Raw genomic sequence first — 71898 nt, forward strand, 5'->3', positions numbered from 1 at the left:
GACCTTTAGTAGATTTATCATGCTCTTGTTGTTTATCATCTACGAATATCATGTTATCTCTGTGTGATCATGTATTAATCTTACGCTAATTCTCGTTGCATAGAGTTAGTCGCGTAGAGATAACACCCTGCTTCTTTTCTATCTAGTAGATCTAATCTATTATGGTTTGTTCTTATGCTTAAGAATCGGCTTAATATCTGCTAGGTTACGCCTTGCAAACAGGTTGGATGATCCGCGACGTATTAGATGCTTTGCCTTGATCTTAATAGGGATTGATCCGGGAATCGGCTTTCGCTTATTCTTATGCCTCTATTCTGGTTAAGGTTTGGTTATCTATTACGCTCGTTAGGCCTAACTACGTGTAGGATGTTCCGATCTAGCGGTGAAGCTTTTACCGTCGTGGATTGGATTAGCTAGATCTAATTGAAACAGTTTTTGCAGTTATTTGCTTTATCTATTAATATCCGGATATGCAGATCTGATCTGACACCGGGACTCGATCGGCTCTTTAAAGCCGATGCAAGAGTCGTCCCGGGGAGCCGACCACGGCTCGGACTAATGTTTACACGTGTTTGTGCATGCAGGCAAATCGTCGAAAGCACGTTCGCACCTTCCTGATCGGGTACAGGTCAGGTGGCACGCCCTGCATCTCCGGAAGCGTCGGCGTGTGCCAGGATCTGGGCCGTTGACCGAGGGACCGGTGCCAGCCAGCGCCCCGGCAGCCTCCCGGCTCTTCGTGTTGCCTGTCGCTACTCGCCGATGGGTTTTGACCGACAACAGCGACTTGATGGTCATGTTGTGTCCAGGTTTCTCTTTTATCACCTCTATAAGAGATAGCCTCCTCTCATTCCAACCCTCTCTTACACTTCTGTATTTCTGTCTCGGCGACCTCTCCTCCTCTCATTCCAACCCTCTCTTACACTTCGGTATTTTTGTCTAGGCGACCTCTCCATCGCTAGCGCTGTGCACACAGTTTTCTTGTCATCTCTATAAGAGATAGCCTCCTCTCATTCCAACCCTCTCTTACACTTTGGTATTTCTGTCTAGGCAACCTCTCAGTCGCTAACCTTGCACACTAAAGATCATGCACGGGATAGCGGGGCAATCAGATTTTTGGTGAGTGTTTTCACACGATTGCTCACATCCAACTACTTTGTAGTGGTCACAACTACTTCGACTACATCCACGTGGCCTGAATGACTACTTCGACCTCAAAACGTATGACTACTTCCTAGTGACCATAGTTGTGTTTATCAAGATCGTCTAAACTACTTCCCGATAGTCGTCTGCACTGCATCGACTCAGCCACATCGAATAGCCCTGACCGACACATTGTCCAGTCATGGGAATGGCACAACCCGTGTCTTCGGCACTGGTCCCGCCTTATGGTACATTCTAAACCATCTGTGGTTTATCCTCTTGTTCATGTTATTTAATGAGATTAACATGAACCCGAACACCTACTTTGTCATCACAAGATCACTCTTTAACCTCATGAAATTAGTAGTAATATTTGGAATTAAAATATGCCAAAATTCTCCTATATATCGAACAATCCAAAAATCAGATTATGTTTATAGGCTTTTGGTAGCTAACTTTGTTGTGCAATTAAAACAAATACTTTTGATGGTTCCAATTACAAACGTTGGCATGAGCAGCTTATATTGTGGTTGACGTCGATGAACCTAATGCATATAACAATGGGGAAGCCTGAACTTTTCACTCCAGAGAAAGGGTGTGTGTTCGATACCGCGCCAATAACTTTTTCCTAGGCTGCATCATAAGCGTTCTTGCTAAAAACCTAGTGGATATAAATATACAACTCATGAATGATAAGGATGTGTGGGATGTTCTTGAGTCTCACTATGAAGTTTCTGATGCTAGAAGTGAATTGTATATCATGGAACTTGTTGGGTAACACACTAGAAGTTGAGAGGGTCCCTAAACAACTTATAAGGTGGAATCAGTCTACACCTGGTAAGAAGGTGAAGAACAGATGCACGGGAATAATGCTAGCTTGTTGAGTGTCGGCAGAGTCTAAGCTCAAACACTGATGCTACTCTGTGTTCATACTCATGTGTGTTGGATTAATTGCGCTTGGACATTAATCAGATAATTCAAAGATCCATAGAAAATGGTGGTAGTTACACTAGTGGTTAAACCATGTTACAAGTTGAGAGGGTCTAACCAACTTATAAGGTGGAGTCAATCTACACCTGGTAAGAAGGTGAAGAATATAAGGGTGCCATGCGCGCATGCACGAATAAGCCTCAGCTCGACGAGGCACATGGGCCGGCCTGAGCACGAGAGGCCTGCTAAGACCCATGATCCTGATTAACTTCGTGTATATGTATATTTGAATGTGTATGTGTGAATAAAGTTGTTTGAATTTGAGAATATGTTAATATTTTGGAAAATTTTTTATCAAATTTGAAATTTTGAGACAATTCTGAATTAAAGAAGGGGTTAAATGGCTACATGGTCTCACGGCCTGCCCTGGCACGCAGAGCCCATATGATATCCAGCCGGCCCGACATGGATAACAGATCTTCGGGCCACACCTGGGCCGAGACCTCGGCATGTGGGCCGGCCCAGCCCGGCAAGAATAAATAACCGGGCCAAACGAGATGGGCCTAATTGTGCCGGGCTGAGTCGAGACCTGGCCGTGCAGCGACGGGCTGCTTGAATGGCCAACTATAGTATCGGGTCTCACCTCCAGATAAAATAATATTGTACCAAGCTACTCCTCCCGTCCCAAAATACAAATCTAGAAATTTTTTGATAGATTAATAGGAAAGTAAAATAATTATATTTACTGTTATTTATTACTCATATTTAGCAATAATTGATTCTTACATGTTCACATATGCACATCGTAAATAGGATAATTACTTGTTTTCTTGGATAAATTTTGAATCCTAAAATAACTTATTTTTTGGATTGAGGAAGTAGTTCTGAATTAACAAGTACTCCCTTGGTTTCAAAGTATAGATGGTTTTAATAATTTTTATGTATGTAATTTTATATCTAGATGCATAGCAAAAACAGTGCATCCCTATTTCAAAAATACTATGCATCTATAAATACCAAAATGATCTATAATTTTGAATGATGGGAGTATAAGCTTTTGAACCAAGTTAGCTTTATCCATCAAAAAAATGACTAATAACGCGGAGGGAGACACCGTTGATGTATAGTACTCCCTCCATTCTAAATTATAAGTCATTCCAAGAATCTTGGAGAGTCAACCATCTCAAAGTTTGACTAAAATTAGAGAGAGACACACAAAGATTTATGACATCAAATAAGTATACTATGAAAATATAACTAATAAAGAATCTAATGATATTTAATTGTTATCATAAATGTTATTATTTTGTTATACAAATTTGGTCAAATTTGAAAACTTTTGACTCTCCAAGATTTTTGGAATGACTTATAATTTAGAACGGAGGGAGTAGTAGTCAACAGGCGACTGCCAAAATTAGGGAGACCTATCGCAGAAAGTTTCCGTCAAACCCGCGCCGTTCTGTTAATTAGGCGAACCGACGCTTGAATTGGAGATCGCGGCGGGCGCGCTTTGATTTCATGGGCTGTTATTTTATTGGGCCGAAGCTTTATTTCATTTGTTGGATTGGTGTTTCTAGAATTCGTGAAGTTCTGCGCTGTTGCTTGGATTCCGTTTGTAACAGTTCGGAATTGGAGTGAGTACAAGATTCGTGAAGTTTTGACTTGCAATTCATGAAGTTCTGCATGTTTCCCAATGTTCCAAAAAAACGTGAAGAAATGGTCTATGACACTTTTAAATGTTCAAGATTGAAAAAAAAATGTTCTGAGAACTTGTTAGGATATTAAAAGGTGAACATGTGCAGGACTCTTCAAAAAATATTGAAGAACTATTCAAAATAATTGAACTGTTCTGAATAGTTCTGCACGTTCCGAAATATTTGTAATCTCGAAAACTTGTAAAAAAGTTCTAGGACACTTGATGATGTTAAATGAAAATGTTCTTGAACTTTTGAAACAATAAAAATGTTCCTAAAATATAATTCAATTAGTTCCGAACTTTCTTTGTTGTTTGAATGATTAAAAATGTCCCAAGACTAATGCATAGAAGTCCCATGCATTTTGTAATGTTCAAACATTTCACAATGTTTTAAGAAAATATTCAGGAACTTTTGAAATAATAAAAAATGTTTTGCATGTCCTGAAATGTTTGTAATCAGGAAAACTTGTAAAAAAGTTCTAGGACACTTGACGATGTTAAAAGAAAACATTCTGAAACTTTGAAACAATAAAAAATATTCCTAAAATAAAATTAAATTTTCAAAACTTTCTTCATTGTTCGAATAATAAAAAAGCTCCAACATTAATGCATAAAAGTTCCATGCAAATATTCAAACATTTACTGATGTTTTTAAGAAAATGTTTCGGAACTTTTGAAACATTTATCGATGATTTTAAAAAAATGTTCTAGAACTTTCAGTTTGTTTTCGAAACATTCAGATTTGCTTGGAAACATTCCAGATTATTCTGAAAAACTTTTAAATTTCTCCAAAACATTCCAAAGTGTTCCGGAACATTCATATATTTTGAATACATTTCAAAAGTGTTTCGGATCATTCAAATGTTTTGGAAACATTCCAAAATATTCCGAAACATATGATTTTTTCGGAAACATTTCAAAAGTGTTCTGAAACATTCTGACTTGTTTAATAGATTGTCCTGTTTTTAGAATGTTCCGAAACTTTCAGTTTGACCACCGGCCGCAGCAAAGTTCACTGCATGGCACGCTCCAACGGAAGAAGAAAAAATAAAGAAAAAGCTTAAAATGGAGTTTCACGGTTCACGGAAACAAAACAAGAGAAAGGGGTTGTGCGTGTGCGTTAGCTGCAACATAAGAAGATTAAAAAAACACAGAAAAGTTTAATGGGCCTTCACAGTTTACGAAAACAAAACAAGAGAACCTTTCAAAAAAAAACAAAACAAGAGAAAAGCAGATGGCGTACGTTAGCTTCTGGTCCCATGCGACACGATGGCGCGCAGCGGCTTGCGCGACAAATAAATCCGAGTCTTTTACCTCGATACCATTATAAAAATGGTCTTTATCCATTATAAAAAATGGTCTTTATCGATGTGCCACTAAATAATTCTCTTCCATCCAATTTTCACCGTTAGATGCCCTGACAAGTGGGCCCGGCCAGTGAATATGTGCAAAATACTCCCTCTTTATCCCAATCCCTTGTCACTGTTGTGCTGGTGCCGCTGAGCGCCGATGCAGCCCGGCCTCGACGACCCCGCGCTCCTACCCACCGAGGCAACCCTGCTGCCGTGCGCCTGCGCTGCACATCGGCACAGCCTGTCGCCGCGCGGTGTTGCTCCTCTGGCCGCCTCCTCACTGTAACACCCTTGTGTTAATTGTGCTCGCTAATTACGAGTTAACTCGCTAATCGTGGACTCAGGTTCGTCGTTAGCGCTAATCGCGTTCGCATAGTAAACATTTACTTAGCTGTTTTCGATCTCGTTTTTCTCACCGATCCGAGCCTCAAATCAACTTTCGCCAAAAACAAAAGTTGTAGCTCTTCTTTTGCTCTACAATTTCTATATTGGCCAAATTTCAAGTTGCTGTATGAAAATTTGAGTTTTGGCAGGTCAAACTCGAGTAAAAATCGTTCAAATGTGTCACTGTGCCGCTCCAGTGTTTCTCTTGTGCGCGCCCATGCCGGCATCTGGCCGTCGGCGAGCGACACCACGCGTCGCGACCGCCGGCGATCCTCGTCGTCCGCGCGCCGCGCTTATCCTCGCGGACGCCCTGGAAGCTTCCCGTTCTCGTCCATTCCTTCCCTTTCCTCGAGCTCGCGTGGCCCGAGTCGAGCAGAGCGCGTCGCTCGCCCTCCGGCCGTTCCTCGCCACCCTCTCGTTGCCCCGCCTCGATCCTTCGCGCCCAGAGCCGCGCGACCTCGCCCCGAACCTCCTCCGCCCTCCATGAGTTCAGCCGAACCCCATCCCGGCCGAATCGAGCGTTTCCACCGCGGCCGCCATTGCCGTTCTTCCCCGAGCTCCGCCCCTCTCCGTCGAGCCACTCTTCCGGCCGTCCTCCGATCGATTCGAGCCCTCGGTGAGCTCCCCCGCAAGCCCCTCCTGCTCCCCGACCCTTTTTCCCCTTGATTCCGCGGCCGCCGGCGTTGCAACGACACCTCGCCGCCGTGGCCGCCGCGCGCCACCGCTAGTGCATGCCGCGGGGCCCCTCCTGCGCATGCCCGCACACCCCGCCGTGCGCCTCGGGACCCCGGGCTTCCCTGGCCACGGGCCCGCCCCGTCCGTCGCCGGCAGGGAACACCCGCGCCGCCCCGCCCCTGCCTCGGCGCCGCCGCGGGCCGCCCTACGCGCGCCCTTGCCCCACCGCCCCGCCCTGGCCGCGACCGGGCCGCGCCGCTCCGCCGGCGGGAGCGCCGCCGCCGCCGCCGTGGCTGCCCGTGGCCACGGCCATGGCCACGGCGCGAGCAGAGAAGGGGAGGTGGGGGACTGGAGCTGGGCCAGCGCCCACTTACAAGTGGGGCCCGGCTGTCAGCTTCCCCCCTTTTAGTGTTTTCTTTTATTTAGTTATTTCGGCTGTAATTTCTTAATTGCATAGAAATTCACAGAAAAATGCAAAAAATGCCGAACAAATTTTTTTAGGTTTATGAAATCAAGATCTTCAGAAGAAAAATACTTGTGAATCGGAATTTTCACTTTTGCCCCTGCTAAAAATTCGGGGTGTGTTTTAAGCTAGTTTAATTGTTGCCGGTTGTTCTGTTGCTCAAAAATTTATGAATTCTATCCAGTAGATTACTCTTTGTATGTGTAGTCCACTGGAAAATTTTCAGGTGCATAGCCTATGTGCTTGATTGTGGATCTATTCTTATTTAATTTCTTTTCTAGGGTTAAAATAAATGCTTTCGATCATCAATCAATGTTGGGAAAATTTATATGGCATGCTTTATCAAAATCATGTTATTTTGGATAAATTCTTGTTTCTAGATCATCTGCAAGTCAAATCTTTACTTTTATTTGGCTTCTAGCAGCACTTTTCATTTATAATTGTGGTTATTTGATTATTGTTTCATGCATGTGTAACCTTAACAAAGCAAGCCTCTGTCTTAATCCATGCTTTTCTAAGCAAGTTTAGGAGTTGTTGTTTTGAAGGAAACACTTCAGGCTAAAATATTTTGAAGTCTTGAAACCAATCATCAGCACCCACACCCTTTCGGTTTTAGCCTTGTTGTTGTGATTACTCAATTATTGTTGGTCGGTCTTGATTGTGGCTCTTTTTGCATTATATCGCATTGCATCGCATCTTGAGCACTCATGCGTCACACTGTGTCCTAACTGTTGCATGGCATATTTTTATTCGTGTAGACGCCGCAAACGAAGTCGCCTACGAGCTGATCGCCGAGCCGATCCAGGAGCCGCAAGCAGGAGAGCAGCAGGAGGACGCAGTCGAGCCCACTTCCGAAGTATTTGCTAACCCCACTGACCTGCAAGGTAAGCCCCGGAGCATAACCCATAAATTTCAGTATATCAATGTTTATTTAAGTATTTGTGCATTAAAGTTTTAGGAGTTGTATGAAACCCTAGTATGCATGTTCTCCCTAGGTACCTGTGAGTCCATACTAGTGTGCAGGTATCGTTAGCAATGCTTTGCTAAGTAGGATCTCGGTAAAAATCGAGTGATTACTGTCACTCGCGAGTTTTAGGATCTTGATTCCTTAGCTATGGCTTTGAAATGAGTTGTTGAGTAAAAAGAAATGGAGACCGGGCGGAAATGAGTTGGATTTGGTATGGAATGGATGAAAAGAAATCTCCGCCTGTGTCGGTTGAGGACCGTACTGTTGTTGGCAGTGTTGATCGAGGATTGAACAATACTAACCACATACCGGAAGTAGGAGGTAGTCGAAACCGGTAAGCTGTGTACCACTTTACAACGGTAATTTGAATTCTGTCCTGCTACGCTGGGTGTGGGAGTTGGCGGGTGTTGGATAGGATGCCGCCTCCGGGTTCTCCGGGAGTTCACCGCGATGGGCCCATCACCTGGGTTTTAGCAGGCATGGTTCAGATGTCGTGGTAATGATGGAAACAGTTGACGCGTGTGGCCCGACGGGGCTTACATGTGTCGTGTTGGTTGGGTCCACCTTGCAAGGTTAAATCGGATCGATTCGCCGTGACTCGCGGATATGAGAGCCTTGGTCACTTTGTCACATCGTAGTAAAGATTTGAGTTGAGAATGGAAAATGAGCATACGAGTTATGGTGGTGGTGCTCTGAAAAGATAATATGGTTAACCATGTTTGCTTAGCTGTGTAGGCAAACCTAGTTGTTACTTAATAAATGAAGCGGGGCTAAAATTTGGAAAGTAAGGACACAACATTAGTAGCCCTTTTCGGCAAGATAAACCTCCAGACCCAAAAAGCTTGCATGTCTAGGTATTGGGCTAAGTATACCCAGAGTCGGGTAAGCCTTGCTGAGTATTAGTATACTCAGGGTTGTTGTTGTAACCCTTCTGAGCAGGTTGTGTTCCCGCTGACTTCGAGGAGGTATGTGCGTCCTGGATTGGACAACGCTTCCTCCAGTTTGGACCGTCGAGTGGGCCCGTCTTCCCCGTGAAGATTGGGCAGGTTGGCATCACATCGGTAGGCAGGATGTGGAGCTCGCCTTGTATCGTCGTCGTGGTTATCGTATTGTATTCGAACTCAGTTTTAAACTTCCACTGTGTTTTGAACTCTGTCGTTTGTACTTAAGGCTTTTATGTAAAACCTATGTTGTAAATTAATTTGAAGATTTCTGTATGCTGGTATCACCTATACTCGTCTTCGTACGGGTCTACTGGTGCAATTGTGATCCTAGAGTACAGTAGTTTAATCGGGATTTTACCCAACAACCTGTCAGGTTACACCGTTTTAAGTGCACAGTAACTTGATTAAGTATTAAGATGATGGTTAGTGCATTTAAGCCGGTTTAATTTGGATGGTGCTGCTACAGCTGGCATCAGAGCTCTAAATTGCACTAGGGTGATTACTGGTGTGCTTAATTACGTTAAGTAACTCTTACCTTGCAACGATTTCGGGTTTTTCGAAAAGTTGACGCTAGATGCGCTAAGGAATAGAATAGATAGTTCGTATGCCCGAATGTATGTTACATAAGTTAGGTGGCATCTAAATATCTATTTTATTCCAGCACTTCCAGCTTTTACTTTTTGTTAAACCTTACTTCGGTAACGACGCACCTACGCTAAGGTAAGCATTCTTGGTAGTCCTTTAGAATAGCCCACGTGTTTCATACGTGCGCGGGTCCCGTATGATGAGCATACGAGGAGGTGATAAGTCTCAATTCAAACGAGCCTGTCGCTATCTGCCGCCTGATATGGAGTGCGGATTTCCTACCGTGTGATTGTGATCACGGCCATTTCGTAAGGCAATGTTACGAGATGTAAACCTGTCATGTGGTTGGCCATGACCGTGACCCTTGGGACATGTCTACCCTTGGATGTCCCGTAAGGCGAGTGTACGGGAAGTGAATATGTTGTTATGATGTATGCAGCACTGCCCATTCAGCGTCGAACGTCTGGGTGACATCTCTATAGTGGATGGTAATGTATGTGTGAATATGTGGGAAACTGCATATGCGTTACCCGTGTGGCGTAGGACACATGGGGGCCGTTCGTGAGTGCTGGCACGAGGGGTCCAGAAGTGGTTATATACTCTGTATTCTTCTGCAGGAAACTAACCACGTTAAGCGCGTTATGAAATCCTTGATCGTAGAAACGACTAGTATATATAGGGAGAGTACGTAATTGTGCCACCGATTGTCCTCGTATACCATATTTTGGTATTTGTTTGGGTGAGAAAACGCTAGAACGTGCATGCATCTTGCATCTTGCATAACCAAGTTGTTGATCGTTTTGTTGCTTATGGTTGCGCTTCATAAAAATTTATTTGGATCGCCATGTTTTTACTATGTGTTCTTCAAAAATTTATTTATGTTGCGTTGCCAAGTTTAAATCTGTTCTTTTAAAAATCTGTGGCTTACGTTAGCGCTATGTGTTCCTACAGATGGCTAGCTTCACGCACGTGATCTTGGACGCTGAGGGATGGGCGCACTCCAATGCCCTCCACACTGGCCACTTTCCTCATCTGCTGTGGCAGATGCTCAGGGTGTTTGACTACACTGAGCCCCCACAGTACTCAGGACACGAGTCTAGCGTGCTGGGCACCGAGCGCTGTCAGATGATCGTGAAGATTCCTGCTTGCACCGCTCGCTTGGAATGGGACTCGTGGCAGCTCACTGTCTATGGTAGGAAGCTGGCAGACTCCTGGGAGATTGCAGCTAGGAAGGCCATTGAGGAGTTCTCAGAGAAGCATAGTGCTGAGATCATAGATACTCCCTACAGTGTGTTTCCTCTGAGGGATGAGACCACTCAGGCCTATGCAGATCGGGTGAACCGCAACATGAACTACATGATGCCCAATTACAACGTCAGGACAGCCCTCTCGTTCAGCTACTCCTCAGCTTTGGTCAACATGTATGAGCAGCTTCACGAGGAAAATGCGATATGCAGGAGCAAGGCTCACCTCCATGAGTAGCACATGATGGGTACCCAAGATAGGATCAAGACCCTGAAGGCAAAGTCCAGAGCGAGAAAGATAAGGATTAAGGAGTTGCAGGAGGAATTGGAGAACAGGACTCAGATGGTGCAGCATCTTGAGGGGCAGCTTCAGCAGGCCCATGAGTTGATTGAGGACGTCCAGGCTCAGGTGCAGGCAGTAGCAGATATGGAGGCTAAGGCAGCCGAGGAGGAGCCAGAAGAAGAGGAAGAAGAAGAAGAGGACCCTGAGGAGATCGAGGGAGTGTCTGGAGTCGAGTCGGGACCTGAGACTCCGTGAGGACGTAACTGGATAGTGTTGATTCTCCCCTTGCAGTGTAGCCTAACTGTAGGATAGTTGGGTAGGATGACCAACATAGTGCTCTAGGCTAACCTTGGGTTGAGAATTCTTTTGTGGCTCAGTAGTTCGAGTCATGTAGGATAACCCCTCGCTAGTGTGGTGTGTAACCGGGTCGTGTAAGACCCCTACTTTCGTAGTGGTGTGTTGTTCGGGTCGTTTGTGAACCTTCTCTAATGTTAGTTTGTTGTCCGTAGGACGACTTGGTAATGTAATGAACCTTGTTTCAAATCAAACAGCGTGGCTGCATAATGTAAATTGCTTCTATTAATGATCTTCCTGGTTGCTGCTTTAGTTCGTTAATGTCGGTAGTGTGAAACTTATTCATGAGCTGTGCTTTGGATGTCTTTGAATCCGAAATCTTGGTGACCGATGTTTAGTATTGCATACGTTAGAGCTACTCTGGGCGGAAATTGTTGAGTTGAGGCGGTTTCAACCGAAGCAAGCCATTTTATCTTCCCTTGGTGAACCATATCGCGAGGGGAAGAATTCATGCCGTGTGTTCATATTATATATGCACATTCTTTATTTGCATGAATTAGTCCTGATAGCGAAATGGCTAACCAGGGGAATGGTTATTTTGCAGATGGGCGATAATCATGACAATGAGAATCACGAAGCACTACCTCAACCACCTCCCTCTTTGGCTCAAGCTGTTGCGGCTCTTATCGCGGACCGCAATGAGCAGACGGAATTGATAAGGCAATTGGTGCAAGCCCAAGCCAATGTCGGCAGGGGTCGACACGCTCCCCCGCCACCACCAGTAGAAACTGACTATGTCGGTTTTCTGGCCACCCAGCCTCCTCTATTCCATAAGGCTGATGATCCCCTTGAGGCTGATGCTTGGATTCGCACCATTGAGGATAAGTTCAGCATTCTCAATTGCGCAGAAATGGACAAAGCCGCCTTTGCAGCGCAACAGCTGAGAGGACCTGCAAAAATATGGTGGGTCATTCACAAGGCTCTACTTCCCGCCAATACACGTCTCACCTGGGATGAGTTTGTGGCAGCTTTTAGAGCCCACCACATCCCTACAAGTTTGATGAGGAGGAAGATGGCAGAGTTCCTAGCCCTGAAGCAAGGGAACAACACTGTTCTCCAGTATGCTCAAACCTTCAATCAGTTATCCCAGTATCGCGGTTTTCATGTGGATACTGATGAGAAGAAACAGGATTGCTTCAGGAGGGGACTTAGCACAAAGCTTCAGGACAAGCTAGCTCTCACCACATGCAACAACTTTACTGAGCTAGTTAATAAAGCTATTTCTCAGGAAGATGCCACACTGGCGCGCAAAGCTGACAAGAAGAGAAAGGCACCTGCTGGATCCTCCAGCAATGCCCCCAGAGGTACAGGCTGGTTAAGACAGGGAATCAGCAGGCTTCAAACTGTCCTCCACAGCAGGGCCGTTGGGTTGCTAGACCACCACAGCAATAGCAGCATTGGGCACCCCATTTCCCGACATAGCAGTAGAGGCCTTTAATGCTACAAGGTCCTCAACCCAACAACTACCCATGTTATAATTGTGGTAACCTGGGGCACTTTGCACGTGACTGCCGTCTGCCACCTCGGCAGAATAACTACAAGACTCCTGCGCTGAGTCAAGGTTCCGGCTAGAAGGATCAGAAAAAGAAGATTGTACCTGCCAAGACTTGTTGCGTGAACTACACCGCTTTGGAGGAAGTCCCGGAGGGCACCCAAGTGATGGCGGGTATGTTCTCCGTTAATCACTGCCCTGTTACTGTGTTATTTGATTCGGGAGCATCCCATACCTTTATCAGTGAAGCATGTGTGGCACGACTTCACTTACAAGTAACATGCCTAGAGAGACCCTACGTTATTCAGACACCTGGCACTCGGTTAAATGCTGGCCAAGTAGATCGAAATGTTCCCCTTAACTTGGGTGGGAAAATTTTTCCGATCACTCCCATTGTCTTTCCAAGTCAAGGGATAGATGTCATACTTGGAATGAATTGGATGAAGAAGCATGGCGTTATCATCAATACCTCTTGTCGTATCATTCAGTTCAACTCTTCCACGTATGGTTCTATGGATATTCATTTTTTCCAGCATGAAATTCCAGCCACTGTCATATACCATCTTGAGGGAAAAATTCTAGAAGTAATTCCGGTGGTTTGTGAATACCCCGATGTGTTTCCGGAGGACTTGCCAGGCATGCCTCCCGATCGGGATATTGAGTTTCTCATTGAGTTACAGCCTGGCACAGCGCCCATATCTCGAAGGCCATATAGAATGACTCCGAGTGAGTTAGCTGAATTAAAAATCCAGTTACAAGAGTTGCTGGATAAAGGCTTTATTCGACCGAGCACCTCACCTTGGGGTTGCCCGGCTTTGTTCGTAAAGAAGAAAGATTACGGGCTGAGGCTATGTGTGGATTACCGACCTCTGAATGCAGTCACCATCAAAAATAAATATCCACTTCCTCGTATTGATATTCTTTTTGATCAACTAGCCGGAGCTAAGGTATTCTCAAAAATAGATCTATGATTTGGTTATCATCAAATCAAAATCAGACCGGCGGATATACCAAAAACAACTTTCTCTACTCGTTATGGTCTCTACGAGTATTTGGTGATGTCTTTCGGATTAACCAATGCTCCAGCTTACTTCATGTACCTCATGAACTCAGTATTCATGCCAGAGTTAGATAAGTTCGTCGTGGTCTTCATTGATGATATCTTGATCTACTCCAAGAATGAGGAAGAACATGCTCGTCATCTTCATATAGTTCTTCAACGTCTTAGAGAGCACCAGCTATATGCCAAATTCAGCAAGTGTGACTTCTGGCTGAAGGAAGTGCCATTCCTCGGTCATGTCATATCTGCTGAGGGCATCTCTGTGGATCCCAGTAAAGTACAGGATGTACAAGATTGGGAAGCCCCAACTTCAGCCCCTGAAATCCACAGTTTCTTGGGTTTAGCTGGGTATTATCGACGATTCATCCCAGAATTCTCCAGAATTGCGAAGCCGATGACTGAACTTCTTAAGAAGGGTGTCAAATTCTATTGGAGTACCCAATGCGAGGAAGCTTTCCAGAAATTGAAAACACTTCTCACTTCAGCTCCAATCTTGGCCCAACCCGACACTACAAAACCATTTGATGTCTACTGTGATGCCTCGGGCACAGGACTCGGCTGTGTCTTGATGCAGAAGAACCAAGTGATTGCTTATGCTTCTCGATCACTCAAGCGGCATGAAGAAAACTATCCCACTCATGATCTTGAATTAGCAGCTGTGGTCCATGCGCTGAAGATCTGGCGACACTATCTTTTAGGTTCATTGTGCAACATCTATACTGATCACAAGAGTCTCAAATATCTTTTCACTCAAGCTGATTTGAACATGTGTCAAAGGAGATGGCTTGAGTTGATTAAAGATTATGAGCTCGAAGTGCATTATCATCCGGGAAAGGCAAATGTGGTTGCCGATGCGCTAAGTCGCAAAGCTCACTGTCATTGCATTTCAGCTATACCATTAAGCAAGTCTCTTTGCTATGAAATGGTAAAGCTGAACTTAAGTATTGTACCACATGGCACCTTGGCTCATCTAGAGCTTACTCCTACTCTTCGTGATCTCATCATCACGGCACAAAAGCAAGATAAAGGGGTGAAGGAAATTCAGAGAAGACTACCAGAAGGAGACCCTAAAATGAATTTCTTCCACCAAGATACTGAGAATGTGTTATGATTCAAGAACCGATTAGTGGTGCCTAAGAATTTTGAGCTCAGAAAACAAATTCTTGACGAAGCCCATACTTCACGGTTATCAATCCATCCGGGTAGCAACAAGATGTACCAAGACCTAAAACAACGATTTTGGTGGACTCGGATGAAAAGAGAAATAGCCAAATATGTGTCAGAGTGTGATATCTATAGAAGAGTTAAGGCTAGTCATCTCAGACTAGCTGGAACTCTCCAGCCCTTGAATATTCCAGAATGGAAATGGGAAGATATAAGTATGGATTTCATCGTCGGCTTACCTCGAACTCAAAAGGGTTACGACTCTATTTGGGTTGTAGTGGATAGACTGACAAAGTCGGCACATTTCCTCCTGGTTAAGACGACATACTTGACCAAGCATTATGCGGAATTGTACATTAATCGCATACTTTGTTTGCATGGTGTGCCAAAGACCATCATTTCTGATCGTGGAACTCAATTCATTGCTCGTTTTTGGGAGCAATTACATGCTTGCTTGGGAACCCATCTTATTCGTAGCTCTGCATATCACCCTCAGACAGATGGCCAAACCGAGAGGATAAATCAAATTTTGGAGGATATGCTCCGTGCCTGCGTCTTAACCTATCCACAGAAATGGGATCAATGTTTGCCATTAGCTGAATTCTCTTATAACAATAGTTATCAAGAAAGCATCAAAATGGCACCATTTGAAGCATTATACGGTCGTCGATGCCGTACACCTCTCAATTGGTCTGAAATCGGGGAAAGAACTATTTTTGGACCCGACATGGTTCAAGAGGCTGAAGAACAAGTCCGTCTTATCCAAGCCAACTTAAAGATTGCACAGTCTCGACAGAAGAGCTATGCGGATAAAAGAAGAGATCCACTCGTCTTTAAGGTCGGTGACCATGTCCATTTAAAAGTATCACCTTGGAAAGGCGTGCACAGATTCAGAATAAAAGGAAAGTTAGCTCCCCGCTACATTGGTCCATATCCAATTGTGGAAAGATGCGGTCCTGTGGCTTACCGATTGAATCTTCCAACGAACCTTTCTGCCATTCATAATATTTTTCATGTATCACAACTCAAAAAGTGCCTTAGAGTTCCGACTGAAGTTGTTGAAAGTGGCTCGATTCAATTAGAGTCCGATCTCACTTATCCTGAGCACCCTATCAAGATTATTGATCGTAAGGATCGAGTTACTCGCCGCACAACCAACCGATTCTACAAAGTTCAATGGAGCAATCACTCTGAAGAAGAAGCTACTTGGGAGAAAGAGGAATTTCTGAGATCCAAGTATCCGGACTTTTTAAACGGGCATCCAGGTACTTCATCTTCGAACATTCTCGCCTTTTATGTTTCCTTGTGCGTGAATCTCGGGATGAGATTCCTTTAAGGGGGGAAGGCTGTAACACCCCTGTGTTAATTGTGCTCGCTAATCACGAGTTAACTCGCTAATCGTGGACTCAGGTTCGTCGTTAGTGCTAATCGCGTTCGCATAGTAAACATCTACTTAGCCATTTTCGATCTCGTTTTTCTCACCGATCTGAGCCTCAAATCAACTTTCGCCCAAAACAAAAGTTGTAGCTCTTCTTTTGCTCTACAATTTCTATATTGGCCAAATTTCAAGTTGCTATATGAAAATTTGAGTTTTGGCAGGTCAAACTCAAGTAAAAATTGTTCAAATGTGTCACTGTGCCGTTCCAGTGTTTCTCCAGTGCGCGCCCATGCCGGCGTCTGGCCGTCGGCGAGCGACGCCACGCGTCGCGACCGCCAGCGATCCTCATCGTCCGCGCGCCGCGCTTATCCTCGCGGACTCCCTAGAAGCTTCCCGTTCTCGTCCGTTCCTTCCCTTTCCTCGAGCTCGCGCGACCCGAGTCGAGCAGAGCGCGTCGCTCGCCCTCCGGCCGTTCCTCGCCACCCTCTCGTTGCCCCGCCTCGATCCTTCGCGCCCAGAGCCGCGCGACCTCGCCCCGAACCTCCTCCGCCCTCCACGAGTTCAGCCAAGCCCCATCCCGGCCGAATCGAGAGTTTCCGCCGCGGCCGCCATTGCCGTTCTTCCCCGACCTCCACCCCTCTCCGTCGAGCCACTCCTCCGGCCGTCCTCCGATCGATTCGAGCCCTCAGTGAGCTCCCCCGCAAGCCCCTCCTGCTCCCCGACCCTTTTTCCCTTGATTCCGCGGCCGCCGGCGTTGGAACGACACCTCGCCGCCGTGGCCACTGCGTGCCACCACCGGCGCACGCTGCGGGGCCCCTCCTGCGCGTGCCCGCACGCCCCGCCGCGCGCCTCGGGACCCCGGGCTTCCCTGGCCGCGGGCCCGACCCGTCCGCCGCCGGCAGGGAACACCCGCGCCGCCCCGCCCCGCCCCTGCCTCGGCGCTGCTGCGGGCCGCCCTACGCGCGCCCCTGCCCAACCGCCCCGCCCTGGCCGCGATCGGGCCGCGCCGCTCCGCCGGCCGGGCTCTGCCGGCGGGAGCGCCGCCGCCGCCGGCGTGCCTGCCCGTGGCCACGGCCATGGCCACGGCGCGGGCAAAGCAGGGGTGGTGGGGGACTGGAGCTGGGCCGGCGCCCACTTACAAGTGGGGCCCGGCTGTCAGCTTCCCCCCCCCCCCCCCCCCCTTTTAGTGTTTTCTTTTATTTAGTAATTTCGGCTGTAATTCTTAATTGCATAGAAATTCACAGAAAAATGCGAAAAATGCCAAACAAATTATGTTAGGTTTATGAAATCAAGATCTTCAGAAGAAAAATACTTGTGCATGGGAATTGTCAATTTTGCCCCTGCTAAAAATTCGGAGTTTGTTTAAGCTAGTTTAATTGTTGCCGGTTGTTCCGTTGCTCAAAAATTTATGAATTCTATCCAGTAGATTACTCTTTGTATGTGTAGTCCACTGGAAAATTTTCAGGTGCATAGCCTATGTGCTTGATTGTGGATCTATTCTGAGTTAATTTCTTTTCTAGGGTTAAAATAAATGCTTTCGATCGTCAATCAATGTTGGGAAAATTTATATGGCATGCTTTATCAAAATCATGTTATTTTGGATAAATTCTTGTTGCTAGATCATCTGCAAGTCAAATCTTTACTTTTATTTGGCTTCTAGCAGCACTTTTGGTTTATAATTGTGGTTATTTGATTATTGTTTCATGCATGTGTAACCTTAACAAAGCAAGCCTCTGTCTTAATCCATGCTTTTCTAAGCAAGTTTAGGAGTTGTTGTTTTGAAGGAAACACTTCAGGCTAAAATATTTTGAAGTCTTGAAACCAATCATCAGCACCCACACCCTTTCGGTTTTAGCCTTGTTGTTGTGATTACTCAATTATTGTTGGTCGGTCTTGATTGTGGCTCTTTTTGCATTATATCGCATTGCATCGCATCTTGAGCACTCATGCGTCACACTGTGTCCTAACTATTGCATGGCATATTTTTATTCGTGTAGACGCCACAAACGAAGTCGCCTACGAGCTGATCGCCGAGCCGATCCAGGAGCCACAAGCAGGAGAGCAGGAGGAGGACGCAATCGAGCCCACTTCCAAAGTATTTGCTGACCCCACTGACCTGCAAGGCAAGCCCCGGAGCATAACCCATAAATTTCAGTATATCAATGTTTATTTAAGTATTTGTGCATTAAAGTTTTAGGAGTTGTATGAAACCCTAGTATGCATGTTCTCCCTAGGTACCTGTGAGTCCATACTAGTGTGCAGGTATCGTTAGCAATGCTTTGCTAAGTAGGATCTCGGTAAAAGTCGAGTGATTACTGTCACTCGCAAGTTTTAGGATCTTGATTCCTTAGCTATGGCTTTGAAATGAGTTGTTGAGTAAAAAGAAATGGAGACCGGACGGAAATGAGTTGGATTTGGTATGGAATGGATGAAAAGAAATCTCCGCCTGTGTCGATTGAGGACCGTACCGTTGTTGGTAGTGTTGATCGAGGATTGAACAGTACTAACCACATACCGGAAGTAGGAGGTAGTCGAAACTGGTAAGCTGTGTACTGCTTTACAACGGTAATTTGAATTCCGTCCTGCTATACTGGGCGTGGGAGTTGGCGCGTGTTGGATAGGATGCCGCCTCTGGGTTCTCCGGGAGTTCACCGCGAGGGGCCCATCACCTGGGTTTTAGCAAGCGTGGTTCATATGTCGTGGTAATGATGGAAACAGTTGACGCGTGTGGCCCAACGGGGCTTACATGTGTCATGTTGGTTGGGTCCACCTTGCAAGGTTAAATCGGATCGATTTGCCGTGACTCGCGGATATGAGAGCCTTGGTCACTTTGTCACATCGTAGTAAAGATTTGAGTTGAGAATGGAAAATGAGCATACGAGTTATGGTGGTGGTGCTCTGAAAAGATAATATGGTTAACCATGTTTGCTTAGCTGTGTAGGCAAACCTAGTTGTTACTTAATAAATGAAGCGGGGCTAAAATTTGGAAAGTAAGGACACAACATTAGTAGCCCTTTTCGGCAAGATAAACTTCCAGAGCCAAAAAGCTTGCATGTCTAGGTATTGGGCTAAGTATACCCAGAGTCGGGTAAGCCTTGCTGAGTATTAGTATACTCAGGGTTGTTGTAACCCTTCTGAGCAGGTTGTGTTCCCGCTGACTTCGAGGAGGTATGTGCGTCCTGGATTGGACAGCCGCTTCCTCCAGGTTGGACCATCGTGTGGGCCCCATCTTCCCCGTGAAGATCGGGCAGGTTGGCATCACATCGGTGGGCAGGATGTGGAGCTCGCCTTGTATCGTCGTCGTGGTTATCGTTTTGTATTCGAACTCAGTTTTAAACTTCTGCTGTGTTTTGAACTCTGTCGTTTGTACTTAAGGCTTTTATGTAAAACATGTGTTGTAAATTAATTTGAAGATTTCTGTATGCTGGTATCACCTGTACTCGTCTTCGTATGGGTCTACTGGTGCAATTGTGATCCTGGAGTACAGTAGTTTAATCGGGATTTTACCCGACAGCCTGTCAGGTTACACCGTTTTAAGTGCACAGTAACTTGATTAAGTATTAAGATGATGGTTAGTGCATTTAAGCCGGTTTAATTTGGACGGTGCTGCTACACTCACTCACCCTCGCTGGTACGTGTGCCGAGGCGGCGTCCATGAGCGGCGGCTTCCTCGCCGCCGCAGGCCCCGCGCTGTATCGCCCGACGTCGGTTGCTGCGTCTACTTCTAGGTAACAAGCTCGTCCTACGGTGAGTGAGTTCCGTGTGTTGGAACAATTCGGTGGTCAGAAAACGCCAATAAGAAAAAGAAATGGGAAAGGAGAAGAAGTCCAAAAGAAACCTGTTAAGCACCCTGATTGGGGGCCCAACCAGCCCATGGTTGTGACCCCAGGTCACCCAGCGCCATATAAAATAGGGGTGGGGGCCGGCTCCTTTGACAGTAGTGAAAAACCTAATCAGAGGCCTAATCCTAAACCCTACAGCAGCCCGATCTACGGGAGCGCCGGAGTCACCTGAAGGTCACCGTCGTGCTGCCTTCGTCCTCCCATCGTAGAGTGGTCAGTGTCGCTGGAGGCCGGAAGGATGCCGGTACCCGCCGCAGACTTCCACGACTCCGGCGACTACGATGTCGTCGAGCCTGGCGAGTACTACTGCGGCGATGACCACGCTGACCGAGATGACCAGTGCATCCACTACAAACCCGACGCTGCTACTCGCTGGTCTAGATCTAACTTTCTCATGTTTTATTTAAGGGTTGTGCTTACTTGAGTAGATGTAGGTCATGTAAGTTTAAGTTTTAAGTTCTAACCCATGTTTAGATCCTACATTTGGTATCAGTCGCCTAAACATCTTCTCCGTGAGCCATTAGAACCCTAGATCTAGATCCAGTTTTTAGATCTTGGTTGGTTTACCCTCTCGGTTCAAGTTTTAATTTGTGATTAGTATAGATCTATAAGTTCTAAGTGTAGATCTAGCATGCACAATATCTAATCTGAGAAATAAGAAGAAGGAATCAATAAATATTAGATCCAATTTTCTCACCCGTCAGAAACTCCAAAGCTCTCAGATCCGCAAGGATAAGAATCAAATAAGAGCACCATAACACCACGCAGGGCTCCGAGGCTCCCGCGGCGGCACGCCATAAGGAAAGATAGGGCTCTGAGCCGCCACATCGTGCATAAGAAACAAACAAAAAAACAGCTCGAAGGCCGGTCATCAGTCACGGCCACGCCTGCGTAGCCACAAGTCGCACAGCTGCACACTTGCACAGAGGCGGCAGGGCTTGAACTCACGCTTACACGTGCCAACGCCGCGCCCACACGCTCACGGTGGTGGGGCTCAGAAATGGCGGCGGCACCTAAGTTCGGCGCGACACCAGCGACCGCGGAAGCAGGCCAGCTCCATGGGGCCGTAAGGCCGCCGGAGCTGGCACTGCCATCGTGGCAGCTTCGGCCGCGCCTAAGACCCGCCCCCAAACACCGCAGAGACTCGCGCACACGACCGTTTGACTGCCGGATGAGCTGCTCCGGCGGGCCGCGCCATGCGCGCACGCAGCGCAAGGGCCGCTGTGGTGGCACTCCGGCCGGAGTAGCTCAGGCCAGCGGCAGCTCCATGAGGAGCGGCGGCTGCTGCTCAGTGGAGAGAGGGGAGGAGAAAATGGAAATGAGTTAGGGTTTTGCCGTGAGATCCGGCCGGTTCTTTTTATACTCGTGAAAATCACTCCTGTCCGTCAGATTAAGGGTTAGGAGATCCAACAGCTCAGATCTTCGGTCCGTTGGGGGAGCCGCGCCGGGCCGAATGGCCGGCCCAGCTGTGACACCTCTTGTGTCTGTACACTAAAATTCAGATCAAATCACCCAAATGCATTATAGGAAGGGTTTGAAAATTAAATTTAGAAAGGAAAGGTCAAATAAAAGTCAAACTATACCTTTGTAAAATAATATGTGAGAGTAAAGGGGTTAAAAACATATTCAAATCCAATTCAAAAATGTAAACAAAAATAAGTTTGGGTTGTAAATGGTACCTTAAATGACATGTGCTCATTTCAACTTTCAGCAAAATCCCACCAAAATCAAATAAAAACCAAAGCCCTTTAATGTAAGTTTGAAAATTTAAAATAGTTACACAAGTTTGGAATTCAATACTTTTTCATTTGAGCCCCGGAAATTAGAGAAAATTTTAGATTACCGAGAGGTCCCTGAGTTTTCAGAAATTGCAACTAGGTCTCTACCTCCATCTCCCTCTGTTTTCGCCGCAGCTCACCGTACGCCGCCGGTGGACCTCGTCCACGCGCGCTCGCGACTATCTGGGCCCAGGAATGCCGCAGGGGACACCTGGATGTCCGCTTGGCCTCTCCTCCACTCGCCTCGCGCCCCTGGCACCTTGGCAAAGCGCCACGCCGCCCGCCATGCGTCGCGCCGCCTCCGACAGCCGCCACGACACCGTCCACTCGCCCCGGGCCGGTTCGACCTCCCCAAGAGCCTCAATACTTCGCCCATAAGCATCCTCGCCTATAAATCGAAGCCCCAGGCCGAGCCCACGCGTTCTCCCCTCATTCCCGTTCTGCCCCTGCCATTAGCTCCGGCGAGCTAGAGCTCACCGTGCAACCGCCTCCACTGACCCACATTGACCCCTCTGACCACTCTAGCAGCCTCACCCGACCCCAGTGAAGCTCACACGCATGCCAAATCCCATTAGAACCCACCCAATCGCCGCCGCCCAAATCGCGCCGCCGCCGGCGAGCTCAAGGCTCGCCATGGACCGGCCGATTCCGGCAAAGACCGAGCATAACATCCACCCCAGAAGCTTCCTCACGCTCTCGCGGTGCTCGTGCGCTCGATGCTCGACCACCCCGAGCTCATATTCCTCCACATCGCCGGCTATCCGAGCTCCACCGCCACCATAGACGCCGGCGACCTCGATTCCGGCCACCACCGACCCAAACACCGACCTTGGTAGGTAGCTCTCGAACTCCTCTACCCAACATGCTTCCCCGTTGCAGCCCTGGTAAGCCCTGCCTAGTAGAACACCACCGGCAAGATGCAACGGCGGAGAAGGCCGGTGAAGGACCCGGTTGTAATTTTTCTTTTTCGTTTAAGGGTCTGGCTGCAAGTTTTACAGAGTTTGGCAGTGAACTTCAAAAATGCATAACAAATCACAGAAAAAATCATAAAAATGCAAACTCAAATGATCTTGAATGCTCATAACAAAATAAACAAGTTTTGTTACACCCAAATCTGCAGAAACCTTATCCATTTTAATCTATGAAAAAGATTAGTAAACACACCAAATGTTTGTTTTGGAATTTCTGCTCACTGCATGACCTTGATTTTTGGATATGTTGGTTCTGATAGAATGGTAGGCTTATGGTAAAAATATGAGGCCTGGCTGAATGTGTTAACTTGCTGGAACAATCAAGATTCTCAAATCTGCTAGTAAAATTAATGATTTAATGCTAGAAAACATGGACATGATTTAGCTCTGGAATTTTTTGTAGATGCATATGCAACTGAAATCCTGATGATCTATGAGTTTCAGGAATGTTAGAGTTAGTTTACTATATACCATGATTAATGCTTCTTTAACCGACTTAATTCATCATATATAGTTTGATGCCTAGAAATAATCTAGATTTATTTCTGGAGTCTTAGTTTAGTTCTATAATCATGCCTGCAAAGTTTGAACTATAGTGACTTAGTTTTGCTTCAGTTAAAAATCATGCTTAGTATATCATGGATAGGTTTGCTATTTTTGTTCTGAGTAAAGTAGACCATATGTGATCATAATCTTTTAACATGTTCTTAGTTAGAGAACATACATACTATGGTAAAAATTTTACAAGCAGCACTGATCATCTTAAACCTTGAATTAATATGCTAGCTCATGTAAAGTTAAATGCATAATTAATTATTCTTATAGAAATAAAGCTTAATAATTTTTCTGGGACATGTTTATGACATATCTAGGTTCTGGTAAAATTTTGAGGTCCATATTCTTGGTATAACTCTCTGTAGAAATTATCTTGTTTAATAGCTTAATGATTTTGTTAATTCTATAACCTCTGATGCCTATGGAAATAAAACCTGAAAAGTTTACAGTACTGAGTAGATGATAAATAGATGATCCTGTAAATTTTGTAGCTTTAGAACCCATGTTAGTCATTCTGTGCCAAATGGTGAAGTCTTTATAGTAATCTGTTTGCAAATTTTCATCACCAGATCATGAGTAGATTTTCTATTATGAAATTGTGAAAACATGCTATGATTAATTGCTAAAAATGAAAACCAACCCACACACTCATTCATGAAGATACATAATTATAATTACTACTCTATAAATGACTGCCCAGTAAATGAACTCACAAAGACCATCATTAAGTTAATTTGTTGGATTACAACTTTATCGTGAAGGAAAGAAATCATTTATCTTATAGTAACCATGATAATCTTGCATTGCATATAGAAGCGGTTAATCTTGCTGACGGAGAATACGAGCTGATTCCCGCGGACTCTTGTGTCGCTCAGGAGGCTAATTTGAATTGCACTAACTTAGCTCAAGACCTGGGCCAAGCCCCAGAGGACTCTCAGCCTGACAGTACCCAAGAAGGCAAGCCCCGGTGCGTAATCCCATTATTTTCAGTGTTATTATTCATCTAATTATTCATATGTGTTATAATAATTTTACTTGTGCATTTATGTTTTCTAGGCATTGATCAAAAACCATAGATGCATGATCCCTAGGTACCTATGTTTGATATCCGGATCTTTTTATCGACTAGTTGCCCTGCTAATTAGGAACGGAAGAAGTCGAGTGATTTCCTGCCTCTCGCGAGCATATAGGAATTGACTGACTTTAAATTCCTGCTGAAATATAAGGACAACGGGCGGGGTTGTGTAGTTGTGATACCCCGCTGGTGTAGTCAAAATGGCTAAAGTCGTGGTGTGTGGCTCATTTCGTTAAGCGTTTGAAAGTACTAGCCACATACCGAGAAATATGGTAATCGGTAAGCTTAAGTACCTGATTGGACCAGCAAGCGGAACGATCTCGCACCCTCTTGGTAGAAGTAGGTTTATTTTTGTCCGAACGTACGGGTGTAGAGTGGTCGGACTCTGTAGACGGGGAGGGTGTGCCGGATCCACGGACTGGAAAGAAAGGGGAACAGTAGCATGGGCGGGAGCGAAGTCGATCCCCATGCGTGTGGTTTAGGTTCCCCTGGACAGGTTGAAATTCGATTCAAAATCATCCGCCTCTCACGACATGAGATTGCTTAATGATTTCGATCACACAGAGTAACAAGTGGAACATGATGATGATAATACTGTTGTATGATTAAATAGTTGCTCTACCATGTTTGTGTAGAGATAGATGCAAACTTAGAACGGTTAACTTCTACTAGAATTTGGCAAAGTTAAAATCTGAAAATAAGGATAACTCTTAGTGGCATTTTTGGCAAAACAAACCTCACAAACCAAAAAGCCATGCATGTCTAGTTATCGGACTAAGTTATATCCGGTGACGGGTAAGTCTTGCTGAGTATTAGTATACTCAGTCTTGCTTGTGGCACTGTTTTCAGGTACTAACTTTGAAGGTTTGATTGCGAGTCTGACTTGGCCTTGTACTCTGCCTCCGGGCTAGTCTGTTGAGTGGGATGGTCCTTCAGCTGGTGCTGACCACCCTCCCACTGAGTGATGTGTTTCGTATGGGCTTTATCGATACGTCACTTCCTTTCGTTAGATGTTTTACTGTTTCCGCTGAGGCAATGAGACTTTAATAATTTGAGTAGATGGAACTCTGTAGTACTTTACTACTCTAAACTTGGTTTGTAATAAATTTATCTTCCGCTGCAATCACTCTGAGATGTATGAGATGTTCTGTGTTATAATCTCTAGGCTCATCTTCGTGTGAGTGTTGTCTGCGCGATTCTGGAATAGCGTGGCTTTTATCGAGGCTTCACTCGAGGAACTACCGGTGCGTGCCAAATTGGGTCCGAGTTGCCTAGCAACGGAGATCAGTGCACCCAGGCCCAGTCTTTTGGGTGGTTCCGCCACACCAGCCATTAGCTGTTGGGCCGCCGTCCCGGGGGGGGCTAGGCCACTTGGCCGGCCCGCCCGTCGGTTTTTGGGCCATGAGCCCATTAAGCTTTAGGCCCTCCTGAATTTTCGTATTTTCTTCAGTTTATTCATTTCCGAATTGTATTTTCAGCGTATAATTAGTTTAAATTCATATGAGCTCCGAATGAATTTAATTTGAGCATATTTACACTGAAATTTATGAGTTACTATTCTGAGTAAATGAAACCAACGTGAATTTTATTCGGAATTGTTTAAGTTTATTTTGAGCATTTATTTAATTTCTAACCAGCGTTGTTATAAATAATTGCCATGAGAATTAGTTTAAATTTAAGTTTATTTTGCTTTTGCCCAACGGTGATGCAAAATTAAGTTTTCCGCTGTGTTCATTACGCTAAGTTTATTTTGTTTCTGCCCAATGGTGATGCAAAATATTATTCATGAGTTAAATAAGTGTTTAATTTGTTTCTGCCCAACGGTGGTGCAAATTAATTTGTTTATGTTTTAATCTAGCCAATGCTGATTAATTCATTTATTTATGTTGTCATTACTGATTAAATTCTTGTTTACTTGTTCATACTCAGATCCCACTCCCGCCAGCATCATAGCTTATGTCAATGGTGTAGAGAAGCTGTCTGGCGATAACTTCACCAAATGGAGCCGTGAGATCCATCTCATTCTGGTGATGGTGGATAAGGACCACTCCATGAGAGACCCAGCTCATGTAGCACCAGTTGCACAAGGGACTGATGATACATCCCTTGCTGAGCACACTACTGCTTATGAGAAGGACAAAGAGCGTTGGGAGCACTCCGACAGAGTGGTGCTCATAGTTATGGACTTGACCATCAGCCCCACAATCAGGGGAGCACTTGAGAAGGAGCCTAAGAATGCTAAGAGTTTCATGACGAGCATTGAGCAGTACTGTAAGGGCTCTGCAAAGGCCGCCTCTAGTACTCTCTTGTCTCAGCTCATGGGGGCCAGGTACAATGGGCAAGGCAATGTCAGAGAACACATTATGGGGATGGTCAACATGAGGGATAAGCTTAAGGACCTCGATTGCCCCTTAATGATGCTACATTGCTTCACCATGATATGATCTCACTCCCACCAGCCTTTGAGACCTTCAAGGTAAACTACAATAGTAGTGATCAGAAGTGGGACATAACCACTCTCGTGGCTAAGTGTGCCCAAGAGGAAGAAAGGCTTCGCACTCAGAACCCTGATTTTGTTAACCACATTAGACAAGGTGGTCGCAGAAACAACAACAACAGCAGGGTCTCTCGCACCAAGAAAGATAAGAAGGGTAAGAAACCCTATGATGGTCCTAAGCAGGATGGCTCCTCCTCCTGTAAGACATTCAAGTGCTACCACTGTGGCAAAGAAGGCCACATCACTAAGGATTGTGAGGAGTTTAAGAAGTGGTGCGTTAAGAAAGGTAATGACGACATTATTTCTTTAGTCGACGAGTCCTTTTATGCATATTTTCCCATAAGTACTTGGTGGATTGACTCAGGTGCCACTGTTCATGTTACTAATTCCCCACAGGGATTGTCTGGCATGCGGACAATAAGAAGGGGGACCCGAAGTCTCAGGGTCGCTAATGGAGTTGAAGCAGAAGTGGAGGCCATTGGGACTCTTCAGTTAGAGCTTCACGGTGGCTTCACACTTCGTCTATTAGATGTGGAGGCCATTGGGACTCTTCTGTTTCTAAGTTAGATCGTGATAGATTTTCGTGCATGTTTGGGAACAATAGATGTGTAATAAGATGTGATGGTGACTTAATTGGTTATGCGCCTTTGCATGATGAGCTTTATTTATTGTCCTTAAGTAATATCTCTGTGATGAATGTAAGCGATGTCAACCATAAGTGCAAGAGAAGTAATGAGACTTCGTCGAAATTATGGCACTCACGTTTAGGCCATATTTCGAAGGGGAGAATGGAGCGTCTCATTAGAGAAGAGATACTCCCAAAATTAGACTTCTCTGACTTAGATCAATGCGTTGATTGTATTAAGGGAAAATTTGCAAAACAAATTAAAAAGGATGGAGCTAAGCACAGTTCAGGATTATTAGAATTAATTCACACTAATATCTGTGGTCCATTTAATGTAAGATCAGTGGATGGATTTAGTTACTTCATTACATTCACTGATGATTTCTCCCGTTATGGTTATATTTACCCTATAAGAGAAAAGTCTGAAGCACTTAATAAGTTTAAAATCTTCAAAGCTGAAGTAGAAAATCAGCATGAGTTAAAGATTAAAGTGGTAAGATTCAGAGGGGGCGAATATTATGGGAGACATGCCATGTATGGACAAATCCCCGGTCCCTTTGCTAAGTTCCTTTAAGAAAATGGAATAGTAGCTCAGTATTCCCCTCCTGGCGAACCTCGGCAAAATGGTGTTGCTGAGAGAAGAAATCGCACTCTAACGAACATGGTGCGCAGTATGCTTAGCAACTCTACTCTGCCAGTGACTCTGTGGATGGAAGCGCTAAAGACTGCCACACACATAAGTAATCGTGTTCCTAGTAAATCAGTCCCTAAGACTCCTTATGAACTTTGGACTGGTAGGAAACCCAGCATGAATTATATGCATGATTGGGTTGTGCAGCAGAGGCGAAATTATTTAACCCATCTCTTGGAAAATTAGATCCTAAGACAGAAAGCTGCTACTTCATTGGCTATCCGGAAAAATCAAAGGGATATAAATTTTATTGTCCTAAGGGATATAAAATATATATGCTGTCTTCTTTGAGGAAAATGGATGCGCTGAACCTAGGCAAATTGATCTTGAGGAAATGCGGACTCATGACCCCACTCCGATGACTCAAAATTATTATGTGCCTATGACTCAATTTACAACAGCACCTCAGGTAGCTGTTGCTCCAGAAGTTAATGCGGAGAGAACACCTGCCATTAGTGAGCATGAGAATGTGCCTGTAAATAATAAGCATCAAAATGAAATTGTGGCAGAACATGTTGAGCAACCACAGGATCAGACTGCTAATGGGACACAGGAGGCACAACAAGAGCACATAGCTGAGCCTGTTCCTATAGCAGAACCACAACCTATAAGAAGATCGACATGAGAAAGGAAATCAACTATCTCAGAAGATTTCGTGTACATGTGTGAAGGACACGATATGGGAAAAGTTGATAATCCTAACTAGTTTAAGGAAGCGATGAGTAGTGAATACTCCCACAAGTGGATTGAGGCCATGGAAGAAGAGATGAAATCCATGAGCACAAATAAGGTATGTGACTTAGTAGAAATTCCTGAAGGAGCTAAGAAAGTAGGCTGTAAGTGGGTCTACTAAACTAAGCATGACTCCAAAGGGAAAATCGAACTGTTCAAAGCAAGACTTTGGCTAAGGGATTCACACAGAGAGAAGGAATCGATTATACAGAAACCTTCTCGCCTGTCTCAAAGAAAGACTCGTTCAGAATCATTATGGCTCTAGTAGCTCATTTCGATCTCGAGTTACATCAGATGGACGTTAAGACTGAGTTCCTTAACGGTGATTTGCATGAGAATGTATACATGGCGCAACCGGAAGGTTTCATTATGGAAGGCAAAGAATAGTTAGGATGCAAACTAAAGAAATCTATTTATGGATTAAAATAGGCGTCCAGACAATGGTACCTTAAGTTTGATGAAGTAATTAAGAAATCAGGCTTCGTCGAAAATGTAGTGGACAACTGCATATATATTAAGATCAAGGGGAGCTCTTTTATTATCCTCGTACTTTACATGGATGACATTCTATTAGCTAGCAGTGATAAGAATTCGCTGTATGAGACAAAAGGATTTCTCTCGTCGAACTTTGACATGAAGGATCTTGGTGATGCCTCTTATGTTCTAGGCATTGAGATACACCGAGATAGGTCCAAGGGTGCATTAGGACTATCTCAAAAGGCTTATATAGAGAAAGTTCTTAAAAGATATAATATGCACAAATGTTCAGGAACAGCTGTCCCAGTTGTTAAGGGTGATAAGTTTGGGCAATTTCAAAGTCCCAGGAATCAAATAGAAATTGATCAAATGAGAACGATTCCATATGCTTCAGCTATCGAAAGCCTTATGTATGCACAAGTGTGCACACACCCTGACTTAGCATTTATTACCGGGATGCATGGCAGATTTCAGTCTAATCCAGGAATGGACCACTGGAAGGCAGTTAAGAAAGTTCTACGTTATTTGCAGAGCACTAAGGAATACATGCTCACATATAAGAAAACTGAGAATTTAGAAGTAGTTGGCTATTCAGACGCCGACTTTACAGGTTGTGTTGACACTAAGAAGTTGACATCAGGTTATGTCTTCATGCTTGCAAATGGAGCGATTTCATGGAAAAGCTCTAAGCAATCGCTTACAGCAGCATCTACAATGCAAGCTGAGTTCGTAGCGTGTTATGAGGCCGTCAGGCAAGCTTTGTGGCTTAAGGGTTTTATTCCCGGACTAAGAGTGGTAGACAGCATAAGCAAACAACTAAGATTATACTGCGATAATAAAGCTGTAGTTTTCTATGCTAACAACAACAAATCGAGTGGCGCTGCCAAGCACATCGATATTAAGTATTTTATTGTAAAGGATAGAATCCAAGAGTTAGAGCATATAAGTACTAAGGAAATGCTCGCGGATCCATTAACAAAAGGCTTATCTCCCAATAATTTTCATGAACTTATTGCCGGCAAGGGATTATCGGATAGCCTATGATCTTGGAACAAGAGGGTCATGAGACAACCATCTCCCATTAGGATGAGTAGTTTGTGTACTATGGATAACTGTGTAATAATGGGATTAATTCACTATTGTGACACACTGTCTCTTTACACAACTCTACTTTAAGTATGGCTTTAGTTATCGTCCTTTAGACCAAAGGGGAGAATATTGGAACTTTTCGGTGGTCAGAAAACGCCGATAAGAAAAAGAAACGGGAAAGGAGAAGAAGTCCAAAAGAAACCCGTTAAGCGCCCTGATCGGGGGCCCAACCAGCTCATGGTTGTGACCCCAGGTCACCCAGCACCATATAAAATAGGGGTGGGGGTCGGCTCCTTTGACAGTAGTGAAAAACCTAGTCAGAGGTCTAACCCTAAACCCTACAGCTGCCGATCTACGGCGGTGCCGGAGTCACCTGATGGTCACCGCCGCGCCGCCTTCGTCCTCCCTTCGCAGAGGGGACAGTGCCGCTAGAGGCCAGAAGGATGCCGGTACCCGCTGCGGACTTCCACGACTCCGGTGAGTACGATGTCGTCGACCCCGGCGAGTACTACTGTGCCGACGACCACGCCGACCGAGATGGACAGCGCATCCACTACGAACCCGATGCCGCTACTCGCTGGTCTAGATCTAACTTTCTCATATTTTACTTAAGGGTTGTGCTTACTTGAGTAGATGTAGGTCCTGTAAGTTTAAGTTTTAAATTCTAACCCATGTTTAGATCCTACACCGTGCAAGTCCGGTGCTGCGGTGCAAGGACAGGGAGCTTTGTGCCACGGCGGGCGCCCACGGACCGCGCCACGACCAACCGCACTGGCCACGTGCTCAGCAGCCTGGCCGCCGCCGCCTATCGCCGCATGCTGCTTCGCCGGGCTCCGCCCACCGCGCGTCGTGCTGCTCCACCTGCCGTGCGTTGCTCCGCCGTGCTGCTCCGCCCGACGCGTGCCCCTGCAGCCGCGCTCCACTTTGCCGAGCTGGGGGTCCGCGGCATCCCGGCAGCTGCACTCCGCCCTGCCGCGCCACGCTCCGTGGCAGCCCAGGTGCGCCCGGGCCCACGCACTGCCAAGCCCACGCCGCACCTCGCCAAGCTCCGCCCCACCATGACTCTACTCTGCCGTGCCTGTGGTCCGCCTGAGCTCCGCCCCGCCCCGCCTGCACGCCGAGTGCCACTGCTGCCTGGCCCCGACACTGCCGCGATGTGTGGCGGTCGGAGCAGCAGCGCAGGCGCGGCGGTCAGGATGCATTAGCGGCTAGGAGCGTCGCGCCGCCGTCCGCGGTCCGCCTCGCCCTGCAGTGCCACGCCGCCGCCAGCCTCGCCTTTGTTGCCGTGTTGCGTGGTGCGGTGCCCTCGACCTCGAAGAAGCTGGATGAAGGGGAGCGCGGACCCGAGCTCGACAAGGTTGTGCGCGTGCGCATCCACGGACGCCACCTCCTCCGTTGTGCGCCATTGGCTCTTGCTCGCTCTTGCGCGGATCTCCAGGAGAGAGATGGGGGTATTTTGTACATTTCCACTAGCTAGACCCACTTGTTAGGGCAGCTATCTGTGAAATTTGGATGGAAGATTGTCGGAATGGCATAGAGGGCAAAGAATGTTTCGCCGCTGGTACGTAGGTGCAAGAAAAGTTTTTAGTGGTACACAGGTAGGACCATCTTTCATAATGGTACAGTAGAGGTAAAAGACTCCGTAAATACCTGATTCCCTTTCTCCCCCGCGCGGCCTCGTGTCCCCCTTCCATTCAGTATAGTTGGCCAAATGGGCCGCCCAGCATGACCCAGCCCAAGCTCGACTCGGCCCAGACACAGTTAGGCCCGACCCTATCTGGCCCGATCAATTGGTCGGGCTGTGCCGGGCTGCCTGGCGTGCTTACTCCGTGGCCTAGGCACGGCCTTAAACCCTCATAAATGGGCCGGATCGGGCCGCTCGGCACACCGGGCCCTTGGTGCTCGTGCCGGCCCGAGGTCACCGTGGGGCGGCACGCCGGCGGGGCGTGGCGAGGCCGGTGCCCGCTGCCCGGGGCACAACAACGGTGCAAGGAAGGGCCGCTGGCTACCGCGGCATCGGCGCTACAGGCCGGTGGCTGCCGCGGCGACGACGCGAGGGGAGGCGCTGCAGGCCGACGGCTGCCGCGGCCATGGCACTGCAAGCCGGCGGATGCTGCGCGCGGAGGCCGCCGTGGGCTGCTGTGGCGAGGCGCGAGGGTAAGCCGTGGGGGGGCCGCAGCCTTGGCGCTGCAGGGCGGCGCCTGCCGCGCCGTCGAGGGGAGGCGAGCCGCCAGTGGAGGCCGACGGCCATGCGGCAGCCATGGTGCGGCGGAAGGCCAGGCCGCGCAGGGGCTGGCTGGCTGTGCCGTGGCATCGGAGGGGGAAAGAGAAGAAAGAGAGGAGGCTGGCGGCTGACCAGGGAGTGGGGGTGGTAAAAACTAGAGTTGAGAGAGTATATAGATGGGAAAGATTAAATTGTGGGCTGTTAATGGGCCGTATCGAGCCTGATGCTTAGTCGGGCCGTGCTCGGACTAGCACTACGGCCTAGCCATGGCCCAATGATCATGCCAGGCCAGCCCAGATACTATTGCAATTATGCTGGTCGTGCTTGGGCCGTGCTTTTTGGGCGGGATTTCGGGCTGCCCATTTGGCGCAGCCCATTTGGCCAACTATACCATTCAGTACCGAGTACCCGCCACGTAGTCAAAAAGCGCAGCCGCTTGTTTTGTCAGCCGTGACCCGTGAGTGAGTGGGACCGCAAAACCGTCACGCTCAACTTGTGCCGGCCGCCTGTGTCCTCTGCATTTCCTGCCGCTGCCGGCGTCCACCCCGCTCCAATTCCCAAGCGGTCAACCCCTCCTCTCTCGGCCCCCGCCCGCCGCCATGAGGTGCCCCGGCCTCTTCTCCGACATCGGCAAGGAGGCCAAGGGTACGCGCGCCTCCTCCGTTCCCCTTGCGGCCCAATTTGTGTTCTTGGTTCCTTCGATTCGCTGCTCTCCTTCCGACGAGCCATCAATGACCCGTTTGATTCGCGCCTCCTTGGGTTCGCTTGGGTGTATCGATGATCCGCCGCAGACCTGCTGACCAAGGACTACACATGCGACCGGGAGGTCACCTTCTCCACCGTCACCGCCTCCGGGGTGGTAAGCGTGCCTCGCGCCCCTCTCCCCCACCTCCGATCACGTTCGTTGGGGTTTTCACTTATCCCCGAGAACTTCCGTGCTGCTAGCGTCTATATTCAGAAGCTTCAGGGGTTCTATATAACGGTGCTTTCTTGATTCTGTTATGGCTTCGACGTAGATGGTGGTACCGTGGGCTGTGGTTACTCTTGTCCTGATTGACACACTTGCCGAACATAGTACATTCTTGTTTTTTCTTTAATTTTTCCCCCTTTGAAAGCAAAGGCATGAGCTCTGCCCTTCATTTAAGAAGGGGACAGTAAAAATATAAGTATAACATTCTTAATTTTTCTTTTGTGAACTAATTTCGTTGTGTGTTGGACCATGTGGTATGGTAGCGTATTGGAGGCATGCGTACTCTAGTTGTATTATTGTATTGTTGTGCTTTTCATGTGTTTGGTTGTGAAGCACGATGATTTAAGTATTTCGTGCTCGTTTCATGTCTGCTTCTGATTTTGTTCTTGGTTTTGTATGTAGTCTCTCAACTTCCTGGACCACATGTGACTGTGTCTATTTGTTGGAACTGTGCAGCTGCCTTTGAAATAACATTTAGTACCAAAATTGTCTAACAGTATGTTATGGTCAGCTTGTGAATCCTGATTTTATCTGATTTATCTGATAAGGGAATAAACAAAAAATGTTCTTGATGACCAGACTCTACATCCAGGATGCACCATGCATCATGCTCTCATGAGCTAGAGCACCATGATTTACCTGAAAAAGATTAAGCTTCTTCTGTTGCGGTGGAATGTATTGTTAATTACAATAAACTTTCATAACAAATGCTTGACCAGAGTTCAAAACTCCAGCAGTATGCTTTATTTGTTGCTGTTTCACTCTAATAGTGGGATTCCTTAAATTGCAACCTTTCACTTTTTTAAAATATGAAGACTTTATTTGTATGTGATTGATTGCAAACAGCTTATGTTTCCATAACTAACCTTGAGTTAAACGGCTGCAAGCCTGTGCAACTAGTGCAAAGTGAATGCTATAACTTTGCCTTATCGCTTGGTTCTGAATTGTATTATCATTCTAAGTGGGTAGCCAAATAAACATGGGTTAATATTTCTTGGCTAAATAGTTATTACCCCTCCATCTCAAATTATTAGTCGTTTTGGCTTTTCTAGATGCATAATTTTTGCTATGCATCTAGATATATATCATGTCTAGGTGCATAGTAAAATCAATGTTCGGTACCTCATCTGCAGCAATCCATGATGCTTTATCTACCTGCCTCTTCTTTCTGCAGAGGCACATGGCTTCCTGATGTTAGGCTGTGCACCACTCTGCTGCTCTTGGTGGAATTTGTCAATGGCTGTTGTAATATGCTGCTAGGCTGCCTCTATCCATAGTCCCGTTTTGCTTGTTGCCTTGCTGCTGCTTGCTTAGTATCTTAACCCTGCTGTTAGCATCTTGCTATTAGTCTGCTGCTGTCTTAACCATATTTTGTCACACATATATTTCTCCACTGTGTTCAATCCAAGTCCAGTTGCGCACATATATTTTGTCATAGCCGTGCGTGTACACAAAATCATTGTCAGACCAATATTTTCTTTTTATTAAGGTTAGTTGAATCCCGTCGATTTAGCTAATCTCATCATAGTTGTTGGTGCGGCAATGCCCTCTTGGTCCCTTTCCGAGCCATTTTGCTCCACATCATGATCAATGACCGTTTATTTGTCGTCATCATCATGTCATCCTCCTGCTTGCCGTCTTGCAGCAGTGATCTCTCATTCCTCTCTTTGGCTGGTTTGACACATCTCACTGTTATTGTGAAGCTCAAAATCTCCAAAGCAAGGTTCATGTTGAAGAATCGACGTACTGATTTGTGAAGACTCGGGCTATTTACTGAAGTACGGTTGTGAAGGCAATACCCTCTTGTGGAGGAGATCATATACATCGACATGTTCAAGAGTTGCATGCTTCGACTAAATCTTTGATTTCGGACTTCGGATGTATCAATTTCATGTTTATGTTTAAGTCTAGTGCTTAGTGTCAACTCTTCAAATGCAACGTCATTGCATTCATGTTGCATGTGAGAGGGAGTATTAAGGGTATAAGAGTCAATAAGTCAAGAGTAGTCTAGTAATTTCCTATTCTAGGGTTTGGGTGCTCTCATGTACTAAATGTATCCCCATTTGGGGCTGGTCAATGTACCGATCCATTTCAGCTTCTCTTCTTCATAACAGATACAACTGAAAATTCTCCTATGTTCTCTTTGCCTTTAGTGTGGAGCATCTTCACAAGTTGTTTTTTAAGAGGAAGAGTTGTTCCATTCCTATTTGCAGTTTTTTTCATGCCTTGCTTTACAAGCGGAGCAAGCCCTTGATATCTCTGCTTAGTGCTTAGGTAATAACAAATGAAGAATGGATGTTTTAGTGATGATGTTTTTTTTCTGAACTTTTCAGTGTCTCACCTCAACTGCTGTGAAGAAAGGAGCACTTTGTTCTCTTGATATCAACTCAGTGTACCAGCACAAAAATGCCCTCATCGGTTTCAAAGTGGACGCAGAATCAAATGTTAGTTCTTTGGAGTTTTCAGTCCACCCTTTCTCCTATACTGGCATGTTGCTAATCACAATCCTTTAATATGATCCGTGCAGGTCTCTACTACATTTAGTGTACTTGGAGTCCTGCCATCCACAAAATTTGCGATTTCTGTTAAGCTGCCTGATTGCAATTCCAGAAAGGTGATCACTTTTTTCTTACACTTTTTGTTGATATTGCACTAATTGCTGAAATTTGCTAATGGCATTGTTTTTCATTATTTGAGTAGATCTCTACTGCCTTTATAATATCAGAAGCCCTGCCATACAGGAAGCTTGTGGTTTCTGTTAAGTTACCTGACGACCCATTAAAGGTGACTACCTTATTCTTGAACCTTTTAATGCCAGTGACTTATGTACGCTGACATTTTTTGACAGTTAAAGCTGCAATACTTCCATGAAAATGCAACTTTTGCTACTGTGGTTCGCATGAAGCCCTCCCCTACGATTAAGTTTTCTGCTACAGTAGGCGTGGAAGGTGTTGCCTTTGGTGCCGAATGTAGATATGATGCAGCAAGAGGGAAATTTAGAAATTACAGAGCTGCTATTGGCATGACTAGTAAATACTATCATGCTGCACTCATTATGTAAGTTGTTTACTCTTGGTAGATGCGTGTGAATCGCTACATATTCACAGAATTGCATGTTGGGCTAGCATTGCTAAATGAACTCTGTTTCTTATAGGGCTGACAAAGGTGACACCATCAAAGTGTGTGGTCTGTACCATTTTGATAAGAAGCAGAAGGTCTCAGCTGTAGTAGAATTAACGCGAAAACTATCAAAGAAAAAGAACACACTAGCTGTTGGCGGTCTATACACTGTTGATGCTCAGACAACAGTGAAGGCAAGGCTCAACGACACTGGAAGTCTTGCAGCTCTTCTTCGGCTTAAGGTGAAACCAAAGTCGCATCTGATTATCTCGGGTGAATTTGACATGAAGGCCTTGGATAGACCTCCCAAGGTTGGTTTGGCTCTCGCTCTCGTACCCTGATCAGATGCTCCATAGTATAACTTAACAGAATATTGAGGCTTCTTTGGGCGGTTTAGCAAAGCTGAAGGAAATAACTTGGTTTGAAGACAACGAATATTCGGTTTATATCCTGGAAGTATGGGCAAAATATGGAGTTGCCCGCAGCATTTGGGTGATTTGTTGGCCACATTTTGGTCTTGATGGAATCAGATACCAAGTCGCTCGCTGATAAATACACACTGCTTTCATTTCTAAAAACATGGTACATGCTAATTGTCGATTTAACCACTGTCTATTGCATACTCTATCCACGTGACGATTTAACCAGTCTGGGTCTGCAATGCAGTTCCTTTTGCGCTACTGTGCTACCTGTTTCTGCTATGAAATTTCTTCGAAACTTCTATGAATCCTTCCCTCAACTTGATGTTTAAGGTTAGCCTTTGAATATAAATTCAAGTGCCTTTGCTAAGCATACAAGAAAAAATCTAAGAGGTAACAAAATAAGATCGTTATTTTACAGTAGCAATATTATGATGAAGGTCAGAGCCCATGATGCAACATAAAAGGTATCGCGGTAATCAAACATCCGTGTGTCCATTGTTGGTTAAGTGGCCAGAGATTACCTCAACTGTATCGAAAGAACATCATTTGCGTCCACCTTAAACTTTACAACACAGAAGAATGGTGCTTCTCTCTTATAGCGAGTTTCAGGATGAATCATGCGTCAGTGCTCACATACACTCCTTATTCTTAAACTTTCATAGGAACTTTGAATGCTTCCATTCTATTCTCACCACAGAAGCTGCTCTTCCAAGTGATTGCCGAGCCTTCAACGAGCTTCAAGGTACAAGTTACTGGGGGCTGAAATCACCAGCATAATAGATTTGCTGCTTTAAATAGAAGTAGTTTTTGGTTTTGGCATATGACACAAATCCATATGGAGTCCTAGCACTGAAAAATATAATCTTAGGCTGCAAATTCCATCAGACGAAAAAGAACAGTCGATCAATGCAATCCAAAACAGAATAGGAGGCAAACACAACACGGAGCACACTCAATGGAAAGAACACTACCAAGATTGTTACAGCACAGGTACCATTACCCCTTTTCAAACACACCTAATTGCAGGTACGAATTAGTAGGCCAACAAAATCCTATTCTATTAAGCCAAATTTACTGTGATATAATGAGGACTTGAGCTTTAAATAAGACATTAAAAATCATTAATTGGATATCAAAATGATTGGTAATTAAGTCCCTCCTTTCATATTGGGAGATTTTGGCCCCAAGTCCTTCGAAATGCTAAAATTGCCAGAGCAAACTTGCTTACTGAAACACCCTCCTTAACTTAATTGGTTCATGTCAATCTAGAAAACTGGCTCTTGTGGGCAAATGAAACCCCCAAAATCTCAAATAAAGTAATAGTAACTACCACAATTTAGGATTTAAGGTGCTAACCTTAGAAATGAACATTAACTGCATTGAAAACTCTATTGTAAATACAACTTGATATAGTACTGATTACTGAAGTGAAGTGAACGACTGCAAGGCAGCAAGATCTAGAAGAAATACATGTCAGGACAGAAATTGAAGCAAGGTTTTTACCTCATTGTATTCAATCGAGATTTGTGTGCTGCAAAAAAAAAAACCATGTCTCAACAAAACTAATCAGTCTTTAGTTTTGAGGTCTGAATCTTTTTCCCCACTTAATGAGAAGATCTTCAATATTAGCATCCATTCTTGTGCCCCTACCACCCCACACCAACATGTGAGCAAGATCAGAGATAGATGATCCATCCACCACATGAACCACTTTGAAGCCCATCCTTCTATAGAATCTAACGAGCTAACAACAAAGAAAGCAAAAGGTTTCAAATTTGCTGCTCAAACAAATGACGGGGGAAAAGCATCGAACTCTAGAAATACCATGTAAAATGTTGCATATTGTGCCGAGATGCGGAATTACAAAAAACATGCTCCAATTTATGGGTCTGAAGTTATCTAAATATAACTTGCAAGTTGCAATTTGACCTTTGCATTCAACTACTCACCAGATTTGAGACAACAAAAATTATTTCTTGATAGTTGAGACTGATATTGAAATGATTTTTTTTCTTCTATAATACTGTTTCTAATGGGGAGTTTGGTGTTTTGTTCCCTGTTTATAAGAACTGGCGCTTTCTAATATTGGCAGGTCTCCTTTTGTCTACTATTTAAAAGAAACAAGAAGTACAAGAAGAATACTAGATTTTACAACGAAAGGGTCTAACATTTAGCTATCAGAAAAATTGTGAGAGGAATTACAAAAAGAAACTGACATGATTTATTGTCACAGTTATACTTGAAATATTACTTCTAACTGAAAACGCTCCTTGCTTGTTTTCATGCAAAACATTTGACAGGGTAATCAAACACATAGGCCACATTGATTGAGTGCCACACTCCGATGCTGTTGTATGCATCGATCGAATTTAGTGTCAAGAGTTATTCATATGGGAGATCAGAATTGCGCCCCGTTGGTATACTACCTTGTCGTGGTAGAGCGGCGTGTCGTTGATGGCCAGCAGCTCGGCGCGCTTGCACCCAGCGTCGAAGCCGTGTCGCACGGCGACGGCGCCCAGGAACATCCCCAGCCCGAACAGCGGCCGGTCAGAGACGCTCAGCGTGGCGCGGGTCATCCGCATGGAGTCGAGGTGCAGGACGGCGCCGCCGGACCACGGCCGGACGCCGCCCTCGGCGCGGCCAAGCTCCACCGCATCCTCCCCCTCACCGCGGGTGGCCGTGACGCGGAACAAGGGGCCGACCGTGCGCAGGCGCACGTGCAGGCCCTGTGCGCGAGACGCCGCCATGATGTCCGCCATGGTCGGGAGGAGCACCTTCGGTCCCGCGGCGGGGCTCGCCGGGGAGGTCGGCGCGGCCATTGGAGCAGTGGAGGTGGGACTCTGGGAGTGGTGGGGAGAGTGGGCGCGTGTGCTGCTGTGACTCGGATATTCCCACGGATTTTTAAGGGAAAAAGTCTATATGGCTCCCTCAACTATGGGGTTGGACTACATAACCCCCAAACTATGAAATGGTCTATATCACCCCCAGAATTTTCCAAAACCGGTCAAATTACCCCCTAAATCAGTTTTGAAAAATCATAGTAAATCACAGAAAAATCATAAAATAGAAAATCGAATTGTGTTAGACTCCAAATGAGTAGATCTACACAATGAACATATAATATGGTATGATTTAGTATATTTTTTTTGTTGTAGCTTTAGATCTATGTTTTTCTTCAAAGCTGTAAAAAATTGTACTAAAACATACTATATTATATGTTCATTGTGTAGATCTACTCATTTGGAGTCTAACACAATTTGATTTTTTATTTTATGATTTTTCTGTGATTTACTATGATTTTTCAAAACTGATTTAGGGGGTAATTTGACCGGTTTTGGAAAGTTCAGGGGGTGATATAGACCATTTCATCGTTTGGGGGGTTATGTAGTCCAACCCCATAGTTGAGGGGGTGATATAGACTTTTTCCACTTTTAAGCGAAAACATCTGCCGATCTGCGACATCAGCAAAGCAAGAGAGGCAGCAAAATAGGACGGTCACCGGTTCCACAGTGTTCACGGGTGAAATGCACATGCAACAAACCGAAACACCAACCAAAACATGTCGGATAAATGTTTGCTAAGCTAGTTCACTCATGATAGTTCAGCGTCGGTAGCTCATGCGAGATTTGCCGGGGAGTTCCTGAATCTTTTTTTTTTATAATAGTTCCTGAATCCTTGATTGTGGAGGGGCATTGACATCAGACGTGAGGTAGCCAGCATTATCATGAGATTTTGGTCCCACAACTATCACCATGGTTTAATTTTTGGCTCCCATCTCCGTTAAAAATAACAAAATACATCTTACTTCTACTTTGTCGTAAAAAGACTCTTTTAACTTTGATGAATATATATAATCAGGAGAGGGCCTCTTTTGCATATAAAAATGCCCAATAAAATAAAAATAATAATATAATAGCAAGTAGTGTACCAATTTGCATTGCCCAATAACCCAATATCAATACCTCTTGTCACCGTGATATTCAACATCGGTTTCTTATAGATAGCTCCCCTCTGCTTACACGCCGCGTAGCGCCTCCACACATGGCAGCTGTCCTTCGACAATTTAGCAAAACAAAACTTTTAGACTTCTTGAAATCAGCTTGCAGTCCTCTTCCGTTCTGTCTCCATGCCCCCTGCCTCCGGCCTCCCTCCCATGAAGAGCTTAGTGGCCTCAGTGACCCTGCATGACGACAGTGCCATAATGCTCCGTCAGCCTGAGCGGTGGAGTCAAAAAGAGATACACTACTACAAAATGTTGATTTGTCCCGGTTTCCCAACCGGGAACGTCTGTCCGAGACAAAAGGGGTGCCCTTTTGTCCCGGGTGTGGCAACCGGGACAAAAGAGGACCTTTTGTCCCGGTTGGTAACACCAACCGGGACAAAAGGTGCAGCCAGCGCCCACGTGGCTGGCGCACCCTTTTGTCCCGGTTGGTGTTACCAACCGGGACAAAAGGTCTCTTTTTTTCATGTTTTTCTTTTCTCAATTCTTTTTCTATTTTAATTATACTTTTGCATTTCAATTAAACTTATATATTGGAATTCAGTGTGTATGATCTTCACTAATATATACATAGGAAAAAGTCTATATCACCCCCTCAACTATGGGGTTGGACTACATAACCCCCAAACTATGAAATGGTCTATATCACCCCCTGAACTTTCCAAAACCAGTCAAATTACCCCCCTAAATCAGTTTTGAAAAATCATAGTAAATCACAGAAAAATCATAAAATAAAAAATCAAATTGTGTTAGACTCCAAATGAGTAGATCTACACAATGAACATATAATATGGTATGCTTTAGTACAATTTTTTACAGCTTTGAAGAAAAACATAGATCTAAAGCTACAGCAAAAAAATATACTAAAGCATACCATATTATATGTTCATTGTGTAGATCTACTCATTTGGAGTCTAACACAATTCGATTTTCTATTTTATGATTTTTCTGTGATTTACTATGATTTTTCAAAACTGATTTAGGGGGTAATTTGACCGGTTTTCGAAAGTTCTGGGGGTGATATAGACCATTTCATAGTTTGGGGGGTTATGTAGTCCAACCCCATAGTTGAGGGGGTGATATAGACTTTTTCCTATATACATATATATATAGTTACTTATATAATATTTGTCCTAGATAGTTTTCATATATAAATTAATTCACTTATATATATATATATATATATATATATATATATGTATACACATATCTATACATGTGAATTCCTTTACATATGAAAATGTCTAGGACCAATATTATATAAATATATATATATACACATATATATTATTGAAGTGCTTATATATATAATACATACATACTCCATCATATTTGCATAGGTATATTCGTTCTTAATTACATAGTAGAATTTGCCTTTTGGAAATTTAATACATACATACTCATAAATAGAAATTTAATACATAGACACACATATATTTACATAGTTATATTCGTTCTTAATTACATATATTCGTTCTTAATTACATCTGTTTCTTCATGTTTTATTATCCCATTACCTGATTTTTCAATAACCCTTCTCATAGTTCCTGATTTTCTGATTTCTCAAACCCTAGGTTCTGTATGGAGGTTTGATTCTGTGAATGCACGGGGAGGGCGAACAACGAGAGGTTGGTGGCGCTGGTGAGCGAGGAGACGATTGATTGGGTTCAGGATTCATGATTTGTTTCAAAAAGCTCCGAACTGTTTGTATCACTACTATAAAAAGGGCTATTCGTCCACGTTCAATTAATACTGGTTGCTTTTGAGCCGGTACTAATGTCAATTTAGTACCGGTCAAATAGCACAGTAGCTTCTGAAACCATTTAATACCGGTTTGTAACACTACCCAGTACTAAATGTCATCATTTAGTATCGGTTGGTGTTACAACCCGGTACTAAATAGCTCCCGGGCCTCCCAACCATTTAGTACCGGATAATAACACCACCCGGTACTAAATAGCTCCCGGGCCTCCCCCAACCATTTAGTACCGGGTAATAACACCACCCGGTACTAAATGGTGGCATTTAGTACCGGTTGGTGTTATGGCCCGGTACTAAATGGTCTGTTTCGGTTACTTGAAAATGATGACATCTTCAATGCACTCACATGTGATGTGTAGGTGGGATGGTAGAAGAGACTACGCGCGAGGCCACAGGTCACGAGTTCGAACCCTGGCACACACGCATTTATCGGATGTATTTTTTCTAAGGAATATCACATTTAGTACCGGGCGCTGGGACCGGTACTAAATGAACGTTCATTTAGTACCGGCCAGCCAGTACCGGCTGGAGCAGCCGGTGCTAACGGCGCCCACCGCCCGGTACACATGCATCTTTTTCGTGCAGTGTATGTTGTCAAGAATATGTGTATAGTTCGTTTCGAGCGAGAAAATTGCTATTATAGGATCCCAAACAACTGGCTTCGCAGTTATAGGACTCCTAACGTGCGCTTCCCTAAAATAGGTCCCTAAACAATGCGGCTTCATTTTCCATGACATATTCTTCATTTTAATCTTATTTTCAAAACTAAAATACATGTATTTCTTGTATTGACCCTATTGTCGTTCTGTTAATCTAATCGATCGTCGATTCGCATCCTCGCGAGAGGGACCGAGACGCCGCCGCTCGCCCTTGGTCGATGCAGCCACCCACCTTCCTTGCGCCGTCGCTCGCCTGTAGTCCCGGCGCTGCCCCTCCCCACGCATCCTCCCGCCTTCCCTCCCCGCCATGGATGGTGACGACAATGCTGTGGCCATGATGGGCGCCCTAGCCCTAGCCGCGACGGGCACGGGTGCTAGAGGCACCGCGCCAAGCTGCTGCTCCCGCCTTCCCTCCCCACAATGCCATGGATGTCAACAATGACGGTGTTGACACCCAAAATTGGCACGATTCAGGTTTTCTGGACAATCTGGATAGACCGGTCAGACCTCTCTTCTAAACCGGTCAGACCGGTCTGGATAAGTTTGTCAAATTGCCAAATGGACAACACCATTGCGTAGATCTCGTCGAGATGATCGTAATGCATATATAGAACATCCAATTTGGAGTCCGGATGAGGGAGTTATGCTTCCCGGAAGACATGCACCCCGGTCTGACCGGTCCGAAACGCCCAATCCGAATTAGGAGTTGTATTTTGACACGATATTTGATAGGGTTCCGACTTCTAACGGGTACAGACCTCCCCACCCTTTATATATGAAGGGCCACAGCCGATTGAGGGTAATCCCAATCGATTCACACATTTATCCTTTACTTTTTCCTCCAAACCCTAACTTTTCCAATCTCATCTGCTGTTCTTCGCTCGTCTCCATGGCGTTCGAGGATGTTCTAAGTGGCCTGCCGACCTCAGAGCAACCCTAGATCCACGAGCTCCGACGGGGTCACTCCCGAGCTCGAGGGTTTAGGTTTTCGCGGATCTCCCTGGAGTACCGGTCTGACCGGTCGCTACAACCGGTCTGACCGGTCTGTGCGCAGGGAGCCCGTTGGTGAAGATCGTGTCGATGATCCGCGCGTTCTAGCGTTTTCGAGTGTGTTGGCGCAAATTAGTGTCAACACACTTTTTGGCGACTCTGCTAGGGACAGATTAATCTGGTTTTTAAATCGATCTATTCTTGTTCTCAAAGAAGATGGGCGTCATCATCGACCTCGACGAAGGCAACATCTCCACATCTATCGAGGAACTCAGCGAGGAGGAGCGCCAAGAGTACTTGGTGGTCAGGGAGCACTTCAAAGCACAATTCTTGAAGGGATTTAAGAAAAATCAGCAAGGCCAGGTCACGAGGGTTCAAGACTTCGTGATGCCCTCCTTCACGCTCAAGAATAAGCAAGTCGAGGTAATAAACAATGTAAGCACTTCGTCTTCCGACTTGTTTAGCCAATTATCATCTATTATGGATCAGAAGATTGCTGATATATATAAGCATATGAATGATTTAAAAGATCAATTAGACATCATCAAAAAAGGCAAATCTGTAGATGATAATTGTGCTTTCCAAATCGTTAGTTCGTCGGCTACGCCAGCATATGTCCAAGAAGCATCGTATGCCATGCCACTGAACTACTATAAAGGGCAAACACTACCACCGCGAGCATCACAACCAAACATGGCTGGACCAGTCAGACCGGTCAGACCAGTGCATCAGTGGTCAGCCCATTAACATCTACACCGAACATGTCTACTCTTTGCTCGGCAATCCTTAGCCGAACCAATGAGATGACAAATTAAGTGCAGCCTTCTCCTTCACAAAAATCTGGTTCTCCACATGAACCGATTTTTATTAATGTACATGAAAATTCTACGGGGCATGCACCGATAAGTTCGGTTCAGACGATGGTACAAGATAATTCTATAGAACATCGTCTTACTTCTGTAGCACAAGCATCCATGAGTGGTAGATGCAAAGCCGATCCCGCTAGGTTAAAAGAGGATCCGGCTAGTGCGATGAAAACTAAATTCGGTGTGGATATAGGTAATTCTACATTATACCAAAAGCTATATCCTCCTGAATTTGATTTAGTTTCTTTTCCTGCTGGTTGGTGTGTTCCTGATTTTGTGAAATTTAGTGGTGATGATAATAAAGCACCTTGGGAGCACATTGACCAATATATCTTACAACTGAGAAAAGCTGGTTTTCATGAGGCTTTGCGCATTCGCTTATTTTCATTATCTTTGACTGGAACCGCTTTTTCTTGGTTTTCTTCATTGCCCCGAATTCTATTCAATCTTGGAATTAGTTGGAACGTAAGTTTCATGATCGTTTTTATAATGGGCACAATGAAGCTAAACTATCGGATTTGGCATCGGTTAGGCAAGGCCAAGATGAGCCTGCTTCGGATTACTTCCGAAGGTTTAAAGATATCAAAAACCGATGTTTAAATTTAACAGTTTTTGAAAAGGAATTGGCTGATTTGGCTTTTGATGGTTTGCGTTCTTATTTGAAAAAAGAACTCGAAGGCTTTGAGTACCACACTATTAATTATTTGCACATGAAAGTCTTGGGTTTAGAATTTAGACTCCAGAACGCAAAAGATGCCCATAATACTCATCGGTCCATACATGTTGATTGTAAATCTGATTCGAACGATGAGAAAAAGGAATTTGCTCAATTCATATGGCCATCAGAAGCTAAGCCATGTTCTTGTTCATCGCTTAAGCCGATTCCGAAGAATCGGCAAGAACAAGTTCGTTTCACATTTGATGTTTCTAAGTGTGATAGCATATTTGATGAATTTCTTAGAAGCGGAAACATCAAGTTGTCACATGTCATACCGCCACTTGAGGAGCTAAAGCAGCATGCATATTGCAAGTGGCATAATATTATTTCTCATGCAACTAATGATTGCAATATCTTTCGTCGAAAAATCCAATCGGCCGTTAATGAAGGACGATTGGCAATGCATGAGGTAAAAGATGACAAGGCGTCATTCCCTGTCCATACGATTGATTTGGATAAAGCCAAGGTACTCATTCGGCCGGAACAAGCCGAAGGAGCAAAATGAAAAAATGTTATCATCGGTGAGCCAAGGTCGAAAAATGTCAATGACAAAGTTCGGGCTAGGGAAGTAACGATGGAGAAGACTCCTGATGGAGAGGAGTCACTAAAGATCACTGTCAAAGCTTCAAGGCCCGAAGGGCAAGAGAGTTCCTCACAAGAGACGAGTCGGCTTGCTGCCTAGGCACGGCCGGTCGCCTCAACCGGTCAGACCGGTCAGGCAAAAAGCCGACCCAGAACTTTCAAGTCTAAGCACCCGGAAGAAGGTACTAGGAAGGTTAATGAGTCAAAGGTGCATGGGAGTTTTACAAAGCAGAAGCTTACCTTTGCTTAGCTACTGAACAAGTACACAAAGACCGTTCCAAAAGATCGGCCACTAGAAAAACAACCAAGTTCTCCTCCGCGTCAAGGCAAGCATTCTTCTCCTAGGGGAGAATCCAGCAAGCGTAGGGGTGATAGCACTACAGTGTTGCCTCCTCAGAAGGTGTATGCTGCTACGTCATGGGCGTCACCGGCATCGGGTTTTTCTTGTCCTACATGTTTTTCTTGTCCTACATGGGGGCATGAAGGAATTTAGATGTATTGTTATCCAATGCTATACCCACCATCTCACCACAGGGAGGAGGATCACAGAAGGCTTGTGTTCAGCAAGGTTTCACGACCAGTGCACGATCGATTGGGACCCCACCAATCAGGTCAGAGGCGGCAGCCTGCACCGGTCAGACCGGTCGCCACTGACCGGTCAGACCGGTCTCATCAGAGACCGGACAAAACTCATTCTCCAAGACAAGTTTACCGTGTCAAGGAGAAGAAAGAATATGTACAACCCACTATTGATCCAAAGAAAGCTAAAGCCGATGATGTTGTGCAAATCGGCAATATCAAAGTGGTTGTCAATGATGCGGGTACAAGACCGATGGTTTTTGGTAAATCGGTCAATCCTTCTATCCAAAGGCCGATCATGGCTAATGATCATGAGGCTAGCAGCAGTAACTCGACATCAAAGTACTTTCAACCAAGATGGTGTCCTTTGGGGTTGACTTGTACTCAAAGAAGGAAGCTGCAGCGTCTACGTGCTCAGGAGATGAAGGAAAAAGAGTTCAAGAGGCTGAGGGACAAACAATCCGACCACTACAGACCAATGGTCCCTCAAGGAAAGGTATGGAGGGTCAAAGAAGTTGACCAGCCACCACGACCGGTCGAACTGCCTCAGGAGACCGGTATGACCGGTATAAGCGACCGGTCTGACCGCCCAGAGCAACCGGTTAGACCGGTTGAGGTTGCAGCAGAACAGAAAGCCGAATCGGCAATGCCTGTTTTGGTTCCTTGCGATGGAGAAACAACGCTAACATTCTCGGTACAAGGCAATGAGGAGCCAGTGGATCATGAGGCTACACCAAAAGAGCAGCAATATGAAGCTCGACGACATTTAAGTGCTCGGGGGGCAAAATATTGGCAAATGATAATTTACCTCATGAAGTTTCTATGCAACAGATCAGTTTGCAAGGGGCTCTCAAGACTTTGATCATGTATTTGAGGTCTTGAGCTGGTTGAAAATTGCAACATCAGCGGATAAAAGCCGAATTAGAAGTTTTCAATTCGAGCTAGAAAATTGGCAAACTATTTGTAATAAGGCATATTGATGCTCTTACTTCTATTCTTCAGTTAAAGAATGAAACCGAATTTACTTGGGGGGGCAGAATAGCAAGAGGTCTTTGAAAATATCAAGGTTTATTTGTCTTCACCACCTGTGCTCAAGGCGCCTAGGAGAGGGGTTTCTTTCAGGCTTTATGTGGCTGCGATCATTGTGGCTGTTTTGACTCAAGAAACCGAAGACAAGGAGTATGTCATCACTTATATAAGCCGACGACTTATTGATGCGGAGACAAGGTATACTCTTACTGAGAAGTTATGTTTGTCTCTCTATTATGCTTGTACCAAATTGAAGCATTATCTACTATCTAGTACTTGCATTGTAGTATGTCAAACTGATGTGCTCAAGCGCATGTTACAAAAGCCGATTTTAAGTGATAGAATCGGCGAGTGGGCTTATGCTTTAGTTGAATATGATTTGGCTTGTGAATCCTTGGAATCTATGAGAGGCCAAATCATAGCAGATTTCATTATTGAGCATCGGATTAATGATAAGCATGTTTTGGGAATCGGCTATGTTACTTGCACACCACGGAATTATATTTCGATAGATCGGTTTGTGATGATGGTCAAAGAATTGGTGCTATCTTGAGTTCTCCAAGTGGTGGTATTCTGAGTTCTCAAACCGATCAAAGGAGGATTGCATAAATAATCAAGTTGAGTATGAAGCCCTCTTATTTGGCTTGAAATTTTTGCAATCTACGGGCATGAAACGTGTTGAAGCCTTTGGTGATTCACTTCTGATGGTGCAGCAAGGATTCGAGGTATGCTAATGATATAATGGTGTCGGGTATCACGATTAGGGACACCCTAATCGGGGTACTAAGATCACTCTAAAAAATGCAAACACGTGTTAAGGCAACCATGCCCACGAAGGCCCATGACCTCCTTCCAATCTGGAAGAAAGGAAAGGACTCAAAGAAGCCCAGCATGCGGCCCATTCGCACCCCTCTCGGGCCCACGGGACAATCTCCGCCTCGCTCGAGGGCTCCCACCAGGACCCTCGACCGCACCCCGCATCTCCGCCTCGCTCGAGGGTAGCGAATCTGCCCTCGAGCGGGCAAATCATCCCCGCCTCGCTCGAGGCCAGCGAACCTCCCTCGAGCAGGTAACTCATCTCCGCCTTGCTCGAGGGCAGCGAACCTCCCTCGAGCAGGTAACTCATCTCCGCCTCGCTCGAGGTCACTCCTCGGCATAAGGGACAAATGGCCATGCCGCTCACCCACCCGTCGTACGGGAGCATTAAAAGCCAAACACTCCTCCACAGCGCCCAGGGCAGACGGCATTAGGCCGCCATTCCCCATAGTGGCTGTGACCGAAGTCCCATCCGCCAACTCCGGTCACTGCTCCGCCATCCCGGACGCTGTGGCAGCACAGTGGGACCTGCGACGCGGGACAAGACGCGCTCGGCACTGCTCCCGTCACTGTTCTGCCAACTCCGGCCGACCGGACTCTACCTCATCACACGTATGGCCCCGGGCCCACCTCCTGCTTGGGAGGGGGCCTGGTGTCACCACGAGCCCCTCGAAGAGGGACGCCCATCACTCGTAGTCAGAGTCCCAGATCTCCCTCCTCGAGGGGTCCGGGACCTCCACGTGTCTCCCAGACCTCCTAGCGTGCACGCCAGCACTCCGTCTAGGGGGTCCGGGATCGCTGCGTACCCCGCCACCGCTAGAGCACGCAGGACCCCGACCTGTAGGGCCCACTGAACGCCACATCTGGAGGCCTGTATGCCCTACAGTGACGACCACGCCGCCTGCAGGATCTGGCAGAACGCCGGCGCGATCTCCACAGGACTAAGGACGATATCCAAGACGACTGCCACGCCCGGCACCATGCCCCACAGTGTACTTCCTACAGTGTTCGACCACTGCACCTCACCGATTTGGGGGAAGACGACGACTTCCACGTTCTCCTACTCATGTACACCGCCCTCCTTGTGACTATAAAAGGAGGAGGCGGGCTCCCTTTAAGGGGGACTTTTTTTGGACGTTCTGGACATCAGCGACCACATTCACCCACACTCGCGATCATCGTCGCCTCTCAGCACCACTGAGCACTCACCTCAACCGACTCTTCTTCTAGCAGAGACTTGGGAGCCTCCCTCCCTCTCTCGCCTCGCTTGTACCCCCTACTACAAGCACTCCGGGTGCAAGATAATACAGTGCCCTCGCACAACCCCTTTGCTGGATGTACGGCTCCATGGCCGGAACCAGGATAAACCCGTGTGTTACTGTGTTGTCTCTTGCATCAACATCTAGGACGAGGAAACATGCAGTATTTACTAGTTGGGATCCGGGCCCCCGGGTTGGGACACCGACAGTTGGCGCGCCAGGTAGGGGCGTGCTGCGTGACATTCTCTCTTTTTTGTTCCCATTTGATCTCCAGGGATGGCGGGCAGATCCAACCCATACCCCATGGGTGTCTCGGATCCGCTCCCAGCGGGATTCGTGATCTGGTTCGGGAGTCTCAAGTTCAGAGCAACCAGCAACGGTTACCTCATGCAGCTCCTCTCGCCCAGATGCAACCTCGTCACTCCGACTGCACCAGCCCAGCGCAACAGGCGCTCGGGCACCCATTCGCGACAAGCACGCACGGAGCGGCGCCATGCGGCATGCCATAGCTCCCCCACGTGGGTTGAGGCTGGCATGTCGCAACTCAGCATCGCGGCCAACGGGGCCACTGCTTCGTCATCACGTGCCTCGGTGTCGTCTGCACCGACACCGTCATCTACCGCAGCACCAGTGTCTCCCAGGGGGGGCTCGACCTTGCCGTCGCCCTTTCCCTTCGGGATGCGCAACGCTGCCACCCACGCCTTGTCAATCAGCACTAACTTCACCGAGTATGAGGACCAGCCGGGTCATCATCTTCTGTCGATCTGCAGCCTCATCGCCTCGACTCCTGACGAATCCTACCCCGAGACGGCGAGCTCGATCGCCGACGACGTCAACTTCTTCATGAACAACTTCACGGCCGAAGAGGCCGAGGACTGCTCCGGGGTCCGCGACCCCGACGCATTCTGCTCGTTCCAGCTGGCGATGGCTTACTGCCTCACCTGCTCCGAAGACTCCAGCAAGGGGGATTACGATCCTGCCCGAGAGTGCTTCATGGTCCAGCTCGCGGATGGGCAAGACGACAACGCCCCAGGCGACGACGGGGACGGTGGGGCAGACCCGCGACTAAAACTCATTAGCCCTATACCCTTGAGTAAGGATCAGAAGTTAGGACACTAATAAGGTTGCATAGAAGGGGATTGCAGTGAGTTATGTCACACATACTAGACACCAGCGCGCTCCTAGTAACTCAATCATGTGGCTGCAGCACACACGAGAGTCTAGGTTTCGTCGCGGCATCAAGGTTATATGACTAAACTCCACCACAAAAGAAAACAAGAGTGGCAACCCAATAGCGCCAGCAACGATAAGATAGGAACCGAAGACAACCCACGAAGTGGTACTCAAACACATACCCATTAGTCAGTCTACAGATTCCCGATCATGATGCAACATTATGCATTGACGAATGACATGAAATGATGTGATGCATGATTATTGCATCAAGGACTGTATTTCAAAAGTTTACTACGGATTCAAAAGTCAACACTATGCATTGTATTATCATGAAACTTTTTAATTTATCCAAAATTAACTGGGCAAGAATGAAAATATTGGATTTTAGATATCAAAATAGCCAGCAAGATCCGGCATAACACCAAGAGGAATAGAATGACTATTGATGGGATTTCTTGTTAACAAACATCATGGCTTAACCAGGGAGCCATGAAGGAAAAGGAATAATGGTTTTGATAGGAATAGATTTAAGGCATTGATCAAGGGTTGGATTGATTAACAAGCTAAGATCAATGGTAAGGTTCATACGAAATCCAAAGCCACTAACTTACAAAAGACCTTCTCAAATAATGCTTTAAGAAGACTGCGGCAAAGCAAATGTGATTCAAACTCAAAAGATGATATGGTTCCAAACTCAGAAAATAATAAACCACAATTGGTACTGGTTCATCATTTGAGATTCTAAGGAATGAAAAGATCCTTAATACAACAAGATGGGGCTTAGAATGAAGGCTCGACTCAAAACCATCTTTTTCATCCAAGAAAGTCTAAGCATTTGACAAGCATGCTCCTAAAATCAAAATTTACTCACTTATGGTTTAAGCACACTAACACTTATCTATGAGGATTCATACTAGAAATTCCTTAAAAAGCTTATGTAGCAACTTCAAATACTAGGAACCAATTCGAACATCAACCAAATATGCATGCACGTCCTGTTCGTCCTCACAAGATAAAATAATTGCCAACTATGGTTGGGCTTATGTGGTTAGCACGGTGGCATAACATAAATACGGCTCTCCCTATATAGCTAGTCGATAAATTCTAACCGTTCTTAACTTATCGAATCGCGGTTAGTGTACCTGCAGAAGATTGACAGAACATATATTGAACCTTTCAAGCCAACACTCATGAAAGCGTCCCCAAACATTACCGCTCACTATAGAAGCAGCAGCCATACAATTTCCACCGTATGGCCAACGTTAACATACGCTACTTGGTGGCGTATTCACAAGTTCCTTTACTCCCAATATAGTCGACCGAAGTCGGTATATTGGCAGCAGCTCAAGTAGGTCACTGCTTGAGCGCAGCGCTTGGTTCGCATCGCTGACGGGAAGGTCAGACTCCCTCAGCTGACTAAGTACACTTTACTTCCAATATAGTCAACTAATAGTTGGTATATTGGGAGCACCTCAAGTAAGCCACTGCTTGAGGGCAGCGTTCGGCTCGCATCACCGACGGGAAGGTCAGACTCCCTCAGCTGACTGAGGATCCTTATCATCTTACCTTAACGTAGGTGCGTCGTTACAGGAATTAAGAGTTGCTTGTGAGTATGGTTTGACAAAAACGTAATGTGCTGGAAGTCAGATAACATAAACCATACATAAATAACCACCTAGTAGTTCCCATAAATTCCCTAGGACTTTACGTTCTATGCACAACCCTTAACGAATCCAACGTAGTTTTCCGAAATTCTTGTTGGTCAAATTTTAAACGGAAAACGATTTTTAAGGTTCCAACACCTCTGGTGTACGCTTGTAGCTCGGATACCAGCTGTGGCAGAACCACCTGAATTATCCTAGTTCAAGTGCGCAGGCCATCACCATAAAGGCAACACCAGCTCAAACGCACTTCAAACGGAACAATTCTTGGTCTGTCGGGTAACGTCCCGATACAACCACCGGTTCTCGGATCGAACAAGCATACCCCGCACGAAGGCGAGTCCAGAGATATTACAACCACAATTTTACAACACAGGCATAGTAATGATTACAAACCAGTTCAAACCATTATTACAAAGCCAACTTAAGTGAAACAGTTATACAAGCCAACTATAAGTTCAGAGTTTAGACAGCGGAAGATAAAACACGACGGCTACAACACGTCGCAAAAGTATACCATGCTAGCCCAAGCATGGTATCACTCGTCATGGTCATTGCCGGTCGAAGACGTATCCCACTCTACGGACCAGCCAGGAGGCAACGAGCAAGGATAGGTCAAGCTAGCGATCTGATCCTCAAAACTCATACCTGAAAAAGGGTTTCAACAGCAAGGCTGAGTATTCTAATACTCAGCGAGACTTAACCGACAACGGGTATACGTAGCCCACTTTAGCTAGACTATGCAAGGTTCAGTGAGGCTCTGGTTTTCCTTTTGCTGAAAAGCAATAAAGAGTAGGTCCTTACTTTCAAGTTTTAGCTTTCAAGATTCTAGTTGATTAACCATTCTATGTAAGCAACTACTAACCAATCATGGTAGAACTTCTAAGCAAACATCAAGATTGATCATAATATTGTTGCTCTTATTACTCTGTGTGGCAAAGAGATCAAGCAGTCCCAAACTGTGAGAAGCAGACGATTCGAATCTAATTTCTTAACCTGGCCAGGCAAACCTAACACACACGTCTGGAACACCGTCGGGTCGTTCCCAAACAACCGTTTACCTTTCTTTCCGGCTTGTGGATAGGGTCACTCTCCCCGACTACCGGGCTCCAAGGCCGAACCTTGTCCCTTGAAGTCGTAGTGTTGCGCAACATAAAAATAAAACCTATCCCTAAGAGAGAGTGAAAGGTATATCCACTCCCCGGTCCAATCGGCTACTAGGCTTGCCGCGTACCATATTTACGGCATGTGATTAGTACGTTCAAAAACTTAACCAGCACTACCACACACTGCGATCTTAGCAAGTTCATCAACACAGACGGGGTCTCACATAAAGTCATGATATCGAACACAACCCCGTCCGTCGTCCTTATATTGATAACAGAAAGTAAACAAGCAGTTCTTATAAAGCTCGCGAGTGACAGGCAATCACTCGACTTTTACCGGTCCTATAAGCTTAGCAATTATCCGAACTCAGGTCTAGTGTTCAGTACATAGGTTCCTAGGATCATGCATCTAGGGTTTCAATTCAAATCCTAAGAACGGTAAATGCACAAGTAAGTAATAACAGTAAATGATATTGATTTGAAATATAGGTTTTGTCCAGGGCTTGCCTTCTCGGTAGTCACTAACTATTTCAGCTCTAGGCTCTTCCGAACTTTAGTCCGGGGCTTCAGTTAGTACCGTAGTGTTCGCTTGAGCTTCGAGATCACCTCCTTCGGAATCCGGGATCAGCTCGTACGTCCCGTCCGACAAAGCAGTCGTATCTATATGTAATGCAAAAATAGTATTATAAACACACATGGGCAATCGTTTGTAGAGTAGTTAATTAACAAATCTAACTACACAAGACATCATGATCAACAGCACAAGAAAGCTATACTAACTTCATAAAGTGAGTGGTGGTTGATTCCTATAGCAATCAAATCAAGGTTTGCTAATAAATTAACAACTCAGAGCAAAAACAGTAATAAATTTTGCAAAAATTACCCTAAACAAAAAATTAACAGAGTAAGCTATCCTGTAAAATTCATGCCAAAACATGTAGCCATTTATTCATAAAAATTAAATCATTCAGACCACACCTAGAATAAGATTGAATTACACAGATTAATCTACAGCAAAAAAAGAAGCTCAAAATTTAACAGTAGATCTCAAAAGGGATAAGTTAGCTACTGTGAATTTTTCATGATTTTATCTATAGGGAATTAACTATGAGAAAATAAACAAAACAGACATCAGATTAATAAGATTCATTTTTATCTTCTGTTCTATTCATGAACTGGGGCTCAAACTTCATTTACAAGCTAAACTATTCAGAAAGATTACTCAGAAATATTTTCATGATTTATCAACAGCATAAATTATTTATCATAATTAAAGTCTACTAAACAAGGATTAAATCAAAGAAATAGCTTCACATGAGAACTGACCACGAAATTTTTACAAAAATACTAGTGTTACAAGAACAAACTACCATAATACTAGTGCTAGCAGGCAGGAGGTGGCGCTGGGGAGGCGGCCCAGAGCGGTGGGCGGCGCGGCGACACGCCGGCGGCGCTGAACAGAGAAGCAGAGTGGGAAGAAGAAAGGTGGACTGAGTTGCAATTTCTGAAATTTCCAGGGACCCAAATGTAAACAAGCAATAACTTTTAAACTAAAGCTCAAATGGAAAAGTGCCCAACATGAAAGTTGTTCAATTTTTCAAGATCTACAACTTTGATGTTGTGCAAAAATTTATTTGATCAAAGATTCAAGAGCTATTTTTAAAAACATAGGAGGGATTTTGAATTCCAGGAATTTTGTCTTTTTCAAGGTAATTTCACTTTAAATTTAGACTTAAAAGCAAAATTTGCTACCATGTAATAAATGCACTGAATTTTGCAAAAACACCCTCCACAAAAGCTATAATTTCACAACCTATTCAAATATAACTATGAAAAGGACCTTGCATAAAATCATAATTACACATATAACCTTTATATTTACAAAAAGATCCTTTTTCAAGCAATTCAAGCACATGATGCAAACAATAGATACACAACTACTGTACAGACACCTAGGGTGTCACAGGCAACACCCGCTTCTCCAAGGTACTCATGGACGGAGGCAGCAGCCTAAACATCATGTACGCCCACACCATGGAGCTCATGGGGATTGGATTGGACAAGCTTCGCCCAAGCAAGTCGCCATTCCATGGCGTCGCACCGGGGAAGCGCGTCCAGTGCCTCGGCCAGATCGACCTGCCTATCTGCTTCAGCACGGCAGCCAACTTCCGCAAGGAAGTACTCACCTTTGAGGTGGTGGGGTTTCGGGGATCTTATCATGCCATTCTTGGTCGTCCCTACTATGCCAAGTTCATGGCCATCCCCAACTATACCTACCTCAAGCTGAAGATGCCGGGTCCGAAGGGCGTCATCACCATCGGATCTTCGTTCGAGCACGCCTACGAGTGCGACGTCGAGTGCATTGATCACGCGGAGGCTCAGGCGGAGGATGAGGCCCTCGCAGCCACCCTCGACAAGATGGCAGGCAAGGCCTTGGACTCCACGCACCGACACGCCGGGAGCTTCGAACCCGCCGAGGGTATCAAGAAGGTGCCCCTCGACCCGAGCTACGCCGACGACAAGGCGTTGCAGATCAGCGCCACCCTCGACGACAAATAGGAAGTGGTGCTCGTCGATTTTCTCCACGCCAACGCAGACATCTTTGCATGGAGTCCCTCGGATATGCTTGGCATACCGAGGGAGGTCGCCGAGCACTCCCTTGATGTCCAACCCAACTCCAAGCCGATGAAGCAGCGCCTACGACGCTTCGACGAGCTCAAGCGCCGTGCGATCGGCGAGGAGTTGCAGAAACTTCTAATGGCTGGGTTCATCAAGGAGGTATTCCATCCCGAGTGGCTAGCTAATCCTGTATTAGTGAAGAAAAAGAATGGAAACTGGAGGATGTGTGTAGACTACACTAGCTTAAATAAAGCATGTCCGAAGGTTCCCTTTCCTTTACCACGAATTGATCAGATTGTAGATTCAACTGCGGGGTGTGAACTTTTATCCTTTCTTGATGCTTACTCCGGTTACCACCAAATCAAGATGAAAGAGTCCGACCGACTCGCGACTTCTTTTATCACACCTTTCGGCATGTACTGCTACACCACGATGCCCTTTGGCCTCAGAAATGCTGGAGCTACATATCAGCGGTGTATGCTCCACGTTTTCGGAGACCATCTCGGGCGGAACGTAGAGTCATATGTCGACGATATCGTCATAAAATCCAGGAAGGCGGACGACCTGGTTGCTGATCTCAGGATCACATTCGATTGCCTACGGGCCAAATGGGTAAAACTCAACCCCGAGAAGTGCGTATTCGGGGTGCCTCGAGGCATGCTCTTGGGCTTCATTGTCTCCCAGCGGGGCATCGAGCCCAACCCTGACAAAGTCTCGGCCATCGCTCGGATGGGACCGATCCGAGACCTAAAGGGGGTGCAGAGGGTCATTGGATGCCTAGCGTCCCTCAGCCGGTTCATCTCGCACCTCGGCGAGAAAGGCTTACCCTTGTATCGTCTCTTGAGGAAAACCAAGTGCTTCACGTGGACCCCCGAAGCCCAAGAAGCCCTTGAAAGGCTGAAGGTGTCGCTCACTCACGTCCCCATTCTCACACCACCCACGGACGGCGAGCCCCTCTTTCTGTACGTAGATGCGACGACCCAAGTGGTCAGCGCGATGATTGTGTTCGAAAGACAAGAGGAGGGCCATGCTCTGCCCGTCCAACGGCCGGTGTACTACATCAGCGAGGTGTTGTTTGAAACTAAGATACGCTATCCGCAGATTCAGAAGCTGCTCTACGCAGTGGTTTTGGCTCAGCGCAAGCTGCGCCACTACTTCGAGGCCCATCCCGTCACCGTGGTCTCATCTTTCCCCTTGGGAGAGATAGCCTGCAACCGGGGAGCTGAGGGTAGAATTGCCAAATGGTTTGTGGAGCTGATGGGAGAGACTCTCACCTACGACCCCCGCAAAGCTATCAAGTCACAAATCTTGGCCGACTTCGTGGCTGAATGGATGGACATTCAGCTACCCCCACCGCAAATCCAGGCCGAATGCTGGACTGTGTACTTTGACGGGTCGGTGATGAAAACCGGCGCCGGCGCCGGCCTCCTCTTCATCTCACGCTTGCATTTCCCCGCATCTAACAATATGGCAGAGTACGAGGCCCTCCTCAGTGGCCTCCGCATCACCATCGAGCTCGGTGTCAAACGCCTTGATGTGCGTGGCGACTCTCAACTCGTCGTCGACCAAGTGATGAAGGAATCTAGCTGCCATGACCTGAAGATGGAGGCATACTGCAAAGCAGTGCACCGCCTCGAGGACAAATTCGATGGCCTAGAACTCAACCATGTCCCGCGCAAGTACAACGAGGACGCCGACGAACTAGCCAAGATCGCGTCGGGGCGGGCCACCATCCCCCCGAACATCTTCGATTGCGACATCACCAAGCCCTCCGTCGAATTCACAGATCCGACGGAGCCAGGCCCCTCGTCCACAGGGCCCTCTAGCGGGAACCCCCCGTCAGACGGGGTCGACCCCATGAACATTGACTTCGGGACCACCTCCGCAGATGAGGCCGAAGCAATGGAAGTCGACGAGGCCCCCACTTCGCAAGATTGGCACGTCCAGTACCTTGACTGGCTGATTCGAGGGGTCCTACCCTCGAACCGTGATCAGGCGCGGTGCCTCGCCAGGCGGGCCAAGTCCTTCGTTCTAATCGACAACGAGCTATACAAGCGCAGTCCCTCGAGCGTCATGCAGCGATGCATCCCCATCCCCGAGGGCAAGGAGCTGATCCGCGACATCCACGCTGGCGTCTGCGGCCACCATGCCGCACCACGTATCCTCGTGAGTAACGTGTTTCGGCAAGGCTTTTACTGGCCCACCGCGGTCGCCGACGCCACCGACGTCGTACGGACCTGCGAGGGTGGCCAGTTCTACGCTCGAAAGATTCGCCTCCCGGCCCATGCTCTGCAGACCATCCCCATTACTTGGCTGTTTTCCGTGTGGGGACTAGACCTCGTTGGTCCGCTGTAGAAGGCGCCCGGGGGCTTCACCCACTTGCTGGTGGCAGTCGACAAGTTCTCCAAGTGGATCGAGGCTCGACCCATCGGCAAGATCAAATTTGAGCAAGCGGTTCTATTCTTCACCGACATTGTCTTCAGGTTCGGGGTCTCGAACTCGATCATCACCGACAACGGCACCCAGTTCACAGGTAAGAAGTTCTTGACGTTCTGCGACAACTACCACATACATGTGGATTGGTCGGCTGTGGCACACCCACAGACGAACGGGCAAGTGGAGCGTGCCAATGGCATGATCCTCCAAGGACTGAAGCCAAGAATCTTCAACAAGTTGAACAGATTTGGCCGGAGGTGGCTCACGGAGCTACCCTCGGTCATTTCGAGCCTGAGGACGACCCCAAGTAGAGCCACTGGCTTTACCCCGTTCTTCCTTGTCTATGGCGCCGAAGCCATACTCCCCACGGACTTGGAGTACGGGTCGCCAAGCCTCAAGGCATACCAAGAGCAGCAGAACCATCGAGCTCGCGAAGACTCGCTGGATCAAGTGGACAAGGCTCGAGATGTGGCGCTCCTACACTCTGCGCGCTACCAGCAGTCCTTACGAAGGTATCAGGCACAGAAAGTCCGACGCCGAGACCTCGATAAAGGGGACTTGGTGCTCAGGTTTCGACAGGACAACAGGGGCCACCACAAGCTCTCACCGCCATGGGAAGGACCTTACATAATCGCCGAGGTGCTCAAACCCGGCACGTACAAGCTGGCGAACAAAAACGGCGAAGTCCTCACCAACGCTTGGAACATACAACAGCTACGTCACTTGTATCCTTAGAATTCCTAGCTATTTGTACATCATTTGTACTCGCACTCTCGATTTCCCGAAATAATAAAGAAGTACGCTTTACTTTTTTATTTTTGGGAACCTTCTGGACCCTCGAGGGCTCGGATGTGCACGAACACTGAGGTACGCTTGGCTTTACCCTCGACAAAGCTAAGCCTCCCTCGGGGGCTACTAGGGGGAACCCCCGAACGTCAAAAAAAATAGCCAACATTTTTTCGAAATACTTCTGTCTCGACCTTAAGCTTCTCGTATACTTGGAAAAAACGGACGTGAGGCATAGGCAACTACGGTACGGGGCCGGCTGAGTCGTGGGGCCGCCTACGCCTCCGGGATACCGCACCCCCCTCACCACCCCACGCCTACGTTGCTTATGGACGCGAAATCCCTCACAGAAGTTTATCTAAGTCGCATACGAGAATACGGAAATAAAGTAAAGAAAACATAGGCTCGAACACACAAGGCCTCGATGGGCCACACAGTCGATTTCAACAATAACGAAATTCTTTATTCATAAGTATGAAGTGCGATTACAACAAATGCTAATCTATTACATGGGCTTCGAGGCCCAGACTTCCTACAGGCTGCCATCCCCCCTTGCGGGTCTTCAGCGGCGTCGAATTCGGCAATGGGAGGGATGTCCGCTTCGAGCTTCTCGGCGAGGACTGTGGCGAACTCTTCCGTGGCTGCGTCAGCATCGTCGATAATGGCCGACGCGGCGTCTGCATCAGCGTCATCGGGAACGATGTACCCCGATGACACCCTCTGGAGATCCATGAGGTAGTGTGTCGAGGCCACGGTGAGGGCCCGCAGGACACCGAGACGGAAGGTACTCTTGGCGTGTTCGGCAATCCGCCCGCCTAGCGCTCGTAGGCGGCTGATCACCGAACTGCCCGAGACGGCACCCTCCCCCTCGAGCCCTTGGCACACGCTCACGGCGGTTTGCTCCAGCTCAGCGAATTCCGCCTGCGCCACCGCGAGTGCAGTGTGGACTGCTTCCTTCGCCGCGGACTCATCCGCCACCTTCTGCCTCAGCTCTGAGCAAAGGAAATCAAACGTAAGCTACGAAAAGAAACAAACCAACGAAAACTCGAAGGCACTTACCCGCGATACTCTTCTGCGCCTCTTCCCTCTAGACTCGGGCGGCTTCTTCGAGCAAGGACAAGGAGTTTTCCTTCTCCTTAAGGGCGGTCCCCACGTTCTGGAGGGCCACCTACTTCTCCTCGAGGGCCTCACCCTTTTCCCGGAGGGTCTCGGTGAGCGTGACAATGGTCACCTCCTTGTGGAGGAGCTCGGTCTCCTGCTGCTCGAGCACTGTCCTGAGGCGCTGTAGCTCGGTGCTCTGCGCCTCGGCTTCCCGAGCCTTCTCATTGAGCGCCGTCCGGAGGTGTTGCAGCTCGGCAGCCTGCACCTCGGACTCCCGAGCCTTCTGCTCTGCTGCGGCCCTCTGGACGTCCCGCTCACCGGTTGCCCGTGCCAAACTCTCCTCCAGCGCCTACTGACGCGCTCCCAGATCTGCCATTTTAGTGTTGGCTTCGATGTTTTTGAGCACTAGCTCGGTGTTGTGCTGCCCAAGCTGGCTCATCTAGGAGTACATCCGGGTCACCTCGGCGCTCTTTTCGCGCGAGATTTCCCTCAGCCGCTGCAAGTGGGAGGGCGTGGGTAAAAGCACGTTAAAGTCAAATCGAATCCGAGCAATGTTCAGGGGAAAGTGTTTACCTGGCTGACCTGGTAATCCGTCTTCTGATGGAGCTGGAAGGCGCGGTCGAGGGCTTGCAGGATCTCGCGGCCAACGTCGAGCTGCGCATTCCTGGCCTCCTCCTCCACTTGCTCTTTGCGGAGAAACTCCGAGGGGAGCCCGGACGGGACGATCGCCCCGTGATGAGGCACCTCAGACGTCCCCGCCTCGAGCACATCCGCGCTGGCCGATGCGAACTCGGCGATGTGCGCGGCGGCGCTTGCCGCAGCAGCAGGGTCGATGTCCATCGAATCCCCGTATTCCTCGCTGTTGTCCGGCAGCTGCACCACCGGCACCATGATTCCTTGTGCCGTTTGCACCGGCATCACTGCAACGATACCCTCGTCCCGGGCCTCGGTTGGCTCCGAGACGGGGGCTCCTTCCACCTCCGGAGCCCCTAGCGCCGTCTCCTCTGTGACGCTCTTGACCTTAGCCCTCGGGGACTCGAGGATGAGGGTCTCCACCTCCACATAGCCAGCGGGGCGTACCTGCGCACCCCCACCAGTTTCTCCCTCTGTAACCGGACAACCGGCGCTGGCCGCGTTGCCCTGACCGGCCTCAACTTCGATGTCCGGCCGGGCCGCGCCAGCCGCACCGCCCCGGCCGGTCTCCTCGACGTCGTCAGCCTGAGCGGCTGCTTCGGCACCGCTTGGGCCGACGTCGCCCTCCTCCTCCTGAGCTCGAGCTTGCTGGGCCACCTGGGCCCCTCGAGCCATCGCCTCCCGCAGCTTTGCGGCCTCCGCCACGAGGTCCACGGCAGGCAGGGGCTCCAGCGCCGTGTGCGGCGTGCTGCGTGCCCTGGTCTTGAGAGCCTTGAGGGGGGCGAGCAGGACCGCATCCTTGGCAGCGGCCCCGGGGCTGGAAATCGAGGAACAAAAGCTGAGGACAACGGGCCGAGAAATCGACCAAACAGACAAAAGAAATAAAGTCCGAGTCTACTTACCCGGATCGGGCGCTCATGCTCCACTTTCTCATACCGCTTCTTCGGGCCCGCGGCACCGCGTTGCCCCTCGAAGACTGTCCCGAGGGAGCCCCCCTCGGGTCAGCCTAGTGTCTCGAGGCTGTCAGCACGGGCGCCTCCGCGCCCGCCGCAGACTCGTCGCTAGGAATCAGCACCTGGGGCGCGGGTGTCTCCTCACCCGCCGCCGGAGGGGACGACTCCCGCTCCGCCCCCTCGAGGGACGGATCCGCCGATGACTCCGCCGTGGTCCTTGTTTCTTCCGGCGCTGCCGACGCCCCCTCATCATCATCCCACCGATAGGTCGGAGGGGAACTCGCACCCGCTGCCACCCTGTCGTCCCCCAGAAGGTGCCCTTGGCATCCGAGGCCTCCTCCTCCTCCTCGTTTGTGGACTCGGGCATGGCGGGCTGCGGCTTCCCCTCCGAGCGTGCAATCTTGCGTGCCTTGTCGTGCTTCGCCTTCCGCTTCCTCTTCCTCTCGGCCTCGCCTCCGCCGCGTCCTTCCGCCTTTGGAACCGGGGGCCTCGAGGGGTGGCACTTCAACCCCTGCAAAGCACGACCGAGTTGAAGTCAGGGGACAAGGAAGAAGGGGCTGCACAAGACACACGACGAATCTGGAATCAAGACTTACCAGAGAAATGTACCCCGCCTCGGGACACATCTTGATCCCCCAAAGATCCTCGGGATCGTTGGGGAACTCCACCACCGCGTACTTCGCCCTCCGGGCGGCGGCATTGCGGGGAAGCAGTTCGGCCGCTGTCCTCGAGCCCGAAGCCTTGACCCCGGGGGTGAGCTTGTAGATCGGCAGGGCCCTCTCCATGAGAGGGATCACCATCTACCAGTGGAAGTTAGTGATGACGGCTGCCGCCGTCAGCCCCTTCTTCGCCAGGAGCGCCAGCGCGTCGGTGAGGACTCCGAGCTTGGCTTGTTGCGCTGGGGCGAAACCCCCCAGTCCCACTTCGCTGGTCGCTCCCGGAGTACCCTATTGGTAAACGCCGGGAGCACGCGCTGTAGTTCCAAAGGTAGAACCACCCTCGGCTCCACCCGGCGTTGTTCGTCGTCATCTTGCTTGGGATGTATAAGTTCTTCCGGTATGGGCGCACGTGAAGCGTCAGGCCACCAGCGCGCGAACCGCTTCGGTTGGCCCCGCGCATTCTCGACGAAGAGTTCGCCGCGGAATAGGTGGATCCATAGATCCCAATGGGCCTCGATGCCGAGGTACCCCTCGCAGACGGCGACGAAGACCGCTGCCTGCGAGATGGAGTTGGGGCTGAAGTTATGCAGCTCTGCTCCGTAGTAGTCGCACAACGCCCGCATGAACCTGCAGACGGGGATGCCGAAGCCTCGCTCGTGAAGACGCACGAAGCTCACAACATAGCCCTGGGGAGGCTTCGGCTCGGTCTCCTCTGGCAGCGGGGAGATCCACGCCGGCGCCCCCGAGACGGTGTTCAGCGGCAACAGCCGGTCGGCAGCCAACTACTCCAGAACTGCCACGGTGGCGGAGGACCTCCCCCACGGCAAGGGCTCCTGGACATTCGACATCTCTTCGAGTCGAGGGGGAATGTGGGAATGAAGGCTCCGGGATGGCTAAGGTGCGCCCTCACTCTCCTTCCTCTTCCTCCTTTCGTTCTTGGCTGTGCGCTCAGGATGCAGGGGAGGCGGAGAAGGCGAAGCGAAACGAAGGAAAATGGCTAGGTGAGCCCAAACAACCCCTTTCTCTTCGTTTTTATTCACCGCGATAGGTGGGTCCACCGCCATAGCCCAAATCTACCGCATTGAATGCAGTAGATTTCGCTGTCGCTGACGGCTGGGCCCCACGGCCGCAGAGTCTCCCACGCGCGCATGCAGCAATAACTGCGGCACGGTAACTGGCGGGCGCGGCGCGACTGTTGCACTACCCCATCCGTCAGCCGCCGCCCACGCCGCTTCGTCTGCCCGAGGCTGCCGCCTGAAAAGGCGCGCCCGCACCGCACCGCACGAATCGGGCCACGTCGCCCACAACCAGCGGAAGACCCGCCCGCGCGACCGGCGACTCCACGCCATTCTCGAATCATGACAGAATATTCCTTCCGGGGGTCTCTTTTCCCTCGAAGGTATCACATTCCGAGGCCTTACTGATCAGGGGTTCGAAGCCTAGCCCATCGGGGGTTCGACAGGTGCCCCAGATCGTCAAAGTCAGGGACTGCATGGACGTGTCGTACAAGCTACCCTCGAACGCAGTGTTCAAGGCCAGTTGAGGGTACCTAGAAGGGGGATTCCATCGAGGGAGAGCATCGAGCCCTCGGATCCTATCGAACGGATCCGAGCCCCGCCTAGCGAACCCTCGCAAGCGCTCTATGAGACGTGTCCATGGACCACAAGCCGACCCTTATCGAACGGGGCACGGACGTCCGCTTGAACTACCCGCTAACAGCTCGCTGAAGCAGCCATAGCTCGTGGCCCGGGCATGGGTAGCATGGTGCGCTTCACCCCTCCTCCCTGTGGAAGGGCGACGAGGGTCGTAATCAAAGTCGAGGGTTCCCCTGAATGCCTTCACGCAGGCCGGGGCTCGGGGGCTCGTCGCACACCGCGGCTCGGGCCGCACCCTCTAATAAGTCGACGATCGTCGACTACGAAGTCCCGCGTGTCTAACTAAGTCCCCCGCTATTAACGCGCGCCCGCCTGATGGTTAAGCCGAACGCCGGGTCGCAGTACCAGCACCAAGAATGTCGAGGGCGGCTGAAAGAGTGCCGATGCTGGCTGAAAAAGACGCTAGACCGCCACCCCTGTGGAGCAACCCAGCGGGCGATGTTTATAGCCCTTGGACGAGAACAAACTCTCCTCCAAGGCCTCGGGGGCTACACCCGAGGGTGCGCTGACGCGCCCCCACGGAGGAAACTTCACACATATTCGAGGACTGTAACCCTCTGTACATCCCAATACCCTCGGTCATCCTTCCCGTAAAGGAGAAAGGGACTTTATTGCTCGATGCAAATAAAGATTACAAAGGGTTACCGGCACGAAGCCGTCGAAAGGTACAAACACATTGCCACCTGCATGGCAATTTTCCCTGTCTTGGGGAGGAGCAAGCGACGAAGAAGGGATGCGAGAAACAGCCCCCAGGCTGGTGCAACGACCAGGCTGCTAGGGATGCGAAAAACAGCCCCCAGGCTGGCGCAACGACCAGGCTGCTAGGGATGCTCTCCTCGCAAGCTTTCTTCTAGCATCTCCTCCACCGAAGACTATGCGGGGGGTCGAGCTGGCGGACAGCACCCTCCACACCATCTCCCCGAGAGCAACTTTGTTGCCAGGGGGGACGATGCGAAGAACAGCCACCGGACCAGGCACCAGCGCCATGGTTAGGCGTCTCCATCCCCCTTCAGGCTAGGGGACATCCCAGGAGTAGGACCCCACAGGCCCAATGCTCTTCTGCTGACCCCACTGGAGCTGGGGGATGGTGCGCACGCCCTCTCCGGTCTTCCCCCACCGATCGCAAGCATTCTTCTAGCACCAGAGCCTAAAAAAGCCAGGCCACCCCATCTGGGGGCCGGTCATGAAAGGCAAAGGAAAACATTACGAGACTTAGGCGATGCAAGAATAAAGAGCTGGGAAGTTGGAGAGGAAAGGGAATCCCACGACCCCTATTTATAGCTGCGCCGGGCACCAAGCTCCAAGCCTGCTGAAGGGTAGAGGTTTGGACCGCCCGTGACGGCGCGGCCTCCCACGAGCGGAACATACCCTCGGTTACCATGCCGAGATGCGACCGAACAAAATAAAGCCGGGACCCTGGACGCTGAGCGACATAGCATCGGCTCAGGCTGACCGCCCTCGAACGGCGCGCCACAAGACAACCAGGGAAAACAGGGCCAAGGCCCTGAGCGCGGGAAAGCGCGACGGAAGCGCCAGTTGCTGAGCAGCCGGCGCCATTGTCGCCCTGGCCCCCTCAGCGCGCGGACACGTCTTGTCCCCAGAACAAACCGAAAAAGGCACGCGCCTTGAAGAACTCTCTTCACAGGCACACTACCCCGACCGAAGAATTGTCACATCCGTAGGGCCGTCACTCAGGTGCGCCTGGCGGGTGTACAACACCGATCGGTCACTTCATAGGGGAAAATCGCCGAATTATCCTTTGGCCGAATCCATTGACTCGACAAAGCCTCGGGGGCTACTGTCGGGTATCACGATTAGGGACACCCTAATCAGGGTACTAAGATCACTCTAAAAAATGCAAACACGTGTTAAGGCAACCAGGCCCACGAAGGCCCATGACCTCCTTCCAATCTGGAAGAAAGGAAAGGACTCAAAGAAGCCTAGCATGCGGCCCATTCGCACCCCTCTCGGGCCCACGGGACGATCTCTGCCATGCTCGAGGGCTCCCACGGGGACCCTCGACCGCACCCCACATCTCCGCCTCACTCAAGGGTAGCGAATCTGCCCTCGAGCGGGCAAATCATCCCCGCCTCGCTCGAGGGTAGCGAACCTCCCTTGAGCAGGTAACTCATCTCTGCCTCGCTCGAGGGCAGCGAACCTCCCTCGAGCAGGTAACTCATCTCCGCCTCGCTCGAGGTCACACCTCGGCATAAGGGACAAACGGCCATGCCGCTCACCCACCCGTCGTACGGGGGCATTAAAAGCCAAACACTCCTCCACAGCGCCTAGGGCAGACGACGTCAGGCCGCCATTCCCCACAGTGGCTGTGACCGAAGTCCCATCCACCAACTCCGGTCACTGCTCCGCCATCCCGGACGCTGTGGAAGCACACAGTGGGACCTGCGACGCGGGACAAGACGCGCTCGGCACTGCTCCCGTCACTGTTCTGCCAACTCCGGCCGACCGGACTCTACCTCATCACACGTATGGCCCGGGGCCCACCTCCTGCTTGGGAGGGGGCCCGATGTCGCCACGAGCCCCTCGAAGAGGGACGCCCATCACTCGTAGTCAGAGTCACGGATCTCCCTTCTCGAGGGGTCCGGGACCTCCACGTGTCTCCCGGACCTCCTAGCGTGCACGCCAGCACTCCGTCCAGGGGGTCCGGGACCGCTGCGTACCCCGCCACCGCTAGGGCACGCAGGACCCCGACCTGTAGGGCCCACGGAACACCACATCTGGAGGCCTGTACGCCCTACAATGACGACCACGCCGCCTGCAGGACCTGGCAGAACGCCGACGCGATCTCCGCAGGACTAAGGACGATATCCAGGACGACTGCCACGCCCGGCACCATGCCCCACAGTGTACTTCCTACAGTGTTCGACCACTGCACCTCCGCGATTTGGGGGAAGACGACGACTTCCACGTTCTCCTACTTATGTACACCGCCCCTCCTTGTGACTATAAAAGGAGGAGGCAGGCTCCCTTTAAGGGGGACTTTTTTCGGACGTTCTGGACATCAGCGACCACAGTCACCCACACTCGCGATCATCGTCGCCTCTCAGCACCACTGAGCACTCACCTCAACCGACTCTTCTTCTAGCAGAGACTTGGGAGCCTCCCTCTCTCTCTCGCCTCGCTTGTACCCCCTACTACAAGCACTCCGGGTGCAAGATAATACAGTGCCCTCGCACAACCCCTTTGCTGGACGTACGGCGCTGTGGCCGGAACCAGGATAAACCCATGTGTTACTGTGTTGCCTCTTGCATCAACATCTGGGACGAGGAAACACGCAGCATTTACTAGTTGGGATCCGGGCCCCCGGGTCGGGACACCGACAAATGGATATTTAAATGCATATCTTGACAAGTACCTCGATATTATTTCTTCCTTCAATGAATTTGTTATAAGATATATACCAAGGGAATAGAATGGACAGGCTATTGCTATGGCTAAGCAAGCATCTGGCTAATAAATTATGAAGAAATATTTTCATATTCGAAAGTTGATGCAAGCAAAAGCCAAGTTGTAGGATCTGGACGAACCGGTCCGACCAGTCGATGCAACCGGTCTGACCGTCCAGACTGCTGGAGACACCAATTCGGCTATGAAAGGTGATTCATCACTAAGATCAGGACTGGAGGGTTCCTGTAATCTCCTATCTAAAGATCTTGGTCGCGGTGCAGAAAAGGATATTTGGCGGATAACACTTAAAAATGTTTTATTCAACGATAAGCTCTATCGTTGAATAGCTGAATATTTATTTCTTAAATGTTTGAGCTCAGATCAGGCCAAAGTTGCCATGAGGAACGTTCATGAAGATATTTGTGGTATACATCAATCGGCTCCAAAGATGAAGTAGTTGTTTTGAAGAGCCGATTTGTACGAGCTTGCCATGATGTCTGATTCTTTCAAGCAGTATAAGGGGTGTTAAGAATGTCAGCAGTTTGCCCACTGTGTTGATACATCCTATTATCAAATCATGGTCATTCCGAGGTTGAGGATTTGGATTTTATTGATTAAATTAATCCTCCATCTTCAAAGAGGAATTGCTTCGTGTTAATTGCTACAGATTATTCTTCTAAATAGACCGAAGTGGTTCTTTTGAAGAACATGATTCACAGCCGAGATAATTTATACTTAGGCTTATCCTACTTGCACCAGATGACATGGTCATACACACTATCGTCATTGAAAGCAAGAGGTGATTTGTGCATAGGTGCTTCTCATTGTTCAAGTGCATTTTTGGGCTTTGAGAAATGTTTCTTGGCACGCAAGCTTTACCAAGAAACAGGGGGGCATATGTTGACACCCAAAATTGGCACGATTCAGGTTTTCTGGACAATCTGGACAGACCGGTCATACCTCTCTTCTAAACCGGTCAGACTGGTCTAGATAAGTTTGTCAAATTGCCAAATGGACTACACCATTGCGTAGATCTCATCGAGACGATCGAAATGCATATATAGAACGTCCAATTTGAAGTGCGGTCGAGGGAGTTATGCCTCCCGAAAGACTTGCACCCCGGTCTGACCGGTCAGACCGGTCCAGAGCGGTCAGACCGGTCCGAAACGCTCAATCCGAATTAGGAGTTGTATTTTGACATGAGATTTGATAGGGTTCCGACTTCTAACGGGTACAGACCTCCCCACCCTTTATATATGAAGGGCCATGGCCGATTGAGGGTAATCCCGATCGATTTGCACATTTATCCTTTTCTTTTTCCTCCAAACCCTAACTTTTCCAATCTCATTTGCTGTTCTTCGCTCGTCTCCACGACGTTCGAGGATGTTCTGAGTGGCCTGCTGACTTCAGAGCAACCCTAGATCCACGAGCTCCGACGGGGTCCCTCCCGAGCTCGAGGTTTTAGGTTTTCGCGGATCTGCCTGGAGTACCGGTCTGACCGGTCGCTACAACCGGTCTGACCGGTCTGTGCGCAGGGAGCCCGTTGGTGAAGATCGTGTTGACGATCCGCGCGTTCTAGTGTTTTCAAGTGTGTTGGTGCAAATTAGTGTCAACAGACGGTCTAGCCGAGACAGGCGGTCCAGCCCTAGCTGCAACGGGCCAGGCTGCTGGAGGCACTGCTCAAGCCGGGGCAGGGCTGGCCGCCCAGGTAGGAGGGGTGGTCGCAGCTGCAGAAGGACTGGCCGAGCCTGCCGATGGTGTGCCACTACCGGCAGTGGAAGGCCCCACTGATGTTGTAGCCCTAGCAAGAACAATGATGCCTAACGTTCCTCTTCCGGCAATAGAACACAATCTTCCTTTCCTTGAAGTGCAAAGGTACATTTTGCATGCACTTGCTTTTTTTCACCAGTACAGTAGGTGAACAAAAGTAAAACTAGGTTTCGCTTGTTTATAGGTCTCATGTACATGCCAGGGAAAATATGGAACCAATTGATTGGGAAAAACTACAAATCGTGGAGACACATGATGATGAAGGGCGAATTGAACTTATGAGCGAGAGTAAGATGTGTGAGCTTTTAGGCATCAGAGATGAGAGCGCGCCAAATATCGGCATTCCTACTAATGATGAACAGAGGCATGATAATGCATTTGGGAAAAATGTTGATGGTGCTGCCATTCCAACTAATGATGAGGTGCCAAGTGAGATGGTTATTTCATATGATAAGAACAACCCATCAATGGAGGTTGGACCAGTGTACCCAAACATGGAGGAGTTCAAGCTGGCGGTGCGGCAATATGCAATCAACAACGAGTTTGATAGAAAAGTAGAGAAGTCATGTAAGATAATATATAGTGCTTTTTGCAAGACCGGTGATGAAGGTTGTCGTTTCCCTTGGAGGATAAATGGCAGGAAAATAAAAGGCACTGCAACTGTGGAGGTAACCATTTTAGTTAATAAATATCAACTGTAGTTAATAAATTCATTCATTCTTCTTGTTGTGTATTAATGTCATTTTTTATTTTGCAGGTAACCATTTTAGTCGACAAACATGAATGTGTGTCTAGCATGAGGATGTCAACTACAACTCCAAGTTGCAAGTGGGTAGCTAGCAAGGCTATGCCTATACTAAGAACTGAACCAAAAATTGGATGTAATGAATTGTAACTACGGTTAGAGAAGGAAGACAAGTGTCAAATTGCATATGACACCGTATGGTGGGGTAAAACAAGAGCTCTTGATGAGGTTTCTGGCAAAAGGTCAGATAGTTTTGAGTTGTCGTTTAGGTGGAAGGCCAAAGTGATGAAGCGCAGCCCCGGAAGTGTCATTGAGATTGATGTTCTTGAAGTGGATGGTGAGATATATTTTCACTGTTTTTTATGTGCACTTAAACCATGCATAGATGATTTTTTGGAAGGTTGCAGGCCGCATTTAAGTGTAGATGCTACTGCACTTAATGGAAGGTGGAATGATCACTTGGAAGCAGCTGTAGCAGTTGATGGACACAACTGGATGTATTCGGTCGCTTATGGTTTCATGGCTTCAGAAACAACAGACAACTAGACTTGGTTCATAGAAAAGTTAAAGAAGGCTATTGGTGATCCTCCACTCCTTGCTATTTGTTCTAACGCTTGCAAGGGCTTGGAGAATGCAATGAATAATGTATTCCCAAATGCAGAGCAAAGGGAGTGCTTTTATCATATGGTCAAAAATTTCCAGAAAGAGATATAGAGGTTTGGCCAGACATATCCTGCTACAAAGGTTTATAGGGA

The 71898-nt window shown here is 47.7% G+C and overlaps 2 protein-coding genes across 6 annotated transcripts; one reads left to right on the top strand and one right to left on the bottom strand.

Moving 5' to 3' along the window:
• The first annotated feature begins 33147 nt into the window (after positions 1-33147).
• Positions 33148-37401, top strand: LOC120690449 (mitochondrial outer membrane protein porin 5-like). 2 transcript variants are annotated; one of them, XM_039973095.1, is made up of 7 exons: positions 33148-33312; positions 33459-33526; positions 35971-36081; positions 36165-36251; positions 36338-36394; positions 36486-36694; positions 36792-37401. In XM_039973095.1, exons 1-7 carry the CDS (start codon positions 33267-33269, stop codon positions 37096-37098), a joined length of 885 nt encoding a protein of 294 aa, XP_039829029.1. In that variant the 5' UTR covers positions 33148-33266; the 3' UTR covers positions 37099-37401. The 2 variants fall into 2 exon arrangements, with proteins under 2 accessions (XP_039829029.1, XP_039829028.1); XM_039973094.1 differs by having other exon boundaries at positions 33151-33312; positions 36338-36421.
• Positions 37402-37652: 251 nt separating this feature from the next.
• Positions 37653-40063, bottom strand: LOC120690451. Of its 4 annotated transcripts, none has more exons than XR_005681749.1 (3): positions 39606-40063; positions 38683-38923; positions 37653-37938 (listed from the first exon to the last, which is right to left on the bottom strand). XR_005681749.1 is itself a non-coding variant. In XM_039973096.1 (2 exons), exons 1-2 carry the CDS (start codon positions 39996-39998, stop codon positions 38753-38755), a joined length of 564 nt encoding a protein of 187 aa, XP_039829030.1. In that variant the 5' UTR covers positions 39999-40063; the 3' UTR covers positions 37653-38752. The 4 variants fall into 4 exon arrangements, 1 of the variants encoding a protein (XP_039829030.1); XR_005681747.1 differs by having other exon boundaries at positions 37653-38048; XR_005681748.1 differs by having other exon boundaries at positions 37653-38028; positions 39606-40062.
• Positions 40064-71898: the final 31835 nt, after the last annotated feature.

The sequence above is a fragment of the Panicum virgatum genome, chromosome 9N (assembly GCF_016808335.1).
Source record: "Panicum virgatum strain AP13 chromosome 9N, P.virgatum_v5, whole genome shotgun sequence".
Lineage (NCBI taxonomy): Eukaryota > Viridiplantae > Streptophyta > Magnoliopsida > Poales > Poaceae > Panicum > Panicum virgatum.

Excerpts from the sequence above, each read along its gene's own strand:
- LOC120690449 (XM_039973094.1), top strand. The coding sequence starts at position 33,267 with ATGAGGTGCCCCGGCCTCTTCTCCGACATCGGCAAGGAGGCCAAGG. Across the intron at positions 33,313-33,458 it reads CATCGGCAAGGAGGCCAAGG|ACCTGCTGACCAAGGACTAC; the intron begins GTACGCGCGCCT and ends GATCCGCCGCAG. Across the intron at positions 36,695-36,791 it reads TATCATGCTGCACTCATTAT|GGCTGACAAAGGTGACACCA; the intron begins GTAAGTTGTTTA and ends TGTTTCTTATAG.
- LOC120690451 (XM_039973096.1), bottom strand. The coding sequence starts at position 39,998 with ATGGCCGCGCCGACCTCCCCGGCGAGCCCCGCCGCGGGACCGAAGGTG. Across the intron at positions 38,924-39,605 it reads CGCCGCTCTACCACGACAAG|CTCGTTAGATTCTATAGAAG; the intron begins GTAGTATACCAA and ends CTTTGTTGTTAG.